Genomic DNA, 72,089 nt, shown 5'->3' on the forward strand with positions numbered 1-72,089 from the left:
ATATAATCTCTGTATAACCTGCATTCGGGGTACCCTCCTGACTAACAGGGGGGCACCACGCTTGAGCGTAATAAACTTAGTGTCTCTGGAAACTCTGCAGTTGTCGACTTTGTTCGTGTGCCTCAGCCTAGACTCGAACTGTGAGTGACCTATCAGGTATAATTCGTAGCAGTTCTTGTGCGTGACCTATCAGGTGTAATTCATAACAAGACACAGATTTGTGATGGGCCACATCCACCCTAACTGAATTGGCCTCGTTAGCACTGACCCCCCACTTGATAAGGCAACTTCCATCTTTTCATGTGTTCATATTTATACCTACCTACTGTATTTTTCACTCCATGCATCTGATGAAGTGGGTTACAGCCCACGAAAGCTTATGCCCAAATAAATTTGTTAGTCTCTAAGGTGCCACAAGCACTCCTTGTTTTTTTCATGGGAACTCTGAATTACATTATCCACTGTAATACAACAAGATTAAAAAAGCCAGTGTAACCATCCATCTGGGTACTGGAGAATTCTTCATTAGCATCCTTGTAAATAAGGACAGTTTTAATAGTGTCCTGAATTCAGTAACTCTTTGAAGGACAGAACCGTATCACAGAAATGAAATGTCATCAAATCAAGCCTGCATTTAAAAAAAACAAAACAAAACAAAGCTTAGCAAGATCATTTTAAAAAATCAAGAACTGAATTATGACCTTCAGTGCAAAGGAGAGACATAATACTTTTATGAATGCCATAAAAATAAAATATTTTAATAGATATATAAATAAAAGGTTTAGAGTAGACTCCCCCCAAAAAAACAAAGCCAGTCTAGCTTCCATACAGAAACTGAACAACAATATTTCAAGTGACCACTGAGTCAAATAATCACTTTGATACATTCAAATTAATTGGAGGCAAATATATAATGAAATTATGTACCTGAATCATTCTTCTTTTGCATCTTAGCTGTATTTACAGTAATTTGTGTTTTTACAGTACTATGCAGATTTGGATATGTAAAATAAAATCTCTAATGATAGAGCAAATCAAATCAAATAAAACAAAAAGGTGGCTTGCATCACCCACTGTGAAAGCTTTAACATAGATGAAAGAATTGACTTCTGTTGTAAAATAAATTATGTTTTTTTGTGTACTGTAGCAGAGTTAACTTAAAGTGTATAAACATTACATTCATTTTGGTGGTGTGCTCAAAGACTTCATCTCTGCCTATCCCTATGGTAAATAATATGAGACATGCACTGACTGATTCTTGTGTGTGCTTTTGTTTTTATTGGAAACTGAGCACAAAAAAATCTCCAATTTATGTAAGACAGACACAGTTTAATTAAAAGCAGCTTTTTAAAAAAGCATATAGACTCTTAGGGGGCTTAAACTTTTGCTGTGCTTAATTAAAAAAAAAATCACAACATGGTGACTACAACCCAATATAACCTAAAATGACAGTCAGATTTTGGGTTTTATTTCTCTCTATAGATCATCTTTATCTGTTTTGGAATATCTACTAGTAACTTTTCCATACCATTATTGAAATATACATTCTATTTTGGGCATGGAATAACCCCACCAAGTATCCTTCAAACAGAGAAATACTGGAACAGAGTTATTTCCATTGTTATATGGAATGTAGCTGTGATGGAAAAACATCATTTGTGCTGAAGAGAACGATGTTTGCCACATGGGCATTTATATATTCTTCAGGTAGAGCGTCAGGATAACTTGTGCTGGTATAATGTGAGAACCAACCACAAGGGGAGACTTTTCATTCAGTCATAGTGCAGAGCTGGTATTTCTACTGTGGTGGAATGTCAGCAGCTCCCGAAAGTTGGAGCAGACTGCCTTAGGCTTATGCAATGACAGTAGTTGATCCTATCCACCAGCAAGGTGCAAATGGCAATTTAAGGAGTGTCCCTTTTTCTGACTTGTTTTTTTCTTGTTCTTCTTTTGTTTATTCTCTCCCTTAATTTTACCTGGCTTCTTTTTCTTTTCATCCTCCTTAAACCATGGGCCCCAGACTCCTCCATTGAGTTTAGGGTTACTTCTAGGGTCTTTAGCTGGGTATCGAACAGGAACTGCAGTCTTATTGAACTGTGAAAGTCTCCGCAACAACTGCTTCACTATATCCGGATACTTACTAGAAAGGTCCACTCGCTCATATGGGTCTGCAGTTATGTTAAAAAGCCACACTGTTTTGCCAGCCATCCAAGAAACTCGTTCATTGTGCCAGCGATTGGGGCCAGCGTTGCTAAAAGACTGAGGAGGGACCCAGTCACTGTATCCAGGATTTCCTGTCAGTAGTTTCCAGTGGTTTACTCTGATTGCTGACTGAATTGCTGTGTTCCAGATCCCAAAGCCTGCTGCCCATGAGCCATTTTTGGCTTTGGTGTAAATGGGGTCAATGTTGTGTAAAATGTCCACCCTTGGGGAACGTCTGCCTTCACTTATAGTCTCCCATATATCATAGCCATCCAACTGGATGTCCTCATCAATCTGCCCTTCTGCCAATGTGATCAAAGTGGGGAACCAGTCTGTGATGTGCACAAGCTCCTTACACACAGACCCTTTGTTTTTCAGAAGGGGGCTATGGACAAAGCCAACAGCACGGATTCCCCCCTCCCAATATGACCCTTTGCTTCCTCTGAGAGGCCAGTTACTTCCTCCAGCCATTGGTTGCCCACCATTATCTGAAGAGTAGATGAGAATGCTGTTGTCATAGTAACCATACCTCTTTAAAGCAAGGGTCACATTGTTGATGGCTTCATCCAAACAGGCCAGCATGGCAGCATATCTCCGCCTGTTTATATTATTTATTGATCTATAATGTTCAAAATACTTGCCTGGTGCCTGTAGTGGAGAGTGAACAGCTTGGTAAGCAATATATAAAAAGATTGGGGTCCTGGGATTATGAGAGGCTAAGATTTGTTGTACTTTTTGTGTGTACATCTGTGTTGAATATATGCCATTGTCATGATCCCAAGCTGCATTGTCATTCTCATACAGGTCATAGCCACATATCCCAGGGCTGTCACATTTGTAGTGAGTGTAATAATCCCCACTGCCCAAGAGTGAGCCAAAAAAAGAATCAAATCCTCTTTGTGTCGGCATGCATTCTTTACGGTAAAATCCCAAGTGCCATTTTCCAACCATGTGTGTTGAGTAGCCAACCTCCTTCAGCTTCTGAGGTAGAGTCACATTATCCAGAGGTAAACAGTTAGGCTGAGTAGGCCTTATGACAGAATGCTGAAGGCCTGTGTGTATCTGGTATCTGAAAAAGACAAAAAAGGAGAAATACATATTAGACAGAGGGGAGAGAAAAGAAATGTATGCAGACACATCCACAAACAAGAACACACATACAATAAATAGTAACTACAAATGTCCCTGCACAAGACAGCCTTTGTTAGAAATGTTTTAAAAGTGTAAATCTCAAAGAATAATGATATCATGCCAAGACATTTGTCGAAACAAGGAAATGGTATATATTTTACTTTAGAAATGTTTAAAGGTTAGTAGTCAATCTTTTCAGTATACTCTGTATACACTAGGACCTGTGAAAAACTGACCATGTTCTGCACCTTCTTGTGCCTGAATCATTTCCTTAGTATTTGTCTGAGTTAAACTGTAAACTCGTGAAAGCACAGATCTGTTTTTTTCAACCTAGTCTATGCAGCGCTGTATGGAATTACTATATAAATAATAAATAACTATAAATCCACCAACATTAATGCTACTCAGAAGGCATTGTGCAGCATTATGGTGTCTTTTACAATATACTGTAGCCTTTAACAGTGGATATCTATACAAGCTGATGTAGATATGGCAATTGAAAAATAAGAACGAAAACTTAATCAACAGATTTCTAACTTGCCTTATTATTATCTTGGTCACATATACAGCATTAGAGTTCAGCATGCAAGCTCTGACCCTGTTCAACAGCCAAGTTGTCACCTTGCCAAACTATTCAAATAAACATCTCCTGATGTCTGTCATCTCTAAATAGTTAGTTAGTTACCCAAAATATTTACTTATCTGATAACACCCCGATTTGCTGCACCATTCTTTTCCCCACAGAAATCTTACCCCATGTCCCCATCACATTTGGCTTAGAGAAAATTATATTGTAGAAGATATATTTATGTAAATGTGTTAAAAGCCTCATATTTTCCCATGGTAAACAAATCTAGAGTGCATATATACGGTCCTGTACTGCGAACAATTAGAAACATTTTATTTAAATGGTACAATAATAAATTCTGGATTATAGCGGATTCCTATAAAATACATATGATACCCACATGACTAGAAAATGAAGTAAATGTGACTAGCACTACTAATGATTAGAGCCAAATCAGTTAATATCAGTTTCACACTTGTCATAAAGGGAAGGGTAACCACCTTTCTGTATACAGAATTATAAAATCCCTCCTGGCCAGAGGCAAAACCCTGTCACCTGTAAAGGGTTAAGAAGCTAGGATAACCTCACTGGCACCTGACCAAAATGACCAATGAGGAGACAAGATACTTTCAAAGCTGGAGGGTGGTGGGGGGAAACAAAGGGTCTGTCTGTCTGTGTGATGCTTTTGCCGGGAACAGATCAGGAATGCAGCTCAGAACTTCTGTTAAATTAGTAAGTAATCTAACTAGAAATGCATTAGATTTCCTTTTGTTAAATAGCTAGTAAAATAGGTTGTACTGAATGGAATGTATATTCCTGTTTTTGTGTCTTTTTGTAACTTAAGGTTTTGCCTAGAGGGATTCTCTATGTTTTGAATCTGATTACATATCTGTAAGGTATTTACCATCCTGATTTTACAGAGGTGATTCTTTTACTTTTTCTTTAATTAAGATTCTTCTTTTAAGATCCTGATTGCTTTTTCATTGTTAAGAGCCAAGGGTTTGGGTCTGTGTTCACCTATGCAAATTGGTGAGGATTTTTATCAAGCCTTCCTCAGGAAAGGGGGTGTCGGGCTTGGGGGGATATTTTGGGGGGAAGACATCTCCAAGTGTGCTCTTTCCCTGTTCTTTGTTTAACTCGCTTGGTGGTGGCAGCATAGGGTTCAAGGACAAGGCAAAGTTTGTACCTTGAGGAAGTTTTTAACCTAAGCCTGTAAGAATAAGCTTAGGGGGTCTTTCATGCAGGTCCCCCCATCTGTACCCTAGAGTTCAGAGTGGGGAAGGAACCGTGACAACATTAAAAAATAAAATGTAAGTTAATCCTTTAAATCTAAAGAAGTCTTTCCCCGGGGATAAAAATTTATGAAATTCCAGGAACTGGATGAAACCACTAGGCCCATGTCATATCTTATTCAATGCTGCTTTTCTATTAACTCTTTAATGCTGTGTGGGGGTTAGGGTTAGGTGTTCTTAATTCATTATGCTAATATATAACCTAGTACCATTATAGCATTAATCTAAGAGATCTTAAACCAAACAGTACCAGGATTTAACCTCAACCATAAATTTTTTTCCATCCTCTATTTTCTTGTTTAGGATAAATGTATCATGTGTGTAGAGTCTTCAGCTATTCACTGGACAGATTATTACTATCTGTTTCTGTCTGTGTCTTTAAATATATCTGTAAAACAATCAACTGTATGTGAAAATGTTCCAGTTGTAGAAACAGTTCAAAGAAATATCAGGGTGTTCTTTGTCATTGCAAAGATGGACAGAGTTTTCCTTCTCTCCATGCCTTCCTAATTGACCCATATGGTACCAGTATTATCTTTTCAGTGAACATATTCAATTTTCAAAGAGCCTTCAGGTTCTTACAAAGCAAAGCAGTTAAGACACAGATTACTATAGAAGGAAAATGGCACCAATAGCTATGGGAAAGGTTTCTCAACATAAGTGCTCTGCAGTTTTTATTATTTATTATTTGTATTGCCCACAGGCGCCACTTAAGAACAAAACCACAAAGGCAATAAGTGACAGGTATTAATTATTTGGTTCTGTGGAAGGCAAATTCATAAGCAGCTTTACTCATGGTGACTATCTTGCAATCTTTCTGAGATAAATTCTGTACACTTTATGACTTTCCATTGCAAGACTGGATAAATCTTACGAATAAATTGCTTGAATTTAATCCCATATGTAAAACAGGAGTATTATGCTAAAAAGTCTGGAATTCATGATCATAATTTCAGCATTAGTAACCAATTACATACAAATAAATGCTGACAGACTGGGATGCAGAATCTAATTTTACAGTTTCTGACTTTCATCTTTATAAATAGCATTTACATAAAGGTAATAGTGTGATTTGTGCTGTTTTATAAGTGCTTACGATGTACCATTCCCCCCCATCCAATTTTTAGGTCATAACTGTCTGGTTTCTACACATTTAAATTTTGCAGAACAGACCAGTATTTCTACTCTGACAGAGGAACTAAGTAGAATTTTACTGATAAAGTGCTTTTTTATTTCAACAAGTCTTATATTTTCTAAATGTCAGCAAAATGTTTTAAAAGTTACCCCATACACTATCGACTAATCCTAGGACACATCCTTGTAAATGCTGAGCACTACAATATTTCTTATTTTTAAAAAATAGTGGATACCACAATAGCCTGGTGGAATGGTTTATATTGCTCCAGGACCCAGATGCTTTACTCCAACATAGTGTGCATGAGTTACAGCTAACAGGCTTCAATTCAACAAAGCACTGAATTGTATTTCCATTGATGTCAACCAGGTACTTTGCTGACTCAGGACCAAAAGTACGCAATCAAATTTGGTACATAAATACAAAAGATTCAGTATGTATGAAAATAACTGTACAAATGGAGCATGTGGCATTTTGTCCAGGGACAGACCTGTTTAACTTATAAGAGATCCTATGGGGAATCATGGAAATGTTATATGTAAGAATATGATCTTCCTAGAACATGCAGAATTCCTTAGGATAAGAGAAATTAAAGATGGAAAAAACCTATTAGATCATCTAATCTATTTTCCTGCCAGTTCAAGATAGTGGGTAATATGTTCTGCCTACCCACAATACTCTTCCTGTAGTTTTAAACAGATACTGTATTAATCTTCATCAATGCATAGAAAATGATATTACAGTTCAGACTAGATGAACACAATGTCCCTTCTGGCTTTGGAATCTATGAATCACCCTGCACCAGTGAAGCCCTTTATGCCACAGGACCATGGGGAGTTACTACTACGATAAGAGGCTGTTATTCCACCACTGTCCTCCCTTGTCATTCCCATGGGTGGGTAGCAGCTTCAGCTTATGGCTGGATCTTCATCAGACCCTGGTGGAGAAGGCTACAGATAAGATGTGTTGCATAAGCCACATTCACTTCGTGGCCAGTTTTGGGGAACTGTCTCTCAAATTTGGTGGACTTTCCACTTTTGGGATCCTCCATCAGAGTTTAACCAGACATAAGCCAGCAAAAACCCTATATGAATCTGGTTCAGTGTTTTATCATTCAGGTCTTCTGGTTTAGATTTCTATTATTTTGCAGTGATCATTCATGGAAAACAAGCACAACACAACCACAACTTGACACCACAGGATAGTTTCACAGCAGCAAATATACTTTAAAAAGACAGCCCTCTGTTGGCAATCACGGTGTTTGCCCACATAAAACACCACTGTGGAGACAGTACAACACACATATACTGTAGCTTCACCTGTATTTCTTCTATTTTTATGTGGTTGTGAATCAAATTGTAACAAAGATTTATTTTTTTTAAAACACAGTATGTGTGTAGGAAGAACAGTCAACTTTTATTAACTTTTATTATGTAGGCAGCCTCACTTTTTGGTCTCATTTGAAAAGTTTCAGATTTTGTGTTACAGGAGAAGACAATCAATTCTTCCATAGGAAGATTAGGATGTTATGTTACAAAAAACAATACAAAAACAAAAATCCCAAACACTCATAAAACAGTCTGTCCATAATTCACTAAGTTTAGAAATTTCGACTGGGATTTTCAAAGGGTCATAAGTCAGTTAAGGAGGCTAAATCCTATTGAAACTCATTGCAGTTTCAGAGTAGTAGCTGTGTTAGTCTGTATCAGCAAAAATAACGAGGAGTCCTTGTGGCACCTTAGGGACTAATAAATTTATTTGTGCATAAGCTTTCGTGGGCTAAAACCCACTTCATCAGATGCACGGAGTGGAAAAAAAACAGTAAGCAGAATATATATTATAGCACATGAAAAGATAGGAGTTGTCTTACCAAGTGGGGGGGGCAGTGCTAACGAGCCAATTCAATTAAGGTGGAAGTGACCTGTTCTCAACAGTTGACAAGAAGGGGTGAATACCAAAGGAGGGAAAATTACTTTTGTAGTGCTAACAAGGCTAATACAATCAAGATGGCCCATTTCCAACAGTTGACAAGAAGCTGTGAGTATCAGCAGAAGGAAAATTACTTTTTGTAGTGACCCATCCACTCCTAGTCTTTATTCAGGCCTAATTTGATGGTGTCCAGTTTTCAAATTAATTCCAGTTATGCAGTTTCTCATTGGAGTCTGTTTCTGAAGTTTTTATTGTTGGAGAATTGCCACTTTTAAGTCTGTTATTGAGTGTCCAGGGAGACCGAAGTGTTCTCCTACTGGTTTTTGAATGTTACAATTCTTGATGTCTGATTTGTGTCCATTTATTCTTTTGAATATAAACTGTCTGGTTTGGCCAATGTACATGGCAGAGGGGCATTGCTGGCACATGATGGCATATTTCACACTGATAGATGTGCAGCTGAATGAGCCCCTGATGGTGTGGCTGATGTGGTTAGGTCCTATGATGGTGGCTGTAGGTGACGGCTAGTGGCATTCTGTTACTTTCTTTGTTGGGCCTGTCCTGCACTAGGTGACTTCTGGGTACCCTTCTGACTCTGTCAATCTGTTTCTTCACTTCACCAGGTGGGTACTGTAGTTTTAAGAATGCTTGATAGAGATCCTGTAAGTGTTTGTCTCTGTCTGAGGGATTGGAGCAAACGCGGTTGTATTTTAGCTTGGCTGTAGACAACGGATCATGTGATGTGGTCTGGATAAAAGCTGGAGGCATGTGGGTAAGTATAGCAGTCAGTAGGTTTCCGGTATAGGGTGGTGTTTATGTGACCATTGCTTATTTGCACTGTAGTGTCCAGGAAGTGGATCTCGTGTGGACCGGTCCAGGCTGAGGTGGGGTGGAAATTGTTGAAATCCTGGTGTAATTCCTCAAGGGCCTCCTTCCAATGGGTCCAGATGATGATGATGTCATCAATGTAGTGCAAATAGAGCAGGGGTGCTTGGGGACGAGAGCTGAGGAAGCATGGTTCTCGGTCAGCCATAAAAATGTTGGCATACTGTGGGTTCATGCAGGTACCCATAGCAGCCCCTCTGACTTGAAAGTATAAATTGTCTCCAAATCTGAAATAGTTGTGGGTGAGGACAAAGTCACAAAGGTCAGCCACCAGGTTTGCTGTGACATTAATCGGGGATACTGTTCTTGATGGCTTGCAGTCCATCTTTGTGTGGAATGTTAATGTAGAGGGCTTCTACATCCATAGTGGCCAGGATGGTGTTTTCTGGAAGATCACCGATGGACTGTAGTTTCCTCAGGAAGTCAGTGGTGTTTCGAAGATAGCTGGAAGTGCTGGTAGCGTAGGGTCTGAGGAGAGAGTCCACATAGCCAGACAATCCTGCTGTCAGGGTGCCAATGCCTGAGATGATGGGGCACTGGGTGCTTAAACCATTTGGGATATCTCAGCCTTACATCACATTGCTGCAATTTGATTAATTTTGCGGTATTTAAAAGTACTCAATCTACCACCGTATCACTTTAACTGTGAACATCCTCTCAGCATCCAGAACACACACAGACTTTAAATCCCAGCCTGTTACTCCAGTTCTTGCCATTAAAAAAAAAAAAAAAAAAAAGAAGAAATTTTACTGACAGTTACTAATCTGTGGTATCTCAGGTAACTCCTATGAATACTCACCAGCTCTGGAGTGGCAACTAAGCCAGATTTTGCAGTCTATTAGGGCAGTTTTGCTTCAGACCTCTCTGATGAGCAGCTGCTCTAAAGCTGGAGAATCAAGTCAGCAAAACGATTTCCCTATGCTGCCTTTATTGCTCACAATTGTGCAGTATCAAGCATGTGCTTCAAACCAAGCACGGTTTTGCCTTCCCTTCTCCTCTTGGTGGAACTGTGACATCAGAGACAAGAGACTCCTTGAACAACTTATTGGTGGGTGGCAGGACTGTGAATGCAGTCCCTGGAGAACCTGTTTTTTAAAGAATAATGGCTGTCTACAAAAGAAGATCAGAAAAGACAGGAAGCAGAAACCTTCACTTGCATTTTCTGGGGGCGTGTGTCTCTGGGTGTAAGGGGAATTGCTTGTGCAGGAACATGTAAATTACATTCCCCTTTGTCAGTTAGTGAATTTTTTTTTGCCAGATTCACTTACCATCATTCCAACAAATACTGTAGTCATATATCACTTCCCATTTTAAACAAACCATTATTAAACTCCCACTATTGCTCCTACCAACCTTTTCCTTCATTGAGAGAATTTGTTTATTTAAAATGGGTGGAATAAAAAGGACAATGGTGAACCTGGGAGTGTGAAACAACATGTGTGTACATATATATGGTTATTGTTTCCTTTGTGTTGAGTTTATTGGGAACAGAACAAAAGATCCCCAACTTTATCACAAATATTTTTTAAAGAAAAAAATGGATTGCATAAATTTACTAAAACCTACACACACGACATGAAAAGAAAAAAGTTTGACAAAATAATTTGCTTGCTTGCCACAGATGCAGTCCTTTCCACCAGTGAAAGCAGACTCACTCTTCAAGCAGAGCCATGTCATGTTATGAAGAAAAAAACATGTACTGGGCTGTAATGGCATGACGAGACAGTCTCGTAAAAGGAATGCTGTCATTATGTCCAAATTAATTCAGAAGAACTTCAGTTTACTTTTGTGTGCACACGTGTATCTGTAAGTACAGACATTGCAGAGAAATAATATATTTATTTTCAATTCAATATAGGTTCAAATTTTGGAGTCTGAGCTATGCAACCTCCGAGCATGTTCAAATAAATTTGTTATCTCTAAGGTGCCACAAGTACTCCTGTTCTTTTTGTGGATACAGACTAACACGGCTGCTACTCTGAAACCTGAGCTCTTCTGTTTATCTATAGGACATAAGCAAGGACAATGGCAGTGCCAGCTTATTCACAGTGCATGAGATTGTGACCCCACTGCCAGCCCTGTATTCCAAGAAAAAGGCCACAGTGACACACCAGATACAGATGGGGGAGAATTCCCCAGCATAAAAACCTGAGAGAGAGACAGTCACAGGCTGTCTTCTGAGGACCAGTGTATGGGTGTGCTAGGGATTGGGACAGGAGAGGAATACTAGCACAGGGATGAGGCACTGCAGAGAAGGTTCTCTAAGTTACACAAGGGCCATTGCAGGGCTCTGGATCAGTCCTCAACTGAGGTGGTGTAAATGTGGCTTACCACCACCATAGCTGATGTTCCCCCTTGCTTGTGCGTTTTATGCTAGGCCCCAGATTCCATTCCAAGCAAGAGTACTGTCAACATTCATTTCCATTCAATCTTTCCTTCTCTGCCAAGTCCTCAAGCAAAGGGACCAGATAACATTGATAGCTTTACTGATGCAGATTCATGTCTTCCAGGAACTATAGACTGGCAACTTGCTCTTCATAAGCCACCAAAGAGCCATCAAATAGTTCATAATGACTTTTGTCACTACCAAGCTGGATTGGATTTGACCTGTTAACCTATGCTCTGCTATCTCAAGTCACTAATACCCTGAGCCAACCATTCCTGCAGACAGAGAAATGTCAACATGTCGAGTGTCATTAGTCAATGTCTTCAGCCTGAATAATTCAAGGAGTAATGAAATACTGCAATCAGTTATGAAATCTGCATTATTTACACACCCAAAATAAAAGTAAATTACTATGCACACGTGTAAAATTCGTTCAGCCAAAGTATCTCATGGTTGAAATGTTCATAAAAACTCAGGTAAATAACTATTAAGGTTTTCTGTAGTCAAGAGTAACGTATTCAACAAATGGCTCATACGAAACATGAAAAGTATCTATATGTTGCCTTTCATAAAGAAACATTACAGATATATAAAATAACCGATATTTATTGATGTTTCAGACATTCTTTAAAATATGTGAAAATAATTGTTCGATGAAAATACACATTTCAATCATGCAAAATCACTTTGAATTAATTTCATCCATGTGTATTATTTATATACCCACCCCTTAAGAGTCTGTATGAATCTAAATGCTGTAGGAGGACCTTAACTTGACAGCAAAGATTGGTTTGGGGTTGGGGGGAGAACGTCAAAAATCCAAAAAGCAACAGATGTAATATAGGACAACCAATACTGTGTCCTGCTAGTGTAAAACATAAGTGGAATCAGTTTATCACAGCACTGTAATATCTGAAAGTTGGGGCTATTTGGAAGTGATTAGTGGAAAGGTATATAAAACATATACTTATATCTATGTCCAAATTCTGCAAAGCCTACCAGTCACCATTTTTCATCATCCATGCAAAAACTACACAAATGTGACACTTACAGGAATGACATGGGAATATGTTAATCAAGTGAAGATGATGCAGCCTCTTTTTGATATTTATTGATACCTATTACCTGGATATACAGGTGCCTAGGACTGCCTTGCAAAGGTAGGAATTACAGAAAATGAGGGACAGATTTTGCCATCCTTAGTTGCATAAAGTTATGGCTTACCCCTTGAATAGACCCTGATTCCAATGGGGCTACTTTAGGAATAAAATACTACTCAGTCAGAGTAATGGTGGCAGAATCAGGCCATAAGTTAATATAATGGTAGCCCTTTCCTAGTTCAGAATTGCTTTGTGTAGGAATACCCAGGGACACTCGTTATTTCTATGCCATCTAATCTTTATTATTCCCACTGTTCTGCCTAATCATTAAGTGTATTATACAATAGCATTCTTGTGACAGAATGTAAAATATATATATATTTTAATACAGACCTGTTAAAATGACAACTTCCCCTTTTTCTCAAAAATATTGCACAGCATTTAAACACAGAAAATGGGCTGATTAATACTACTGGCCTGAAAATAATAAATTAATGTAATAAATCTTTAATTCAAAGCTGGAAAGAAAATGTGAGAGCATTAAGCACAAAATAAAAACCATTCACCACATAGATTGCAATGTCCACCAATCACCCCCCTTCTTTTTAATTTTAATTTTTAATACAATAGGTGCTCTGGGATGGATGCATGCCAGAAATTGGTTCATGCAATCCCAGAGCTTCTGACAGAACTGAATTCTGTTTCCAAGAAAAGCTACAGCCCTAATAGTTTGAACAATAGTTTTAACCGGATGAAACCAAAAGGAATTTTGACTTTTAAACAACACACATACTTTGGTGTGCTGTTGTATATTGTCAACAGAGGTGTCAATATATGAGAAGCAGGAAGGATAATCTTGTGTTGAAATACAGGACTGGGAAACTGGATATCCAGGTTTTATTCCTGTTTCTGGCAGAGACTTCCTCCACAACCTGAAGCATGACCACTGGAGCTGAGCACCTAATGCTCTTAGGCCCCTCTGAAAAATGTCAGTCCTAGTCTATTAGCACTTAATATTTCTCATTTGTTATATGGGGACGATACTACTTTTTCTTCACAGCAGAGCCAAGAGCTGAAGGTTATTAATGTTAACACAAATGTTAATATTTTAAAATGCTTTTTGCTCCTCCAAATGAATGCAACATCATATGAATTGGTGGTGTGATACTGATTTGTTAAACATTGCATGGAATCTGCAAAATATGATTTTCCTGCTTTTATGTACTAAATGAAAAATAATAAAATTAAACAGTAACAAATCCTGTCACATATTGCTAACTACAGATCCTCTTCTGCATGCATCTGATTCAAGGACTGTTGGTGGCTGTACCGGGCACCATGACCATCAGAGATAACCTGGATTGTTTCTGAAACAAACTGTATTTCTTCTTTCTTAGAATGGTTTGCTCGCTCCTCTTAGGCGATTGAAATAGACCAGCTGATCCTTGCTGTTCCTCGCATTTAAGCCATTCAGAACTGATCTATGGAACTCCCTCTCTGAGGATGTCCACTCCTTTGGGTGGATACATCTTTGACCATTTTGGCCTGTCATTTAACCCATCAGCTATTTCATTTGCAATTATTTTCTTACACATTTTTGCTTAAGAAAATGACTGAAGTTGCTGGGCATAGGCTTCAATAAAAGCCAAAACAAAGAGCAAAGTGTTAATTTTATTCTTTAATTGAAGTCTTCACCCTGGTGAAAAGTGCCTGATTGAAAGCAGGGGAAACTAAAGTTCTTTATTTATTCATGGAACAGGTTCAACATGGAATTTAAACACCCTTATTACCATCATCTGATCTGAAGTCTATGCAGGTGGGTGTGCCTTTGTATCTCAAACAAAGAAATGAGTGGGTAGCAGCGTATACTCTACTTCACTACTGTTAGTCATTTGACAATTCTCAATTAACACATCAAATGTTACATGGACTGTTAAATGGCATGAAAAGGAAAATCAAATTCACAGAATGTCATCATTCAAAGCACAATGTTTTATTTATTCTAAGATTTTTTTAAAATTTATTCAGAGTAATGAAAACATGGAGGCAAACTGTCCTCTCCCCTGACCCATGAATGCTGTGTGGGACCAATATTCTTTATTTTTTAAAAAATCCACATGCTGGGATTGAGAGAGGTAATGTGGCTTTGGTACATAGACACATCCAGCTAGTAAGAGACAGTCCCTGCCTGATCAGTTTCCAGTCTAAAGATTGTCAAAGGCATGAAGGGAAACAGGTTCCTATTCAACCCTTAGTCACTGATGCCAATGGGTCTTTAGCTCAGATTAGGTCTGAGTACGAAACAAAAAAGACACCTGTACCTAAAGACAGATTTTAGAACCACATTTTCTAATTCAGGATCTGATGATCCTTTCCCCCTTTGTATGCCTTGCTTCAGGCAGTGGCATTACCTGACCCAGAGACTGAATTAGTAGAGGGAACCAATGAAAGAACCCTCAGGACGCTAATACTTAGTAAATTTTTTTTTTAAACTTTTGATAGTAGGAAAACTGAACTCTGTTCACAGTATAGTAATTAAAAATCCCACTACTTTGTTCTCAAGAGTAGTGGGATGACAACACAAAGCCATGTCCACATGGAACGCCACTGGAGAGACTTCCACAGGATCCCGGTTTTTCAGAGTTGTCTCCCCTACTCTGGAGAGATGTGCTAGAATTCAGGTGGAGGGTACAATCTAAATCTGAGTAAGAACAACAAGATTTGGTTCTACAATATTTTTGCCTAGGCCTATAATAATTTGACAGACTTAAATGTAAATCATTTTATAATTATACATTTTGTAAAAATAAGACTTTCAATCAAGTGACTGTCTGAAGATTATGTCTAATATTAAACATATACATAAGCCATACAATAACTATTTTTAATATTTTTAAACTGTACTTAGTTAGGGAGTTAAAAGGCTGATTTTGATCCCATACCAAAATATATCAAAAATAACTGTACAGTAGGTAGTGGAGTTACACAGGCATAAATGAGACTTGAATCAGTTACCTAGGTCTTGGTGGTAAATTTTCAATGCACTGAATACAAATAAATCCATTACAAATTAATGCTATATGCTGTTTTTTTGTTTCACTTAATTGTATTATATGGCTGCGTTCTGTGGATATTTTTCTCTACCTAAAAGCATTTGTGTAGTTGAGTGATATTAACACTTTACATGCTCTGATAGCTGATGACAAGTCAGATGCCCTTTTGAAAATATAGACTGCTGCACATCAAAGTAAGGGAATGCATTACTCAGGAAAGAAAACATCAGTGCAACAGTAATGTTCAAGAAGTAGATGGGATTTATGGTAGGGTTACCATACGCCCAGATTTTCCCAGACGTGACCTCTTTTTTGATCCTCTGCCCCCTGTCCGGGCAGATTTCTCAAATAAGAGGCAAATAGGAAGGATTTTTGCAGAGCAGGCATTGCAGGTTAGAAAGAGCTGTTTCTGTGCCCCAATTAGTCCCTTTCTTGCAGCTAATCGGTCCCTTCCCTGCAGACACAACTGCTGGATCCCGCCCACCCAGGCCCTGGCTTCCTGCTCTACGGAAGGGGAGAAGCCCGCAGGAAGGTGCTGACTACCTCCACCTCGAGAGTGAGGTCACAGGTACTCCATCCAAAAACCCCTCAGGTGCTCCTCCCAGTACACACATACACCCCTCCAGTACCTCCCAAATACCCCCTTACAGTACACCCCCTCCCGTACCCCTACTACCTCCTCAGAGTACACACATACACACGTCTCCCACACCCCCAAAATATGTCCTCCAGCTCCCCTCCAGCAGTGTCCTTTTTTTGGGAACCTGAAATATTGTAACCCTAATTTATGGGCCTGATTCAAAACCCGTCAAAGTCAAAGGAAAGACTCCCATTCACTGGTCTTTGGACCAAGTCTCATATTTCTGATTTTCTCTTTCCACATCGCAGAGACTCAGAAGGATACTTGTTCATGCTCCATTTTGGTTCGTACCAAAACCAAACAATGCTATTACATCCATGTCAATCTTATTGGGGTACAGGGTGGATAAAAATCAATGATTTTTAAAAATTAAAAAAAATAGATTTTTTAAATTTAAATCAGTTTTTGATCAAATGCTTTTTGAGGAAAAAACCTATCTAAAGATAGTTTTATTTAAGATACATTATAGCTCAAAGATATCATGGAATAGGGATTATAAATTCTAATTCTACAGTATGACACAATATATTCATATAATGTTTAAGAAAAGTTTTGTAAATGAGTTCCAGTAGTTCATGGATTAGGGACCCAATCTTATGGGGCTCCGGGGGCTTCTATATAGATTATTTAGATTAATCTTTCTATCTACCCAATGGGACTCAGTGCTCAGTCTAGAAGATACCATCAGAGATGCTTAGTTTGGCAGTTCTCAAACTGTGGATTTGTGTCTCCAAAGATAACGTTTGTTAACAGCAAAAATGTTTTTAAATAAATAAATAAAATAAATAAATATATAGAGGTGAGAAATAACAGACCTCAACCCTATTGTCCCTCTGGAAATTTGTGTACACACAGAGTCAATCCCTTACCTCTCTCTAAAAGTGCAAAAAGTTTCAAAAAGTTCAGTGAATAGAAGATTGTTGGGGGCAGAATAGATCTGGACGAGGAGAAGTCTGGAGATAAATGTGAGAAGGGACAGACAGTAGAAACAAAAGTGAAAATGTTTGAACAGCATATTGCAGAAGTCTTTCTGAGTGTAGCCTTCATTGATTTGAGATCTACCCTACCATTCTCTCCCTAGAAGGGAAAACCTATAATGGCAGCAGGATGTAAAAGAGACCCAGTTTGGGAATATTTTAATGAAGTTCCTCTACCTGTGGGTAAGACAGGCATGCGTGCAAAATGCAAACAGTGCAACGAAGAAATGCAAGGCCTGGTTGCCTCAATGAAACAATATCATGAGAAGTGTTCCTTCTCAGGAGGAAGCTGCACTGAAGATGATGAAAGGAATATTTCTGAACATACAGGATCTTCAGGTTGGTAAACTTTTTTATTTCATACTTCTTTCTTAAAGACTGCCTGTCTTCCTTCTGGACTATTCTTGAATTTTCATGTTTAATCAAAAAATATAAGTGTTACTCTGTGGTACTATCATTTTAGATGCAGTTGTGTTAAAAATAAATAGCTGAAATAGGCAGATCTTCCTTTTACAATTTCACCTTTAAAGTAGTTGTCATAAATATAAAGGGAAGGGTAAACACCTTTAATTCCCTCCTGGCCAGAGGAAAAACCCTTTCACCTGTAAAGGGTTAAGAAGCTAGGATAACCTCACTGGCACCTGACCAAAATGACCAATGAGGAGACAAGATACTTTCAAAGCTGAAGGGGGGCGGGGGGTGGAAACAAAGGTTCTCTCGGTCTGTGTGATGCTTTTGTCAGGAACAGGAAAGGAATGGAGTCTTAGAACTTAGTAAGTAATCTAGCTAGATATGTGTTAGATTCTGTTTTGTTTAAATGGCTGATAAAATAAGTTGTGCTGAATGGAATGTATATTCCTGTTTTTGTGTCTTTTTGTAACTTAAGGTTTTGCCTAGAGGGATTCTCTATGTTTTAAATCTGATTACCCTGTAAGGTATTTACCGTCCTGATTTTACAGAAGTGATTCTTTTACTTTTTCTTCAATTAAAATTCTTCTTTTAAAAACTTGATTGCTTTTTCATTATTCTTAAGATCCCAGGGGTTGGGTCTGTGTTCACCTATGCAAATTGGTGAGGATTTTTATCAAGCCTTCCCCAGGAAAGGGGGTGTAGGGTTTGGGAGGATTTGGGGGGGAAAGACGTTTCCAAGCGGGCTCTTTTCTTGTTATATATTTGTTAGACGCTTGGTGGTGGCAGCAATAAAGTCCAAGTGCAAAAGGTAAAACAGTTTGTACCTTGGGGAAGTTTTAACCTAAGCTGGTAAAAATAAGTTTAGGGGGTTTTTCATGCAGGTCCCCACATCTGTACCCTAGAGTTCAGAGTGGGGAAGGAACCTTGATAGTAGTACTGACTGTGAGTGAATGCAAGGAGTAATACTAAATGAGCAGTATGGTAATAGTAATTAAATAACTGCATTGACTTATTTTGTTTAGGGGAATGCATCCTTAACATATAGGATTCTGAAGACTATCCACCTTCTAGATCACCATCGTTTTCTATAGTTTCAGAGTTATCTGCCAATGATAGTGTTTCAGTCACATCATGTGTGTCACATAGCCACAGTATACCTCACCTGTAGAAAAAAGAATCTGCATCATCCAGAAACAACCATACATAAGTTTGTGAAAAGAACCAGCAGATTACAAAAAGAGGTAATTGATGAAAAAATTGCCCAGTTTGTTTATGCAACAGACTCTCCTTTCCGCATGATTGAGAACCCACACTTCATTAAGATGGTTCAGTCATTAAGACCAGGATACAGTCCACCCAACAGAGCAGATGTCGCAGGCAAATTGCTGGATAAAGTGTATGAAAGAGAAATTGAGCAGTGTGCAAAAGGTCTAGAGGGTGAAATTGTTAACCTGAGCCTTGATGGGTGGAGCAATGTCCACAATGATCCTGTTGTATATGCTTGTTCGACAACAGAAGAATGGAATGTCTTCCTTACAGAAACAATTGATACATCAGGAAATGTACACACAGCAGAATACTTACAAGAAGTAGAAGTAAAAGCTACAACAAACTGAAAAAAAATGCAAATGTCTAGTACGCAGCTTGGTCACAGACAATGCTGCAAATGTATCCAAGATGAGAAGAAATTATTTAGAAGAGAGAGTCCCAAGCTAGTAACATACAGTTGCAGTGCTCATTTGATGCACCTCCTAAGCCAAAGCCTTCAGTGTTCCAGAAAGAAAAGGCTAATGTTGTTGAAATTGCAAAATACTTCCCCAACAACCACTTTGCAGCAGCTGCTCTGAAAAAAAGTGGAGGAACCAAGCTAGCTCTCCCACAAGATGTGTGCTGGAACTGAGGAGTGGACTGTTTTGAGCATGATATCAAGAACTGGCCTAATCTGATGACAGTTTGTGAACAAAATTGTGAAAAAATAGACGGCACTGTCACAGCCAAAGTTCTCAACATTGGGCTTCAGAGAAATGTTGAAGACATGGTGAGTACCCTGAAGCCTATTTCTGTAGCCTTGGACAAAATGCAGGGAAATAGCTGTTTTGTTGCTGACGCTGTTGAATCTGGAAGGAACTGAGATAGATCTTAAAAAGAGAAATATGCAATGACAGAGTTAAATTACAAGCATTAAAAAAACAAATGGGACAAGCACGATCTCCAGCTCATTTTCTTGCAAATATTCTCAATACTCAGTACCAGGGTCAAACCTCAACTGCTGAAGAGGAGGAGATGGCTCTGACATGGACATCCAGCAATCATCCCTCCATAATGCCAACTATAATAAACTTCAGATCTAAGGCTGAACCATTCAAGAAATATATGTTTGTTGATGATGTTTTAAAGAAAGTCACACCAGTGAACTGATGGAAGTCCCTGAAGCACTTGGATTCAGAGACTGTTGAAGTGATAATCTCACTTTTAACAGCAGTAGCTTCTTCTGCCGGTGTACAAAGAATATTTTCTTTCTTTGGATTAATTCATTCCAAATTGAGAAATCGTTTGGGACCTGAAAAAGAAGGAAAGCTTGTTTTTCTTTTCCAGATTATGAACAAGTGAAGATGACTGAGTTAGCTGCAGAAGCCAATATTTTAAGTTTCTCATGCTGACCTGCCTGACATAGTTGTTTTATATATAACTTTTGTATTGTATAATTTTTTTTAAATATTTCATTTAACTATTTTAGTTAAAAACAATTTTACAAAAACAAACCTGATTTTAAAAAACTTGAATGTTTAACTAAATTCAAAAATTCATATACTTGTTTTGTTAAAATATTATGTTTGCTGTTGAAGAAAAAAATCCAGAATATAACACGTTGCTTTTTTAGTTAAATAAAACAATTTAAATGTCTGTCTGGTGATGTTCTCCTCCTAATACAGCATTGCAAGAGCATCCTCCAACTATTAATGATTAACCTGTTGAACTGGAGATAGTTCACCTCCCAGTGAGTTCATAAATATCTGCTTCAATTACCTTTGGTAAATGAAATAATCAAACAATCATTCATTTTCTGATATAGCTGTAAAACTAATCTGAAAAGTTTTCAAAATAAATCACTTTAAAAATGTATAGTGTGTACCTTCTAAAAATGAAACCTAATCTATCTCTGAGTTGTGAAGAATATGCATTAAGGTTATAACAACCAACAAGAATGCACTTTTATGTAGAAATCCACGATTACATAGAGTCTTCCTGACTAGTCATTTAAATCAAATCCACTCTGTTGGGGTATGTCTCCTCATAAAATGTTCACTATTTAGTGGTTGTGTATATGGTACAGAAAATTTATCATAATACATGGACATGTGTTCACTAAAAAAACCTGTATGTAGTACCAAGTTCCAAACACAATATTGCTAACCTCCAATGTTAAACTATCATACGTCACTCCCTAAAATATCATGAGATTGCCTTAAAAATCATCAGATTTTTAAAAATAACGGGGATTACTTTTCTTTGCCATCTGGTGGTGGAACGTGTAAGAATCATGTTTTCAAGCTTTCCTTTGCAACTATGAGGGCTAGAAACTATTTTTTTTAAATGAACGCAGAGATCCTCGGGTAATAACAGAAGCTGGGAGCTTTAAATAAATAAATACATAAAAAAGGACCCACATTCAGTGTTCTAGTAAAATGCAGGTTTAATTATAAGAACCTAAGGCTCTGATTCGAAAGCATTTCTAGTCTGGACAGCACTTTAGCATGTGCTTAAACCTGTTGAAGATAAGCACGTGCTGAAGTGCAGTTTTGAAGAGGGATGGATTTAAGCATATGCTGAAGTGCTTTCGCTGAATTGATGATGCACCTCTGCATTCCGAACACAGTAGGAGTCTAGGAGCAGATTTTTAAAGGTACTTAGCTGTCTAAAGATACAAACAGGCACCTAGTGGGATTTTCTAAAGTGCTCAAGTGCTTAACTCATATTGATTTAAATGGGAGTGAAGTACTTTAGAAAATCCCACTAGGTTTCCATCTGTATCTTCAGGCACCTAATACCTTTAAAAATCTGTCCCTTCAGAGTCTTTTTTTTTGTCAGCCTTTACTATAAAGTCAAATTAAGATGTGTGCATGTGGAGGGGCCCTGCGAGTATAACTTCTGGGTCCTCAGGGTAACACACTCTCCAACAGGAATTCAGTATGCATTCTCCTCTGTACCTTGCCTATGTAAGGAGCGGGAAGCAGAAGAATGGGGAGGCAAGTGGCAGGTCTGCCCTTGCTCCTCATCCACACTATGGTTCCTATACAGGGGTGTAAACATTGTTCCCTCTATGCCATCCTCCTTGTCCTGGCCCAACTACAACCTGTTCTGTAGTTTAAGATAAAACAGCTACAATTTAAAAAGAAAGAGCAAGAAACCTGTTAGCCAGGTAGCTTGCCCTCTGTTTACTTGAATATTGTAACAATTTATTTGAGAGCTAGTTGGAGTTCTACAATTCAGGTTAAAAATCAGGATGAGAGGTTTTCTACCTCCATTATTAAGAACAGCAGTTTTCCAGTGGTTGGAGCAAAATGGGCATCCTGGTTTCCATTCCCAGCTCTGCCACAGACTTTGTTTGTCACCTTGGTCACATCACATTCAGCCTGATTTTCTGAGCACTGGCAGTTCCCACTAACCTCAGCTGCAGTTCTGAACACCAGGCCTGTAACCTCAATTCCTTAATTCCCTCCTCCGCCCCTCCCCAGTATCACCAGGATAATAATAGCTACGTCACAGGGATGTTGTGAAGCTCAATTAATGTTTGTGAAACCTCTTAAGATCCTTGGATGAAAGAATCCAGGACTGCAAGTGCAAAATATAATTTTTATCCATCAGTAATTACTGTGAAAAACATATTTCACAGCAGCCTCGTACTTCAATATTTTTATTTTTTTATGTAGTGAATAAAATAATCATTATTTTTATAAGTTGATGAGGACTGCCTATTAGACTTATTTCTCATAAAATTTTAATGATTGTTAAGAAATCCTTACCATGTTCTAATATTTGTACTCTATGTTCATGCTGGCTCAATTAGTCATCTGTATTATTTTTTCAGATTAAAGTTTCTTTCATCTCAGTTTAACTAATCATGGAAATTTTCTATTAAAAAGACTTTTTTTAAAACACTAAAAAATTACTATATCTCCTTGGGTAATAGAGAGGGAGAGGGATATGCAGTGGTTTGAGCATTGCCCTGCTAAACCCAGGGTTGTGAGTTCAATCCTCGAGGGGGCCATTTATGGATCTGGGGTAAAAATTAGGGATTGGCCCTGCTTTGAGCAGGGGGTTGGACTAGATGACCTCCTGAGGTCCCTTCCAACCCTGATATTCTATGATTGAATGATTTGACACTATACGCAACCCAAAAAGCAATAAACGATGCATTTAAAGTTTCACGAACAGAAGGTAGAAAATACAAAACCCAGAAATATCAAGCAAGTCACATATCTAAATATTGTCCCATATAATCCCCAAGGATTAATATAGTGGGGAAAAAGGATGAAGCTGTAATATTTTATAGAGTGATAGTCACATAATTTTGGATTTGGATTTAATGCATATATCCAGGTGAAAAGTCTGAATATGTTGTGATGTAATTTAATTTGTATTTTCTGAGTTAAAAAAAAACACAACAGAGAGGGAAACAAACATTTCATATTATATATAAGGGGGGGGGGGGCGCAGCAAAATTGTTGTCCCAAACATTTACACATGAGAGAGAAAGAAACCAACCTATATTTTAGCTTTTAACCCTCTCAATCCCATGGAGTTTAACATGCTACAGCTGCAGTTTCTTTCAGAAAATCAGGTTTTTTTGCAGAGGAAAATGAAGAAAATATGCATTTTTTTTCAACTAGCAGGGGTTTCCCTGGGAGTTCCTGGTTTAACAAGGTGATGGGAGAGGGAGTTTGTTGTTATAGAGGACCAGAGATGGAACTTGGGACCCTGGCCAAAGGCCGGGAGAACGGATACCCCAGCGACTGGTGACTGGGAGGCCCAGTTTGGACACCACAGCTGGGAGGACAATGAGCTGCAGACAGAGGACCCTGGTGACCTGACCAGCCGGTTCCAGCCAGTGGGGAACAAAGGATGGCTGAGAGGAGAGGAGGCCCAGGCAACACTGTTTACCTGGACAGAAGATAAAGAACAGAGACGGGGCTTGGGGACAGGTGATATTGGATGCCCAGCTGGAAAGCGCAGGGTCGCTGGACTGGAGATAGAACAGGGGAGACTTAGATGTACAGTGCTGAGGGAGGCCAGGCCTGAGGGCCCTGAGAGTCTCCTATGCTGTGTTCAGATGCTCGATAAACACTTCTGCTTTACACTAGCTGAGAGTCGCTCCAGTCTACAGAACAGGACTGCATTATTCCCTCTGGGAGTGGAGGCCCCGGGGATCCAGAACGAGTGGACTCCCTGAGGGGCCCCACGGTGAGAGACAGGAGTGCTAAAGGTTTAGAGTGGTGCAGCTCCAGGAGGTGGAGGGGCTTAACCCCCAAGAGAGAGTGGACCCCCTAGAAGGGCGTCACACTGGAGGGGGTTCTTCCCCACGGACAGTACGGGGCCAAGAGTGGGCGTGACCTGTGAGTCCGTGACACTTTCCCCAAACCTGAGCAAGAGCTCCGTGAAGCTTGAAAGCTTGTATTGTCCACCAAGAGAAGTTGGTCCAATAAAAGATATTACGTCACCTACCTTCTGTCTCATATCCTGGGCCCAACATAGCTACAACAACACTGCAAATTTGTATACCAACAGGCAGCCTTCTATATAACACGGGGGAGATTCACAAAGGCACAACTGACTTTCACTAGGAGCCTAAATACCTTTCATGCCTTTGCAAATCTTCCCCAGTTTGGAACAAATGGATAAACAGTAAAGTCCCCAGGACCAGATGGTATTCATTCAAGAGTTCTGAAGGAACTCAAATATGAAACTGCAGAACTACTAACTGAGGTATGTAACCAATCACTTAAATCAGCTTCTATACCAGATGACTAGAGGACAGCTAATGTGACAAAAAAAACCCCAAACAAATAAAACAAAAAAACCCCCATGTTCCAGAGGTGATCCTGGCAATTAAGGGTTGATAAGCATAACTGCAATACCAGGTAAATTGGTTGAAATTATAGTACAGAACTGAATTATCAGACAAACAGATAAAGATGACTTGTTGGGGAAGAGTCTACACCGCTTTTGTAACGGGAAATCATACCTCACCAATCTATTAGAATTTTTTGAGAGGGGTCAACAAAGATGTGGACAAAGGTGATCCAATGGATATATTGTACTTGGACTTTCAGAAAGTCTTTGACAAGGTCCCTCACCAAAGGCTCTTAAGCAAACTAAGCAATCATGGGATAAGAGGGAAGATTCTCTCATGGATCAGTAACTGGTTAAAAGACAGGAAACAAGGGGTAGACATAAATGGTCAGTATTCACAATGGAGAGAGGTAAATAGCAGGGATGTATATTGGGACCAGTGCTGTTCAACATCTTCACACATGATCTGGAAAAAAGAATAAAAAGTGAGGTGGCAAATTTTTCAGATGATAGAAAATTACTCAAGATAGTTAAGTCCAAAGCAAACTGTGAAGAGTTATAAAGGGATCTCACAAAATTGGGTGATTGCATTTATCAGCATTGAATTTCATCTGCCATTTTGTTGCACAAAGTAATGAAAAGTAATGCATATTGGAAAACTACACATTGAGCCCGATGATCTAGCCAGCTTTCTATCCACCTTATAGTGCATTCATCCAATCCATACTTTTTTAACTTGCTGGCAAGAATACTGTGGGAGACCGTATCAAAAGCTTTGCTAAAGTCAAGATATATCATGTCCACAGCCTTCCTCATATCCACAGAGCCAGTTATCTCATCACAGAAGGCAATTAGGTTGGTCAGGCATGACTTGCCCTTGGTGAATCCATGTTGACTGTTCCTGATAATCTTCCTCTTCTCCAAGTGCTTCAAAATGGATTCCTTGAGGACCTGCTCCATAACTTTTCCAGGGACTGAGGTGAGGCTGACCGGTCTGTAGTTCCCTGGATTCTCCTTCTTCCCTTTTTTAAATATGGGCACAATATTTGCCTTTTTCCAATCATCCAGGACCTTCCCTGATCAGTATGAGTTTTCAAAGATAATGGACAATGGCTCTGCAATCACATCAGCCAATTCCCTCAGCAACCTCTAATACATTAGATCTGAACCCATGGACTTGTGCATGTCCAACTTTTCTAAATAGTCCTTAATCTGTTCTTTCACCACTGAAGGCTGCTCACCTCCTCCCCATACTGTGCTGCCCAGTGCAGCAATCTGGGAGCTGACCTTGTCTGTGAAGACTGAGGCAAAAAAGCATTGAGTACTTCAGCTTTTTCCACATCATCTGTCACTAGGTTGCCTCCCCGATTCAGTAAGGATCCCACACTTTTCCTGACCACCTTCTTGTTGCTAACATACCTGTAGAAACCCTTCTTGTTACCCTTCACATCCTCCCCCTAGCTGCAACTCCATTTGTGCTTTGGCTTTCCTGAATACACTCCTGAACGCTTGAGCAATATTTTTATACTCCTCCCTAGTCATCTGTCCAAGTTTCTACTTCTTGTAAGCTTCCTTTCTGTGTTTAAGCTCACCGAAGATTTCTCTGTTAAGCCAAGCTGTTTGCCTGCCATATTTGCTATTCTTTCTGTACATCGGGATGGTTTGTTCCTGCACCCTCAATAAGGCTTCTTTAAAATACAGCCAGCTCTCCTGGACTCCTTTCCCCCTCATATTAGTTTCCCAGGGGAGTCTGCCCATCAGTTCCCTGAGGGAGTCAAGGTCTACTTTTCTGAAGTCCAGGGTCCGTATTCTGCTGCTCTCCTTTCTTCCTTTTGTCAGGATCCTGAATTCAACCATATCATGGTCACTGCTCCCCAGGTTGCCACCCACTTCTACTTCCCCTACTAGTTCTTCCCTGTTCGGGAACAGCAGGTCAAGAGGAGCATGGCCCCAAGTTGGTTCCTCCAGCACTTGCAGGAGGAAGTTGTCCCCAATACTCTCCAAAAACCTCCTGGATTGTCTGTGCACTGCTGTTTTGCTCTCCCAGAAGATGTCAGGGTGATTGAAGTAACCCATGAGAACCACGGCCTGTGATCTGGAAACTTCTGTTAGTTGTCCGAAGAAAGCCTTGTGTACCTCATCCTCCCGGTCTGGTGGTCTACAGCAAATGCCCACCACAACATCACCCTTGTTGCTCTCACCTCTAAACTTAACCCAAAGACTCAACAAGTTTTTCTCCAGTTTCATATTATAGCTCTGAGCAATCATACTACTCCCTTAGATTCATATTAGAAATGAGATGATGAAGTTGGGGGAGGATAAGGTAGAAGTCTATAAAATCAGGAACAGTATGGAGCAAGTGAATAAGGAAATGTTATTTGTCCCTTTGCACACCACAAGAAACAGGGGTCACCCAATTAAATCAATAGGTAGCAGGTTTAAAACAGCCATACTTCTTCACACAATGCACAGTCCGCCTTTGGAACTCATTGCCAGGGGATGGATCACTTGAAAATTGCCCTGTTCTTTTGCTCCTTTTGAAGCACCTGGCATTACCCACTGTCAGAAGACAGGATAATGCACTTGATGTAACATTGGTCTGATCCATTAGGGACATTTTTATGTGCTTATGTTCACAGACTTATAGAGATAGTGTCCTATAGTTCTGCATTAATCAACCACCCCTCGCCCCAAACTACCTACGTTGGTATAGTCAGTACATACAGCGTGAGCTAAGTAGTGATCTTTGTCATGTATTCAAATAGTAGCTGACAACAGGAGACATGTATTTTCTCAAGAATCAATTAACCATGTTTCTCACCAGAAGTGGGCACATACTGTAAAATGAGTACGTTTTCACAGTCTCATGTCACTGAGGCATCTTGGAATCTGTCCCTGCCCTTTGTGAGTTTGGTTGTCTAACTGAACTGGGTTTTCATGGCTGTCTCATTTGATCATCATTACAAAACTCAGTATATAATACAATTAGATTAACAACATACTCTTAATGCATGCATACCGGATTCCTAAATATTTAAAGGTTCAACTTTTCAAGGAGTGGAGTCCTACAATTTTCAGCACAGCATTCAGAGCTTTTATTTGCTTAAACATTATTTTTTAAATATACTTGAACAAGCATATTATAAGCCAAAATGGGGTTGGCCCAAAAGTCTAGCAGCAGCACACTGAGATACCACAAAAGATATTTGAGACTAACTCAAGCTTCTGACTAGCAAGGAATGAGAAGTGTCATGAAAACTCTGCTCTCAGACTCTGGGAGAATGAAGACTCTTGTACCACTCTGAAGCAAGCAACCCACCTGGCCAGTACAGCAACAGCATTGTTAATCTCTTAAGTAAATTGCATTGAGCTCTGACTGGAGGGATGGTTGCTGCAAAACAAAGCTTATGGGAAAGGGGTTGGGAGAAAGAAGGAAAAAAAACCACAGGAACTCTTGGGCTTAAGATAGAGTCAGAGGGACACTCCAGTGAGGAAATGCATTAAGGGCCTGATCCATCTACCACTGGCTTCAATGAGCATTAGATCAGGTCCTAACTGAATTTATACATTGCTTTTATTGACTTCTTCCAGATAAATTTTGATGGGGACTAGTTCACCTTACCTCCATGACAACTCACCTGTATTTGGCCTTGTTAAATAAGAAGAGTATTTGTATATGCTTTTATGCACTCTACAGGTTTCATGCAAGATGAGAAGGAATTCTCAAAAAATTGACTTAAGAATGATAATGCTGCATGATGGGAGAAATAATTACTTCACCATCTCATGATCCCTTGAAGGTACTTTTTTTTAAAAAAAAAAAATTACTGTCTAGAGTCCTAATGAATTTTAATCACTCTCAGAGAATGGAAATGTTCTGTAGCTGCAGATTGCAATATCAAAAACTTGCCCCATCCAATATACCAAATGCAGAGAATACCAGGTGCCACACTAACTTTCAGCACTTGCAGTCTTTGTGGTTTGGGAAGAAGGAAGAAGCCTAGGAGTAACAAGAAAGTGGAACACTAAATTATTATATTGAGAAATATAGTACATCCTGAGACAATTAAAAAAAGAAAGCCATGATCTGACATATTTCTTCTTGAAATACATAAGCTGGATTTGGTTGTGCGTTTTGCAAGTGAAAACATTTCATGCTGACTCCTTAGTTCTATGCTTAGGAACACAGCATAGTCACATAGTTCCCCCCCTCTTTTTATAGCAGTACATAACTGTTTGTGAATTAAAAGTCTTTGAACTATATTTCCCTGATCCATTAAATGAATTTCAGTTGTCTTCTTGCAGTTATACTCCATGTGCTATTGCAGACTCATTATCCTTTATTGTCAACAGACAGTAATCCTTCTCTCCCCCCCCCGCACAAAAAACCAAACCAAAACAAAAGAAAACCAAGCCAACTCTGATGCCTCAACTTGCAGCACAATAAACTCTCCTCTTGCTGGTGTTAATATATGGTTTGCATAAAAAACAGCTGCAGATGCACTGTATATGTCGTGTTTGTGCATGTTTCATGAAAGGCTTAGAAGTGAGAACAGCTAGAGCAACCTAGAAAGATTTTCCTCTCAGGTGCTTTGGGTCATCTCTCCTTAATGAGACAGTAAAAAAGGGTGTGTAACAGAGCACAGGAGTGAACACTGCACTCTGAACACTCATAAACCAATTAGTTTCCCCAGAGAAAGATGATTGAGATAATTAGATAATCAGGTTGGCAGGCTGGATGACATAAAGAGTCAATTAGCCCATCAACCTAGAAGGTTAAAGGACCTCCTCAGGACCTCTGCTCCTCTCTGGTCCTGAGGAGGTCCGAAAGCACAGAGGATATTTTAAACAGACGGTTGCACAGGGACTTTAGTGGTATAGGTGGAGGGAACTCAAATAAATAGCACTGTGAATGCACAACCAGTGGAGTCCATGCAGTTTCTGCAAGGCAAGAAGACAGGAGCAATAGTCCACCCTGTTACCTGGGGTGAGAACCTCGATCATTAGAACCTGATTCTGCAGTGAAAAGCATCTGGGTATGTGGATCTGTTCATGCAGATCTCATGCAGACTGGAGCTTTAGGTCACAACAATGGTTTTGAGGCCGTTTGATTCCTCCCCTACTTCTCACTTCTCACTTCCCACTCTTCATTTCTTTTTAAAGTGATGAAGTCCTATGGATGTTGTGCAAAAACAGCAGTGTGTATCTCAGAGTATTCGATAAAGTCCATCACCATAGTCTCTGAGCACTGCACGGGTAAATTAGATCCGTATTGACTAAACTTCACAGAATGCTCTGCTCTTCTCTGGTTCTAAAAAGCTCTCTTTTCCCATCTTCCCCCACCTATCATCATCATCATACCTTCTTTATTGAAGAGGCACATCTAGAAGTTACAACCAGATGCCGTTATAACATCCCTAACTCAGCAACACTGGTATGACCTGAACCCGAGTAGCATTCTTCAACAAAGTATGAAACAACTGGTCAAAATGATTAAACACGCCTCCAATTGGATGTGTTGACTTGTTTCCAACACTTCTTTGTACCCCTCTCGCTCAAAACTGGTTTGTTACTATTCAAATTTCCTTATAAACTTACACATCATCTGTATTTGAAGAGCTTATGGGGTGAAATAATAGATACAGCCTCCCTGTGCCTGATACAGAGGGACTCTGAATCAAGGTAAATGTGGTATCTTGAGGACTGTGTTGGAATTGCAAGGTACCACTGTAAGAGCCTGGGGAAGGCCAGTGTAGCAAAGCATAGGAGCAGAGCCAGTTTAAAGCAAGATGGGGGTGCATCATGTGTCTGCCTTAGGGAGCAGCCTATTTCTCTCTCTCTGTTTTTGCGTTCTGGTGCATCATCATTCTGAATTCCTTGAGGACCTGCTCCATGATTTTTCCAGGGACTGAGGTGAGGCTGACTCGCCTGTAGTTCCCCGGATCCTCCTCCTTCCCTTTTTTAAAGATAGACACTACATAATGGATAGATGTGGTGGTGCTTTTCCCCCAAGGCCATACCTGCTCAATGTGCTAAAAGCACTTTTCAGACAGTCACAGTAACTTATTTTTAGGGAGAGGAAAGTTGATGACAACTTGGGGAGCTCCAGCAGGGTACATTTATGCAGTCTCTGAATATAGATATTTTGGCATTCTGACAACACTAACATCACAAAATTCTTGCAGCCAACAAAATGAAAAATATGTTTTTCCTGCATTTCGTGCTCTTCTAACTGAATATCAGCATAACAGAATATCTTTCTGATACTTCTAGGCTATGATCTCTTGGAATGAAAAAAAGACAGATATTGTTAAGCTTTCCCCAAAGTTGCACTCACTGTATTTGTAATTTCTAAAGAATGTTAATGAGACAGCAAAAGTAAATAAGAACAAAACATAACCTGGTTTGAAAGCAGAGGATCACAAATGGGTGTCTACCACAGAGCTTCCTGAAACAGCTCTGAAAAGAAGCCTTTTAAATCAGTTTTCTGAACAAGAGAAAGCACCTAAAGAGTGCTCTATTCTTTATAAAAGACAAAAATATATATGGTATCTCATACAGTACCTCATCCTGTCACCAGACGAAATGCCTGCTTCCACTCACTCCCTGAGGAATGTGCTTTCAAAATTCCACTTCTTCTGACTCAATAACTCCCACTTCAGAACTCTTTCCAATTATGGAGACATCTTCCAGCTGCTTTTGTAAACAGTGTTTGATAGCCTGGTGTTACCTGCAATTAGTTTATTTTCTGGAGGCTACAGGAAACAAAGCTATGTCTGCACACTACAGTTTTCTGTGTCAGGATGGTCTGGCAGTTAAAGCAATAATGTGAGTTCTGTTCCTGGATCTGCCAGACCTTCTGTGTGGCCCAGGGCAAGTTTCTCTGTGCCATAGTTACCCTATCTGGGACTGGGGAGACTACATAATTACTTTTTTCCCCACACAGTGTTGTAAGTTTTAGTCTATTGATGTTTATAAAGCTCTGTGGCATGTTTGAGAAGGTGCCATAAAAGACTCAAATATTATTAGTGAGATCTACTTTAACACCAAAGGAGCCATGATTTACACAATACCTCAATCACCTGTGGGTGAACACTTTTCAAAAAGTGATCTCTCTATATCTGACCTATCAGTCCTCCTCCTCAAAAGGAAATCAGTGCAACACTTTCAAAAGAAAAGGAGTACTTGTGGCACCTTAGAGACTAACTAATTTATTTGAGCATAAGCTTTCGTGAGCATCCGATGAAGTGAGCTGTAGCTCACGAAAGCTTATGCTCAAATAAATTTGTTAGTCTCTAAGGTGCCACAAGTACTCCTTTTCTTTTTGCGAATACAGACTAATACGGTTGCTACTCTGAAACATTCAAAAGAGGAGCCTAAGAGCTTAAATTCATTACTCTGCTGGACACCAAAAATCATGAACAACCTGTAATCTATAACCCCCTCTTTTTTGTCCTGTGCCTGCACAGGTGTTAATGGGCCACTCTACCTTAAATGGTCCCTTATAATATGTGCTAACTACCTATACTAAACAATCTGTTCCACCTTGCACATTGCTGTGAAGCTGGGAGTTCCCTTCCCAGACCTGAAGAGCTCGGTGTGTGTCTCTTAAGCTTGTCTCTCTACCCAACAGAAGTTGGTCCAATAAAAGATATTACCTCACCATCCTTGTCTTCCACAATTTCAAATGCTATTCTGAAAACTTCTATTAAATAGTCACAAATAATATACTTTCTTGTCAATATCCCCCTGAAAATGACTTCAGAATCTTCCTTACTTAGGTCCCAGTTTGTGACTTTCCTTTCGATGATGCAAAATGGAATAAGGGGAGTATGCATCAGCCCTCCAACTGTGCAGTTTAGCTGCATCACTATTCTGTAGGTGAGGAGAGAGCTCTGAGAGGCTGCTACTTCTCCTCCATGTTGGAGGTTAGGGAGTAGAGTGGAATCTTGGCTGGATTCACCAACATGCAGGCGGGAAAGCTGTTTACTATAGAAAGGCTTAGTATCACATTACTTCCCTAATGGAGGAAGGCTCCAACTCACATGCCCTCCCTTGTTACTGGGCCAGTGCATCCACATGCCCTTCTTTGCAAATGGTGAGATGTAAAGTCTCAATCTTGCCCCTCTTGCTTCGAATTCCCTTGCATTACCTCCCACCTTTGGAAAGTAAGTCATGACCTATTTTTTCCTCCCTTTCTGAAATAATTACTTCCTTGAGGTGGTGCCGATTCAGAAGCAGAAAGAGAAATACAGATGTTGTGATCATCATCATTTGCAGAGACATCATAATTAGGATTGTGTCATACATGCCAGATAGTTGATACATTTAAAAAAAAAAAAAAAGGCAGGTAATTCTCTCTGGATAGATTCTCTGCTCTGCCAAGTTCATGATGCACCACCTATATGGCTCATTGTGAACTTAAAGCATCCTGAGATTTAGCCTGAAGCAGTCCCCATATAGGTGGAATCTCCACCAGTACATAGCTGGCAGAGGTGGGTCCCCTGCCTCCTGCATCAGCTCTGCTGCCTCTTGTGCCAGAACCTTCAACTCCAGCAGAAGAGAGAAAGGGGAGAGGGCATCGTGACTGCAGAGAAGAGGAGAGAGGCAAGGGGTGGTGGAAGGAAGCTCTATTATACTTGATTCTCCAGCAGCATAAGCTAAAGCTGTCCTGGGCAACTGAGAATCAAGGCACTGTGACAGCTCTGTGGAAGCCTTCACTCTCCACCGCATTGAAGCAGAGCTCAGATACAGTGAAAAATCAAATCCTCCACATCTGTTTATACCTAATGAAGGGCGGTGGTGGTGATGGTATGTGTGTGTGTGTGTACGTGGGGGAGGGGGTGGTTCCCAGTCCAGCAGACGAGTATGTCATCTGAATAGAGTCAGCCCTTCACAGAGCTGCTGCACCTGTATAGTTCTGTGTTTGCACTTTTTGAATCGAATACTTCATCCAGACAGACAGTGAAGTTCTTAGAAGAAAAGTATAGATGCAAAGTTATTCCAGTATTTACTCTTGTAAAAGCCGCAGTTGATTGGAGGAAGTGTAAAAGTTACACATACAAAATCAAGGTCAAGAAACATACGTCAAGGATGTAAAGTAAATACATTCAGGAGGAAGGCCAACTAGGCCACATTTTTTTAAACTCCTGCTTTGCTTGGTGAATGTAGAACTTAATATACTAGTGGTTATAGACCTAAGCCTGCAAACCCTTCCTCAGATGATTACTACTTACTCATACACCTAGTTCCAGGGACATACCAATGGTTTTGCAGGCTTGGGCCCTTTGTTGTTAAAAGCATTCCATAACAATGGTTCAAGGTCAAGCTGGAAGGGCATGACCTTCCAAAGTAGGGTCTTGCAGGGATCATTTCTAGGTCCAGTCAGTTCTGTTCAATATCATCATCAGTGATTTAGGTAATGGCATAGAGCGTACACTTACAAAGTTTGCAGATGATCCCAAGTTGGGAGGGGTAGCAAGAGCTTTAGAGGATAGAATTAAAATTCAAAACAATCTGGACAAACTGGAGAACTGGTCTGAAGTAAATAGGATGAAATTCAATAAGGACAAATGCAAAGTACTCCACTTAGGAAGAATCAGTTGCACACATACATAATGCCTAGGAAGGAGTGGAGGTGGATTACCAGGAGCGCTGGGAGACCTCTCTCCCAGTGCTCATGTGTGACCACACTCGCACTTTAAAGTGCTACCGTGGAAGAATTCCCACAACAGCGCTTTGAAGTTTCCAGTGTAGCCATGCCCTTACAGTACTATATAAGTGAGTTTGAATAATAATGTTAAGAATTCTACCCTGTTACACCAACATAAATCTAGAGTAACACCAATGATTTCAGTGAAATTACCGAGTGGCTGACTTTGGCCCAATAGCTGGATATTTTGAATTAACATAAAAGAACACCCTAGGCAATAGGCCAGTACGGCATACCAGTAAGAAGTGGCCTCCGGTACCGGCCCATACACAGTTGATGTTAAAGAGCTGCCACAGCAGTGCTTTAACGTTGCTGCCCCTTTTGCCCCTCCCCCTCGGGCCACCGACAGAGGAGGGCTAAAGGGGCAGCTGTCCCAGGGCCCGGCGATTTAAAAGGGCCTGGGGCTCCTGACCAGCACAGCGGCTTGAGCCCCGGACCCTTTAAATCACCACCAGAGCCCCAGGTGGCATGGGCCGGGCAGCATGGAAGGGCTGGCTGGTGAAAGCTGACCCACAGCCCCGCCCCTTCTTCCCGAGGCCCCACCCCTTCTGAGGGCCCGGAGCTGGCCCCCCGTAGCGATAAGTCTTTTATATTACTTTCACCCCTGACCCTACAAGAAATAAAGACAAAACGCTGTGATCCAGAAATGGGAATTCCTGCCTGAATGGTAGTTCTTGGCCTCTTTGAATGAGGTGGATGCAGTGGAAGAGGTTGAAGAATTCCTTTTCAAAAGTCTATCATGACATAACGTTGGTGTTTTCATTTCTGCAAAAGACTTAACTTATTATGAGATAGGAGGTAGAAAATGTACTCTTTGAAAGAGTGAGTAGGGGAACCCACCATGCACCATTTAAAGTGGGGTCTGCTACTTACTCCTTAAGTCAAATGCTTTTCTTCCTGATGACAGGTGATGATGCCATTTTGAGGGACACAGTCCAAATGAAGACAAAGGTCACATTGCTAATAAACACAGTGACAACTTAAAGTAGAGCAGGGGTTCTCAAATTGGAGGTTGTGACTCCTCGGGGGGGGCGGGGGCACAAGGTTATTACATGGGGTTCGCGAGCTGCCAGCCTCCACTCCCAAACCCTGCTTCACTTCCAGCATTTATAATAATGTTCAATATAAAAAAAGTGTTTTTAATTTAGAAAGGGGGTCACACTCAGAGGCTTGCTGTGTGAAAGGGGTCACCAGTATGAAAGTTTGAGAACCACTGGAGCAGAGGAAACACCTGCGTTAAGTCTGATCCCTAATCTCTGGAAATCTAATGAGACCCAATAGACATTTGACAAAAACTCTTATCTTTTAAATCTCCATAGATAGCTGCTTGCAAGAAGAACTGCCAGCTGCAAAAAGATCTTTTATGAGTTTTTTCAGGATGTTGCTCCATGGAAGCCCTCTCCTTCTATTGAGATAGTGGTCCCTGAAGTTGTTCTGTGCTCATTAAGGATGAAATTCATTTCTGTGCAAAGGGCCAGCACCTATACATTGCTTATGGCTTGCTTTGATGTGATGTGGTTTGATATGATGAGACAGATAGCACGGATGAATTAAAACTGAGAGTACCAGAGCACTGGTGTGTTAATGTGGTTGAACAATAATGGGCTAGTATATGGAAATTAGCAGTGGTTGCAAGTGATTCATGATTTTCTTGCTCTTTAGCATTTGCATTTTTGTGAGGAAATACATTTGAACAGCCTTATCGCTAAGGGACAGAATGAGTCCTTGTCCCAGGAGAAGCCCCAGGAATAAACAATGAGTCAGAGTCAAAATCCTGCCCTGCTTGTTGGAGGAAATAAGTTACTGCAGCTTCACTCAATCTACCTTCCTTACTTTGTGCCCACCCAGCTCTGCTGGCTGGAGCGCTGACGATAGGAAGGGGGGGCGGGGGGAGGGGAGAGAGAGGGTCCAGCTATGGTTTTGGTCACTCTGTGCCCCTCTCTATCATTTCTCCTCCCACTTGCTTGGGAGGATAGGGATGGAAGCGAGAACAGTGTCAGGCATGCAACCCATTCTCCACTCTATGTTTGGACCCAAGATCCAGGGATCCTTCATGCAGCCTCAAAGGGGAGGTCATTAAAGTGAATCACAAACTGGCCCTAAGTAAATGAGGGTATTTTTGTTTGTGTTGGGAAATGAACAAAGTTTACTCTGAACTATAGAGTTGCTTCTAACATCTAAAGACGATACTGATATTTAAAACACCCACTATCAGTACTGTCAAACTATCTATGCATACTATTAATTCAGAAGAACGATTGCATTTGAAGCATGTTATGTCAGAATGCATCTATGCCATCCGTTTTCTGCAGGCTATAATGCCACGAGCTAAGAGGATGGGTTACTTGTTACTGTGTTTGCAAAACAAGAACCACGTAGACCCGGGGGGGGAAAAAGAACTAACCAACTGTAAACCAAAAAACAATCTTCCCCATCCCCTGAGGCCTTTATCTGAAAACATTTTGCTTAAGAAATGAAGCTTAAAAGAGTTACCAATACAAAGAACTACATAGGAAAATATTTTACCTACAGCTTGATCCAAAGCTTAAAATATAATAAATGCCTGAGCAGTAAGAAAGGAAGACAATTGGTTTATATTTATATTTCATATGGAATATATCTAAAAGGTAAAATACATATAGCCACATGCCCCCATTCACTCTGCTTTCTTAATGGTTCACTTTGCTGAGCAACAAGAACAGAGATACAGAGACAACAACAGAAAAAGAGCCAAGCTGAGTAGTTTGATGTTTAAATAGTTCCTTTCCATAAAATGACAAGCTCCACCCCGCTAATGGAACATTGGCTATACAAGCCAAGTCCAACAAACCTGGTCATTGTTTAGAGCATTCTGCAGCAGGATACTGTAGATGTGAATAAAACATCTGCTTTCCTAAAAACACCTCTCATATCAGGTTGCAAATCAAGGTGTAATAGATTTCATTATCAGGACCAGATCTAGGCACCAGCAAAGCAAGCACGTGCTTGGAGCAGCACAATTCCAGGGGCAGCATTCCGCGCCCCCCCCCTTTTTTTTTTTGCTTGGGCAGTTGTGCTCTCGGAGCATAGGGCGGTAAAAAACCTAGAGCCGGCCCTGTTCACTATATAGCAAATACAAGCTGGAAGCAACAGAAGAACTGATTCCAGAACTTGTAGTAAATCAATGAAGCATGGACTGGTTTGAAGAGAAGATGAGCTCAACAGGAGAACCAGCTCTTACATTACAGATACAGTGTGACAGATACCTTCATTTTAGAAGCTCCTGAATTCTTTCTGTGTGCCAAGGACTCTTAGGATAAAGGCAGCTTCCCTTTATAAGTTACTTTATAAGTTACCGTTACTCTGAAACCTTTATAAGTTAGTTTCTCTTCCCTGTTTTTTGATATTTGACTTGTAGTAGCAAAGACAAAATAATAAGGAGGTTAACTCTCCCACCCCCAATTTCTAATACATATTTGCTAGAATGTTTTAAACATTTTATGCAGTATATTTTCAAAGCAGTGATTGGGAGCTTTACCACCATAATTCCCTAAAATAGATGACTACTGCAGCACTTAATTTATCTTTGCAATGCTCCTGTATGGTAAATATCATTACACTTACTTGACAGATGGGTAAAGTAAAACTCAGGCAGGTTAGGTGATCAACTCAAGACCACACAGCAAGTCAACAGAAGAATGAAGGTGCCCAGGTCCCAATACTGTGCTCTAACCACTACAACACACTCTGTATATAACCCAGCTGCTAACCCTGAAATTCTCCTTGGGCTATCATAGTAAAACCACGTTCTTTCCTTCTTGTATATCACTACCAGCAATAACGATTCAGCAGGCCAGGTTATGTCCTCAGTGATACCGATGCAACTGCATTGTCTTCAGAGCATTTGACATTTTATTAATCGTGTTAGCACAGAAGGAGGAATGGAATCCAATTCACTCTCTTTTATCTATGTTGGGATAACAATAGCAAAACATATTTTTTGTTACAGAAGTGAATAGAGATGACTAGATCACATTCAGGAAATGTTTGTTGAGTAAGCAAGTGCCATTTTCACATACCTATTTTTCAGAGTGAACAGCACAGGAAAGGCTGTATGTATGAAAACAAAATTTTTAACTCAACTCACTAACAAATACTGTGCCAACTGAGAGAATGTAACACTGTCAGCAAGAATACAGGCTGTCAAATTGTGGTGCTCTTCAAGGTTACATTTAATAGCAACAGCAGGCAAACCATCAAAAAGAGCACTGAAGAAATCCTGTTGGTTTGTAATAGCAACATGGATAAGAAGAGTCTTGGGATTAGTCACAGAAAACACATTACTTTGGCTGTTTTCCTGATGGACACAAGCCAAGCTTTTCTGTGGCGGAAACATGCTTTAACAGAGAAAGCTTGGAATCCAAAGTGACCCCAAATATTCCTAACAGAATCAGCTACCGAAAGATTTGACCCATTTATACCTAAGCTAAGGAATCATGCCTCACCACCACTGTCTTGTGCCAATCTACAGCAATTCAACTTAGGCTAGATTCAGACAGGGCCCTCCAAAACAACATTTCAACCAGACAGTAAAATATCAGGATCTGACAGAAGGGATAAAAAAATTCAAGCATAATTCTTCTTACAATGGAAGCCTAATTCATGACACATGACAACTGTACCGGATGGCAACACAGAAACAAAAAAGAATTAGAGTCAAAACAGAATCTTAAGAGTTGCCATATGCAGTTTCAGTGGGGCCAATTACTGCCAAAGGATATAAAGTGAAGCCTCAAAGAGAGTCAAAACTCAAATTGGGCCGAAACAGTGACAAACAGTATTACACATGATCTTAATCATTACAGTAAAATCTCATTGTTTGTAGCATTACAGCATACATATATTTAATACTGATGGCTGAGGAGTCTTGGTCAAATCATTCTTCATTACATCAGAAAGACTAATTCTCTTTATTCTTACCAGAAGTCTCTTACTTACAGTAACAAAAATAGGGCAAATCAAAGCAGGAGATATAAATTAAAATAAAATAAAAAAAGCTCAAGGAAAACTTCTCTATGTACACTACACACAGAAGGAAAGGTTAGTTTTCCACTACATATGAATTCTGGATTATTATAACACCATAATGAAAATAGAATAAAAGAAGACAGAAAAAACACAAACACTAATGTATAATTTCATCAAGTAGGGAGTGCAGCAGAAAATTTTCAGGAATGCACACTGGCCCACACTCAATTCACACTACTTCTTTGCAGTATTGTTTGTGAAGGGGAAAAGAAATCACAATTTCCATTCTTGTGCCTCCCACCCTTGTCCAAATAATTCATCCATTTCTGCTTCCTTCTCTCTTATGGTTCAGAAATCAGTTTCCACATTTTTACAGCACCTAATAACAGCTGTGTCCAGTTTAAGTGTCTACACCCTTAACCAAAATTCTCTTAAATAAAAGTTTATTGTTAGATATAGGGTAGTGTTGCACAGTACAACACCCAGCAAACAAAGAGTAAATACCAGCTCAGCTTCACTCTCAACCTGTCACCAAGGAAGGGCTGCTAGGGAGATGGAGGGAGGAGAAAGCGTCTGAGAAGCTAGGATTCTACATCTTGGGGTTATAGAACTGGGCTGAACCTCTCATTTGGAAGTTTTCTGTATACTTGTCTATTACGTTAATTTCTTTCTCATTATAAACAAGTACCTGATTCAGAACTGACGGCTCCTCTTTTATGTCATGTAATTGGATTTACTCTATCATAAAGCTGAACTAGCCTAGTGCTGAATCAGGCCCTAACATCTGAGGATAAGATGTTCCCTATTGAGTTACTGCACTGGTTGATAGAAATTAAAGAGAAAGATAATCAAATAAACAATAACTATAAATAAGCTTATCTTTTTGCTTATTACAACCAAAAGCACCACAAGAACTGAAAAAGATTATGCTGCAAATACTACCCACGGCATACCTGAATGCAGTTCGTCTTCTCCCACAGCCTAAAAAATGCATCAGGGCTTCTTCCAACTTGACAGCCAAGCAAGTAAGATGCATGTCCACCATTCCCATTTTCCTTAGTCTAAAATGTGAGCAAGGGGGTTGCTTGCATACAATCTAATTAGCCTCAGCAATGGCTTTGAACTCCTTTTTGAAAGAATCTTTGTAATCCATATAAATCAAAATAGTGCCCATTTCTAGGCTATCATATAGCATAGAACACACAACATGAAACTCTCCAAGGTTTACAATAGCAAGAACGATTCAGATCAGGAAAGGCACAAATTATACCAGACTTGACAATAGATTTTTCTTTTTATAACTAATTAATTTCCCCACCACCCCCCTCTTAAGATGTATGTATTAATAATATAGGAAAAATCTCTCTCTCTGTCTGAAGAGGAATAATATTTAAAAATAAGAAAATATTCCCCAAGATCAAGAAATTTCAATAATTCTGCTAATGGTGCAGCTTTGTCTAGTTTTCCAGTTTCTTTTTTTAACAGTACATGTCGTCATAGTATTTTGGAAAGCCTGGATATCATGAAAAAAAATGTATGGTCAGCATAAGGTTTGGTTTGTATCTTCAAATGAAAGGGGGAATACTCCAGGCACACACATAAAATTCACACCTAAACTCAATCCCAAATCCAGCTGCTGGTGGAACATAGCATACTTTAGATGTTATTTTTTAGAGTCAGGTCACTTCTAGAGAATAACCATGAAGGGTGGGGAAGGCTAGCATACATAAATCTGAAATGCAGAGGATAAACTTAAGAATGGGCACCTGGTAATTTTATAGAGGCGTTGCCATTTTCAACAATATATTACTTTCCCAAATTCCGGCTCTAGTGATCTCTTCCATTTTCCACAACCAAAAGCAATCAAGTCAGAGGACCTGGACCAGCCTGGCTGTTTTAAGAGTTAATTCACTGTAGGCAACTAGGAGTTTCTGATGCTCACCATATATTTGATAAAAAGCTTTCCTTTTAAAACACTCTGAAAAGCCTCAGCTAAATTGTGCAACAGAGAGTAGTCCATAAACTGAAAGCAAGAACAGCACAACTAATTAAACTTGCTGCTAAAAAATTAAAGCATTCTTAGTTCAAGGGGCATTTACACATATAGGTTATCTTAGATATTAAAAAAGGATTAAATGTATCGGCAACTAGGTTTTACACTGAAACCAAAAAATCTATTTTCCAAAACAAGGTACTTGTAACTTTGCAATTGTTACAAAAAAGGGTGGATAAAAATATTTTTTTTAATTTAAAATCAGATTTTTTGATAAGAAGTTTTTTCTTCAAAAAACATATCTAAAGATAGTTTTAATTGACATTCATTATAGCTCAAAGATATCTCATCATGGAATAGGGATTATAAATTCTAGTTCTATAATATGAGACAATATATTCATGTAATATTTAAGAAAAGTTTTGTAAATGAGTTCCAGTAGTTCATGGGTTAGGGAGCCAATCTTATCGGGTTCGAGGGGCTTCTGTATAGATTATTTAGGTTAATTTTTCTATTTGCCCAATAGGACACAGTGCTCAGTCTACAAGATACCATCAGGAATGCTTAATTTTGCAGTTCTCAAACTATGGATTTGTGGCCCCAGAGATAGCATGCTTGTTAACAGCAAAAATATTTTAAAATAAATATAGAGGTGAGAAATAACAGAGCTCAAACCTATTGTCCCTCTGCAAATTTGTGTACAGAGTCAATCCCTTACCTCCCTCTAAAAGTGCAAATTTTCAAAAAGTTCAGTGACTAGAAGATTGTTGGGGGCGGAATAGATCTGGATGAGGAGAAGTCTGGAGATAAATGTGAGAAGGGAGGGACAGGCAGTAGAAACAGAAGTGAAACTGTTTGAGCAGCATTTTCTGGAAGTCTTGAGGTCTTTCTGAGTGTAGCCTTCATTGATTTGAGATCTACCATACCATTCTTTCCCTAGAAGGGAAAACCTATAATGGCATCAGGCCGTAAAAGAGACCCAGTTTGGGAATATTTTAATGAAGTTCCTCTACCTGTGGGTAAGAGAGGCATATGTGCAAAATGCAAACAGTGCAACAAAGAACTGGAACAAAGCCTGGTTGCCTCAATGAAACAACATCATGAGAAGTGTTCCTTCTCAGGAGGAAGCTGCATTGAAGCCACCACAATATGCAAGTGCCACCACAATATGAGTTCTAACACAACATTTATCATGATATGGTGGACATTGATAGAACTCAATAAGCATTTATGAACCAGATTTTTGAAGGGTCTTCCTTTTGCATGTGCACCTCTTTGTGTCTACACAATGGTCATCTGTGTGTGCATATGGGTACAAGAGAAGCCTGAAACTGTTGACCTTCCAGGCACATTGCAAGCCTATCCATCCCTTTGGCTAAAGATTTGGGAAAGGCTGAAGTGTGAAGGGGAAGTCAGACCTGAAAAGGATTTTTTCCCAGTTTGGTGGATTTTCTTTTTATTTATGTGAGATGGGACTTCTGGGAGCGGTTTTTTTGTTTGATGAATTTTAAAAAACTTTCAAAGTGCCCAGTATGTGTAATAGGCACTGGATGTTTATAAATCAAAATAAATATATGTTGTATGGGCCAGATGTATCAAACTGGAGGCCAGAAGTCCATTTGTAAAACAGTGTATTCTTATTTGTGTGAACATCTAACACAAATAGATGTATTAATCATGAAACTGTGCAGGTACAATTTTGTCCATGTGGTTTCTGTATATTGGTGTCTGGCCTTTGAGTTAAAAATGTAGGCCTACATGCCCATAGTATACTGAAGGAATTTATAATCCCTATTCACTTAAAGTTAATCTGAAACAGTCATTTTAAATAAGAAAGGACAGTTTTGTACTTAAGACACAGAACTACAACTCAGACAGTCTAGAATCTAGATTTGTTTCCCAGATCTACCAGGGATTTCCTTTTTGACCTGCAGCCAGATATTATGGTGACAAGAGCCTATACACATAAATACGTGATTTCCTGACAATTAGTTTACACACTCCCAATAGAACCAGAAAAGTGGGCACATATATTGCATATTTTATAAATTGTTACTATAACCATTTGCTTAATTCACTAAATCTCTCTGTAGACTGCATTTCTTTACAGATATAACAGGTCTAAATAGGCAGCAGGAAAGCAATAAATATAAGCAAGTTTCAACTGAATTTCCACAACAGTTATCATAAATTTTGGGTGCCATATGTTCAAATACCTCTATACACTGTTAAACATTTTAGCACAAATTTACTCCAACATGGGCAGGTGCCCTAATATTACAAACTTGGACATGGAAACAGAAACTATTAAAACAACAGAAGAACAGATTTAAAACAAAATTAAAATAAAAACAAAAATCTGGAATCTTGATTGAGATCATTGTTACAAAATACAAGAAATAACAGAGGTGCAAAGTGGGCATTTTTCCTCTTCTGAGCTGCAGTATGTAAGGTTGACCACTAGCTACTTTTATCACACGAAAAGTAATCTACTAGCATTTGAATTTAGTTTCTCAAATTTTAAGCCCCAAACTATCTTAGATCTTTTGGGTGATACAACTGAGTGTCTTTATCACTCTGCATCTAGCTAATCAGCGTCCTTTCCAGGCCATTTTCCCCCCAGGAAACATAACTCAATAACCTGAGTGTTGATTCACTTCAGAGGGTCTTTTTTAGGGAAGATGCATTCAAATACCAGAGTTTTGATCATGAGAGCCTACCAATGTTTATTCCTTCATCAGCTTACTACTTACTATTAATGTCAGAAGTACACATGGTCAATTACCAAACAGATATGTGCAAGGGATGTTGAGTATTGAATTAATAGACTTTGAAGTGCATTTGCAAGTCTTAATAGATCCCATATGTACTGTCTACAATGCACTTTTTATGCTGACACCTCTATTACACAAGATCCTTCTTTTTTTCCAAAATGGTTTTGCCAGGTTTGAGAAAAAAAGTCAAATTAAAAATCACAAATTTAAAATTCCTTGCCAATGTAATTAACAATAAATTTCTTTGTTTAAAACTAGAATATTTCTAAAGTATAATTTATGTTTGACCATGTATGGTGTTTCATTCATTTTTTTAATTTCACACATCTGGGACAATGAAAATTTGATCAGTCAGTTTCACCTTTCTAATTAGGTACAGATTTTGCATCCTATACAATGCTACCATATTTGGGTTGCAAGTTTTGGGCCTAAACTACCAGACAATGTTCTTATAAGTATAATTAAAAACTGATGCATGAAAAATATGATTGCATATTACACTCCATACTCTGCTAATCACTCCTTCCCTATCCTTACTAATCTTTCATATTTATATGTTGTGTATTTCCCCACTGCTTTGGTAGGGCTGACAACTGGGTAATATTTAAAAACCAGACTCTCCAGCAGGAGCGCCGGAACTTCCCCGTCCCGCCTCTTCCCCCTGAGATGCCACACTTGCCCCACCTATTCCCCACAAAACCCTGCCTCTGCCCCGCCTCTTCACCGAGTCCGCACCCCATCCACTCCTCTTCTCCCGTCCGTCGCTCACTGCTTTTCCCCTGACCTCCACATCCCCCAGGTCAGGAGGGACTTGCCTGTGGAGCTGTGGCTGGGAGCTGCAGTCGCCCGACAAGGTAGTAAGCAGGCCTGGCTGAATAAGGGCTGGAGCAGGTGATGACCCAGTGCCTCCACCACTCGCAGTACCCAGACTTTGGGCGTCCAGTCAGTAGATCTGACTGGACATTGTCAAGTCCCCTTCTTGACCAGATTTTCTGGTCGAAAACCAGGCACCACGCCACCCTATGCTTTGCTCCATTATGTGTTTATTTGGTTTATTTATTTATTTATTGGTGGTGCATTAGAAATAAAGTGATACAACAAGACTTTTGATATCTTAAGAGTATATTGCATTTTAGAGTTTAGGAGTCCATTAACTGGACATTACTGTCTGCACGAACAGAGGACAGTGGAGGGACAAAACACCACAAGAAAAGGAATTCTTTAAATTCAGCTATTTTTTAAAAAATTCTCTCCCTCCCTTATTTCCAGGAACCCTTACTCAGCGCATACAGATAGACATTACAGTCATCACCCAAAGATACATACAAGGACACAGAAAAGAGACCTCAACATCTTTGGCTTCAGGCACACAGACCTCTACCCACTGAGCAGAAGAAGTCCGCAAAAGGACTAGCCTCCATAAGGCAAAGCTCATTCTTGAACTCAGTGCAGAGTTTCTGTGATTCATAGGCATTCTATCCAACGTTTGGTAGCCACAGTACTCTCTGACCCTCAAAATGGATTAGTGGGAACTCCAAGTCCTATGGATGTCAAGAGACTCTCAAGGGAGCAGACTAGCATATTCCAATGCATTATCTAGGCCAAAGGTGGCAAGTGCCATGGTCTTCAACCAACTACATAGATACAGCACAGGAAATGCAACTATTGACCTTTGCCTCCAAAAACATGTATAGCTTATGAATCTATTATACTCATAAATTACTTTTTTCTAATTATAGTATTACTTTAATTTTCTAATTATTTTATTAAATTGGCTATCGACAGAGCAGATGCATCACCACCTCACTCAAGCACGTACCTGCCCTTGGCTGTACCAGATGACATTCATCACACTCATCACCTCCAAAGGCTTCATACCTCAGCAATACTTTATCCAAAGAAAGGCTCCTTCTCTGGATTCTAATATTTTGATATTTCTCAAAAAGACTCTATTGGCAAACTGTATTTTGCATGTTTCAAAGTAATCCTTGGTTTTAATAGGAAGTCGGTAGCAGTATCACATGTGACTAAATCAAGTACTGCATATTGTACTATTTGTTCAGCTTACTCATATGTACACACTTTTTTATACAAAAAAGTATCTCAAATATTTCCAATGTTTGGGTGATCTGCACTATTCTATCAAGGCCTTCTTGTATACCATCCATCATAGTCTGCCTGCATTTTTTTTAAATGTCAAAACATTTTCAAAAATGAAACAATTTTCAGACTGCCACAGTGCATTTCCTAATTACGGTGTTTACACAAGTTCTTCTTTTTTTTTTTCTTAAATGTAGCAGTCAGTCAAATGGTAGTATTTCACCGCAGCCTTTCCCGATGACACATTCCTATCTCTGTATATTTTATTGATATTCCAACACATGGGATGTACATATCCCGTAAGATTTCTTCTCACAAGAACAAACCACTCTCAGTACCCGTCTAAGATAGAATCATAGAATCATAGAATATCAGGGTTGGAAGGGACCCCAGAAGGTCATCTAGTCCAACCCCCTGCTCAAAGCAGGACCAATTCCCAGTTAAATCATCCCAGCCAGGGCTTTGTCAAGCCTGACCTTAAAAACCTCTAAGGAAGGAGATTCTACCACCTCCCTAGGTAACGCATTCCAGTGTTTCACCACCCTCTTAGTGAAAAAGTTTTTCCTAATATCCAATCTAAACCTCCCCCACTGCAACTTGAGACCATTACTCCTCGTTCTGTCATCTGCTACCATTGAGAACAGTCTAGAGCCATCCTCTTTGGAACCCCCTTTCAGGTAGTTGAAAGCAGCTATCAAATCCCCCCTCATTCTTCTCTTCTGCAGGCTAAACAATCCCAGCTCCCTCAGCCTCTCCTCATAACTCATGTGTTCCAGTCCCCTAATCATTTTTGTTGCCCTTCGCTGGACTCTCTCCAATTTATCCACATCCTTCTTGAAGTGTGGGGCCCAAAACTGGACACAGTACTCCAGATGAGGCCTCACCAATGTTGAATAGAGGGGAACGATCACGTCCCTCGATCTGCTCGCTATGCCCCTACTTATACATCCCAAAATGCCATTGCCCTTCTTGGCAACAAGGGCACACTGCTGACTCATATCCAGCTTCTCGTCCACTGTCACCCCTAGGTCCTTTTCTGCAGAACTGCTGCCTAGCCATTCGGTCCCTAGTCTGTAGCTGTGCATTGGGTTCTTCCGTCCTAAGTGCAGGACCCTGCACTTATCCTTATTGAACCTCATCAGATTCCTTTTGGCTCAATCTTCCAATTGGTCTAGGTCCTTCTGTATCCTATCCCTCCCCTCCAGCGTATCTACCACTCCTCCCAGTTTAGTATCATCCGCAAATTTGCTGAGAGTGCAATCCACACCATCCTCCAGATCATTTATGAAGATATTGAATAAAACCGGCCCCAGGACCGACCCTTGGGGCACTCCACTTGATACCGGCTGCCAACTAGACATGGAGCCATTGATCACTACCCGTTGAGCCCGACAATTTAGCCAGCTTTCTACCCACCTTATAGTGCATTCATCCAGCCCATACTTCCTTAACTTGCTGACAAGAATACTATGGGAGACCGTGTCAAAAGCTTTGCTAAAGTCAAGAAACAATACATCCACTGCTTTCCCTTCATCCACAGAACCAGTAATCTCATCATAAAAGGCGATTAGATTAGTCAGGCATGACCTTCCCTTGGTGAATCCATGCTGGCTGTTCCTGATCACTTTCCTCTCATGCAAGTGCTTCAGGATTGATTCTTTGAGGACCTGCTCCATGATTTTTCCAGGGACTGAGGTGAGGCTGACTGGCCTGTAGTTCCCAGGATCTTCCTTCTTCCCTTTTTTAAAGATTGGCACTACATTAGCCTTTTTCCAGTCATCCGGGACTTCCCCGATTCGCCACGAGTTTTCAAAGATAATGGCCAGTGGCTCTGCAATCACAGCCGCCAATTCCTTCAGCACTCTCGGATGCAACTCGTCCGGCCCCATGGACTTGTGCACGTCCAGCTTTTCTAAATAGTCCCTAACCGCCTCTTCTGCCTTAGCTCTAGTTCAGCAAGCTATGTGTCCTGAAATATTCTGATTCATAGAATCATAGAAATGTAAGGCTGGAAGGGATCTCAAGAGGGCATCAAGTCCAGCTGCCTGTGCTAAGGCAGGACCAAGTATACCTAGACCATCCCTGATAGGAGTTTGTCCAACCTGTTCTTCAAAACCTCCAATAATGGGGATTCCACAACCTTCCTTGAAAGTCTAGTCCAGAACTTAACTACCTTTACAGTTAGAAATTTAATACCTAATTTAAATCTGTCTTGCTGCAGATTAAGTCCATTACTTCTTTTCCTGCCTTCAGTGGACATGGAGAACAATTGATCAGTGTCTCTTTATAACAGCCCTTAACATATTTGAAGACTATCAGATCCCCCCTCAGTCTTCTTTTCTCAAGACTAAACATGCCCAGGTTTTTGTTTTTTTTTTAAACCTTTCCTCATAGGTCAGATTTCTAAATCTTTTATCATATTTGTTGTTCTCCTCTGGACTTTTTCTGATTTGTCCATATTTTTTCTGAAGTGTGGCGACTAGAACTGGACACAGTACCAGCTGTGGTCCCACCAGTGCCAAGCAGAGCAGGACAATTACCTCTTATGTCTTACTTCCAACACTTCTGTTAATACAGCCTGGAATGATATTAGCCTTTTTCACAATGGCATCACACTGTTGGCTCATATTCAATTCAATCATTCCCCCTCTCTGCCCCGCGCCCTTTCAAGAAGTACTGCGACGTAGCCAACGATTCCTAAGTGAAGTACTTTGCACTTGTCTTTATTGAATTTCATTTTGTTGATTTCAGACCAATTCTTTAACTTGTCAATGTAATTTGGAATGCCAATCCTGTCCTCCAAAGTGTTTGCATTCCTCCCATTCTGATGTCATCTGCAAACTTCACAAGCAAACTCTTTATTCCATTATCCAAGCCATTAATGAAAATATTGAATAGTACCTGACCCAGGACTGACCCCCACATGACTCCACTAGATAATCTTTCCCATTTGACAGTGAACCATAACTACTCTTTAGTTGAGGTCTTATGCACCCACCTTTTAGTAATTACATCTACATCACGTGTTCCTTGTTTGCTTATGAGAATGTCATGTGGGACTGTGTCAAATGTTGTACTAAAAATCAAGATATATCATGTCTACTGACCCCCCCCCCCATTTATTAGGCCAGTCACCCTGTCAAAAGAAGGAAATTACTTTGGTTTGACATGATTTGTTCTTGACAAATCCGTGCTGGCTATTCTTTAAAATCTTGTTATCCTCTATATGCTTACAAATTGATTTAATCATTTGTTCCAGTATCTTTCCAGGTGTCAAAGTTAGGTGGATTACTCAGTAATTCCCCGGGTCCTCTTTGTTCCCTTTTTAAAAGATAGCTACTATATTTCCCTTTCCCCAGTTCTCTGGGACCTCATCCATCCACCATGCATTCTCAAAGATAACTGAGATTGCTTCAACTAGTTCCTTCAGTACGCTAGAATGAATTTAATCAGGCCCTGCCTATTTGAGATTTTGGCTTGTTGATGCTTCCATATTACTTTTATGGAGAAAGTAAAAATCCAAACAAACACCATAGAAATACTGGTAGCTTTAGAGGACCTAAACCTTTGTGTTCAGCCTTATACCAATGGGGAAACCCCCGCCTGCCACAACTTATTTGCTGCAAAGTTATACCCACTTGGCAACACCTCAAACATAAACAAGCTACTGTCCAACTCAACTTAACAGTACCTCAAATAGCAAAGCAAGAATAGACAGAGATCTTTAGAAATTTCAAACTAGGAATGGGACCTTTGGAAGGAATCAAATTAGTTCCAGGGCTGAATGAAGAGCAGAGCAGGTCAGTGAAAACTGTATGAATCAAAGATCCACCCAGTCCTTTGTTGCAATCCTGGTTCCCCAGCTGCAGAGCTAGGGACAGCCTGCTTCCTGAAAGCTGACTGCCTTATCTCCCTCCTTTGGCCCCAATGCAGCTATCATGGGAGCAGATCTCCTGTAGCATTAAACCCACTGGCTCAGGCTTTCAATCTCACCTTGAGTCATCAACATCAAGGGACATTATGCACAGAATTTAAAGGGAAAGTAGAACCCTAAGAGGACTACAAAGGGCTTAATTATGAGAGCAATTTTTACTGGTTTATTTCTTTTGTCATTAATGTATTCTAGTCCTGGCCCTTATTTATTCTTATTTTACCTCTATGCAGACAGCATCATAACATATCACCTCTGGCACCCATCTTTATACAAAAGAGGGATGACAATATTCTTCTGGCTCTACATTGTTAATATCTTGCCCAGCCCTAGCCTCTCCTAACCACTTCCTTCCCCTATTTCTCATTTGTGTAAAGCAGTCTTTTCCTTCTGCTGTTCCTTCTTCTGAAAGTAGAATGGAAAGAAAAAAGTCTGAATGGTGGTAGTCCAGCAGACTGTTAGTAAATGAAATGAATGAAGTGTAGGCAAATCTCTCGCAAGGTTCCAAAATTAAAGAGGCAGATTTTCAGGATCTCTCTTTCCTTGCAACCTGATTAAAAGAGTAGGGTTCCGAAAAATGTACCCATTTTATTTTCTCTTTTTTTCATTAACCTAAAAAAAAGTTATTTACATTAGATATTTTAAAGGAAGGGTAAAATAAACTAAGTTACTTATCTCTCTCCTTAGTTTTTCTTCCTTTTGCCCTGATGATGCGCCAATTTCTCCTTCTCTAACTGCCACGAATCTCAAAAAGGCTTGCACAGAACCCTGATTTCTTTAGAACCCAACAACGCCATTCTTTAAATGACTGGATGAGTCACTGTTGTGCAGAATGACATTCCACTCTTAAAGCAGTAGTTTCACAACTGTTGTCTGCAGAAGACTTGCTGGTGGTCTACAGAGAACTGGCTGATCACATGGTGCTGGCTCTACCCCTTCTTTCCAGCTGCTACTTTACAGCAAAGGCAGCTAAAAACACATTAAAGATTAACCCGATATTACTTTTCTGTACAAACTACTACTTCAGTTGCCACAAGGATGTTATATTACTGTGAGCTAGGGGGTAGATATCCACAAGACACAAACTCTACTAGGATATGGTTCATAGTTTGAGAGCCCTTGATGGTGAATTTCCCTGCAGAATTCCCTGTTCTGGCAAGTTTGGGAAATGGAAGATTGGGAGCAGGAATCAAATCAAGTTTTTTCACATGGCAAAGAAAAACATTAGGCCACTTGCTTGTTTTCGTTAAAAATCAGGTTTTGTTTTTTTTTCATTTCCAGTTGTGCCAACACTATTAAATTGGTTATATTGATTACCTACCTAACAGATTTTTTTTAAATCTGTACCAGGTAGCGCAAGTCAGACAGCTTTAGCCCCATTTTTGCATGTGGCAGCTTTTCTGGTGGCACCGTAGACAACTGTTTGTACAGTGGCAATTACATTGTAAGAAGAGAGGTTTCAGAGTAACAGCCGTGTTAGTCTGTATTCGCAAAAAGAAAAGGAGTACTTGTGGCACCTTAGAGACTAACCAATTTATTTGAGCATCCGATGAAGTGAGCTGTAGCTCACGAAAGCTTATGCTCAAATAAATTGGTTAGTCTCTAAGGTGCCACAAGTACTCCTTTTCTTTTTGTAAGAAGAGAGATACCGCAGCTCAGATACCTGCAAAATTCTACATTCCCCTTGCTTGTGTATAGCACAAATTCAGTGGAACCCTACTATAACATCACAGAAAGACTTCACTTAAGGAAAGGTTCACAGTGAGAAGAGCAACAATTTGCACATTGCAATATATATGGAAACAACTTGGAACATTCATTCTACTTCACCAAAAAAGAATTTAACTTTAAGTCACTTCATGTACTCAATCTGCCCTAAGGAAGTTACATAACTGTCCTAGATGATCACTGAATGCATAGTACCAAAATATATTAAGTGACAACTAGAACTTATATGTATATAAGGGAAAATCAATTCCTACTATATTAAGAAGTGGGTAATTCAGCTGACTTCTTGTTGGCTAACAAGATTACAGAGTGCAGGTCTTTATTCCGTTATAAAAGTAATCTGGAAAAGTCTTTTTTGTCCAAGTAAAAAAATGTATTAAACTTTCAAGTGAATCAACAGGTTCTTCTCCCCCCCCCCAAGATAAGATCAATTTCTTTCTAATTATGTTAATCACTGGAGAGCTTGTGCTGCCTTCAAGACGGAAGAGGCTACAGCATTAAATTTAAGAAGATGAGAGGAATTAATTAAGCAGTAAACTTACTTTCCTGTGATAAATTGGCTTCTGGAAGGCGTGCACATAGGCTGAACATAGTAATTCTCCAGTTTAACCCCTTCAGCAGCCAGCCTGTCCAGAGTTGGTGTCCTGATCTCTGATCCGTGGTACCCTACATCTCTGAATCCCTGATCGTCAGCCAGGATGAAAACGATGTGAGGCTGAGTGGTGGGTACGCTGGCCTCTAGCTCCTTTCCAAGCTCGGCCCTTGTGGTCTCCAGGCTAGATCCGAGGGTTTCCCAGGACAAGTAGCCGTAGGTGAGGAAGCTGAGCACGGAGAAGCCGGCCAGCAGCCCCCCGGCTAGCATTGTCCCCTTGCAGAGCCAGTGGTGCGGTGCACATCCACTGGGGGCCATTCACTTCGGCCAAGGCTGGCGAGAGCGCACAACAGAGAGAGGCTCTGGGCACCGGAGGCGAGGGCAGCCTCAAGGGGTTTCCACCCCGGGCGAGCCACGGGGAGCCCAGCTCATCCCGACTTCAGCTGCCTCTGCAGGCGGGGCGGGGGCAGGGCGCAGACCCCCAGCCCCTCCTCCAGCCCCAAAAGCCCGAGGATGGCCGAAGCCCAAGCCAGGATCAGAGCATCCTTCGCCGGTGTCCCTGCTGGAGCCAGGGGAGCTGCCGTGACCCTGCGCCCATGCCGGGGCGATTCGTCGGGTCCCCGGCCGGGGAGCTCCGCCGCCCGCGGGGACAACGCCAGGCGCCCCCTCTCAGCTGGGGGGCGGCTGCTGCTAGAGGAGAAGCCCCCGAGCTCCCCCAGTCCAGTCTCCCGCCTGCTCGGCCGGGCGCTCCCCCTGTGTCACGCCGGGCATCAGGGAGAGTCTGGAGAACAAGCCGCTCCGCACCCTGACGCGAGTCCGCTCTCCGCCCGCCTGCGCTGGCGAGCAGCTCCCTCCGCCCTCCCCGCTCGGCGGGAGCCTCCCCCTCGCCTCCCAGAGTACACGCCGGCCGGCCGGCCGGAGGCTTCCCCTGCAGGGACCCGGCAGGAGGGAGCTGCCCCAGCACTAGCCCCGGCCAGCCCCACTCGAGGCCGCTTCCCCGCCGACTGGCTCGGGTACAACCCCCCACCGGCCAGGAGGGGCGGCCGGGGCTGAGCGGGCGGAGGCTCGGGGGAGGAAGGGGACAGGGCAGCGGAGCCCTGCGGAAGAACTTCTCCGAGCGCCGGAGTCAGCGCCCCGCCGCTTTCAGCCCAGCTTCGCCTCTCCCCTCACGCCTCGGTTTGGTCCCCTCTTTCGCTCGCCCTCCTCGCTGTCGCCCATTTCTCCCCTTCCCCTCCCTTGCAGTCCCAGCTTCTCCACCCACGCCTCCTCCCCTTCCCCTGGCCCCCGTTTCCCTTGGGCTCTCTTGTCCCCTCCACTCGACTCGATTCTGCCCCTCTGCTTCCAGCCTGTCCGCACTCCCGCCCTTGGGCAGGGCTCCTTAGCTGGAGACTTTCACTTTTCTTTTCCTCTCCTCCCTTCTTCCTGTTGGCCGCAGCCCCCTTTCCAGGTGGCTCTACCCTTTGCCTCTCTTCTCGGACGGCGGGAGCCTCCCTCCAGCTATGGAAAAAAAATGCCACTCAGGGCCTGAAACTGAACTAACTCTCCCACGGCGGGGCCCAGCTGCTGGAGAGCCAGACTAAGGAGCTCCAGGCCCAGCTCCTTGCCGCTTTACTGCTCGGTGCGCTTCTCAGGCGTCCTGGGTGCCAAAGCTCAGGCAGCGCATTCCTGGCAGCCACTTCAGCAGGGCACCGTTTGTTTTGATTTTTCCTTCCCTTTCTTAAAACATTCCCGGGGCCAACTCCATGGCTCCTAGCGGACGGGTTTTTCTTTCATTCCACCTTCTCCTTTGCAGAGGTTTCTCAGTCACTATCAAAGCTGGAAAATATGAAGGTACAGAATTTGTCAGGCACAAGCCAGGCCTACTTACTACCACGTCTTTAATTCTGGTGCAATTGAGGTAAATGTTAGGAGAATGCTGTTAAAAGTATCAGCAACTCTCTTTTTGTTTGTTTTAAAATGTGTGTTTGCAGCAGTTTTTCAAATTATTGTTAAACATCATACCTCCTCCCCTTTTGATTTGGGTGTCAGACCCCTGCTCTGAAACCTTTAAAAATATTGAAGCATGCTGAAACTTGCATTCATACATGAATAAGTTAAATTGAAGCAAATGTGCTGGTTTAAGCTATTTAATATGAATCACCATGAACAACTTTTACCCAAATTACATTACTTAGAAATCATTAACTCTTAACCACCCATTCAAACAGAAGTCAAGATTTACCACACTTTTTTGAAGCACTGTTATCTTACAGTACCTTCATGTGCAGCTCTTAGAAACTCAAAGAATCCTCATTAAGGTATGAATTGGTTCGTGTTCCTCCACATGGAATACGAACCAATTCACACCTTAATGAGGATTCTTTGAGTTTCTAAGAGCTGCACATGAAGGTACTGTAAGATAACAGTGCTTCAAAAAAGTGTGGTACATCTTGATTTCTGTTTGAAGGGGTGGTTAAGAGTTAATGATTTCTAACGGGAATGTTTTGCTCTATATTTTTATAAAAATGAGGCTTCTCCAAAAATTACTGAAAACCAGAACTATTCTGTGAAGCATTCCAGCTGTTTCACATTGTGTGATTTTGATCTTTCACACTGTAAGTTCTTATGCCTTTAGACTACACATTTTGCTACTTCACTATTTGTTTGGCACAGCTTTCCTGTTACGTAACTCTGCATTCACTGATAACACTACAGGAAATATAAAATTTCCAGTGAAAACAGTTGTTTTTAAAGAAATAAACATTCCGCTACAACATCTGAAACCCAAGTACTGCAGCAGTAATAACCGGAAAGTAAAACTGGATTCAGTGCTTTTAGAGCTCCAATTTAAGGGCTTGTCTACACTGGAAAGTTTTGCCAGTTATACTGTACTAGTGTAACAATACCAATATAACCATATTGGTTTAATTCGTAGTGTGGACACTTTTATTCCAAAATAAGAATGTCTTTTTAATCAGTTTAGCTTAAACCCCTTCTGAAGAGATATGTGCTTAACTGAAAAAAGGCCTTTATACTGGAATGAGAGTGGCCACAAGGTGACTTTTACTGGTATAACTATATCTGTTTAAATTCACACCTTAACTTATAGCTTTCTCATATATACAAAAAAGAACAACAAACAAAAAGTATATACAGTGAAATGTGAATTGGATTTAAAACATTCTTTCACTTTTAATAATTGATTCTTCAGGGATATACATCATTTATTAACTAAAGAGAAAACAAATGTAACAGTGTACCTTGCCTGGACAGATATTTAGAGCACCCTATAGACTAACCAGGCCTAACAACACTCGAAATACTGCAGGCAATTTAGCTAGTAATTTAAGACCAGGCAAACTTTGGCCTCAAGTTTTATAATCATTTAAACAAACCATATATATTTAAAAGTATCAGTTATTTTCTGTCCCTGATTTATCCCAAATATTTCGGGAACGTCCAAAATGTTCAGATAAACAGGGAGTTGGCTCCCCAAGATCGTTGCTGAGTAAGTGATTAATGCTAGTGAACAGAACTATAGGGTCAGAGAAGAGAGAGCTGAGTTGAAAAGGTTTTTACGCTACTGTGCAGACACAGTAGAATTTATCTTTGGATAATGAACAGGGGAACATCTGTATAACCAAACAAGAACACAACACACCTTCCTATTTTCCTGTACTGCCTTATCAAAGTGGCTCCCTTACTCATGCAAAATGGTGTTAGTCATCACTCAGTAACAAATGAAAACATTCTATGGCTGTCACTGTCAAAGGTCTAAAAACCTGACTGCTATTCTATGTATGCTTGATTAAACAGTTGTTGGTTTTTACAAAATAGGCTTGCATCAGCATGGCATTACACTGACCTTGGAGTAAGAGTGTTTGCCTGGCTTTCATTAATATTTCACTTCAGAAAATTCTTTGAGCAACTGGTATTTGTAAACAATGATTTATACAATCTGCTCAGAATGCCCAAAGAAACTGAATTAGAAGGGAAACTACATGAAGTGTTTTTACTTTATGAAAAAATATTTAACATTCACATAAACCTGTATTTGAAGGCAATTTACCTGTCAGTTCATATGTAAAATAATTATATCAGCATATAATTGTTACTTTATAAGAAGCCAGTGTGGTGCAGCATCTTTGTGCCACACTGCTGGCATAGAAAGGCCATAAAACTAATTTAACTGGCACAGGGAGGATCACCTTAGTGTAAGGGTTATCATCTGGTGGTAAGGGCTCTGTAACTAGAGAGTACCTAAGGTATTCATATCACCATTGTACCTGAGCACCTCCCTATCTTTAATGTATTTTCTTTCACAACATCCAGTGAGGCAGGGAAGTGCTATTATCCCCATTTGGGGGATGGGGAACAGAACTGAGAAGCTAAGTGTCATAGCCAAGATAACACAGAAAGTCTGTGGCATAGCAGGGACTTCAACTCAGGTCTTCAAAGTGCGAGGCAAATAATCTAACCACTGGACCATTTTTCATCTGACAACCACCACATAACCTTCCTTCTCTGATGCAGGAGGAGGAATAGTTAGAGAAAGTGAGATGTTCCTAACTTCATGATGGTTGTTGTGGCTGTTGCATCTCCTTTTTAATTAGAACAGCCCTCACTCTTCTTTGACACAGTGCAGGGGAATGGTCATGCACAGAGCAGCACCAGGATCAGCTTTTAAGTCACCATTTCATATTTTTAGCTCCCTGCCCCAAGACTAGCATACTTAATAGTTTAGCCACACAATGTGCATTTTATTGAAAAATAGATCTACAACCAGCTAGTCTTTTGTTTAAAAAAGACTAAAAATGTGAATGTATTTATATATTACTTTTAAGTACAATTTTGGAATATTGTTACTGTGACAAGACAGAGTATATTTGGGGTTCCCTGGAATGAGTCATCTTGTTACCCCTGCCTCCAGCAAGAAAGAGTCTGTCTTGTGGTAGCTGAGTGTCAGCTCCCTAGCATCGCCAACCTCTCAGCCACTCAAGCACTCTCCACTGAGCTCTGCCCTATATTCACATTGCAGGTTAACAATAGATGCACTCCGCACCCCCTGGAGTCATTCTCCTCTGATATCCAGCCCCTGATACGGGATACTAACAGAAATTCCATATCATTTGCACCCAAAGGTGCAGTATACCCCAATTTACCAGTTATACCTTAAACCACTACTCCTGTAAGTCACACAGCATTTGTGAACACTTATGATAAAACAAAAGTAGGTTTATTTAAGAGAGAATAAAGATTTAACTAGAAACAAGAGCATGGTGGAAACAAGTGATTATAATACAAACCAAAACCATAAAATGTGAACCTGGGTCTGACATTTATCAATAGTAATGTTTCCTAACTAATAAAGTAGACTTTCTCTCCCACCCCAAGTTCAGTCTGTTGCAAAGCTGCCTAGTTTCTCAATAATCAGGATTCAAACCATTCTTTAAAGCAAATCCCTCTACTAGGGGTTTTCCACAGTGATTAGATCCAGAGTATCTTTCCCTATACTCTGTTATACAGAAAACAATCTTTTGTTTCTCTTCACAGCCAGGGCAAAGGTCTGTCTGTTGTAATGTTCCTTTTTCACCTGTAAGTTTTGATTGTTTGGTGGTGACTCTGATAGTTTTCCATTGATAATTTTGGGAGGGAGCAAGGCTGGTCAATTGAGCCTTGCATTACCTCAGTGGCTGATTAGGGAGGAGTCACAAACTCCCTATTGCTTGGATGGGCCATACCCAAGGCCGCAAACACACTCAGGAAGATAGTTTTATAAAATGGAGGACAGCTGAAAAATCAAATGAAATTAAGTCAAAGCCTGTTTATACCACCCATGTGTTTTTATTGAGAGAGAACACAAAGGATTAACATAATATGGCTAGACTCTGACTTTAGGCATAGCTCTGAAGTAGGGGTAGTGTATAAACTGCACCACCCCAGGAATAGCCCTGGTGGGAGGCACTGTGACTCCGAAATGCTCCTCTGAGTCACAGTTCCTCTCCTGTTTCCTTCTCGCTCCCAGGGGTATAGCTATTTACTGCTGGCCTGTACTAGATACCAATAATAAGGAGTTTGGGATTAAAAAGATATAGATAAATGTTTCTTACCCTTGTGAAAGGCACAATACAAGTTACTTTGGAGAATGTACATAAGAACGTTTCCCAGACAAGACAAAAACATACCTTCAGATTTTCCTGTTCTGTCTAACAACAGTGATTACTCTGGCAGGCAAGTATGGAGATGAAGTCAAAGCTCTACCCATTCCTCACCTCTTCTAGTGAGGGCATAAGAATCCTTTACCTCTAGCCCTGCTTACTTCTATGTGAATGGACCTACAGTCTGGAAAACCCATGCAGGAACGTATTAAAGGAATTCTTATTCCCTCATACCTCCTTGTATGAGTGCACAATGTGAGTGACACTCTAGGTTATAGTGAGAAAAGGTGGTGGAAGCGAGGGTAGGAACTCCAAATCACATTCTGGAAGCAGATAATTTTGAAATAATTATGAGGAACTACTAGTTAGAAACTCAAATGATAAAAGTATAATTGTTCCTGCTAACATGTAGCCAGACAGTCTTCATTAGTGGAGACTAACATGGTCTCTTCTTACCTTGAGGTCAAAGCTGTCTTTGTACCAAATGAAAATAAATAGGTCATAACTCAGAGTGAGCCTTTCTGTAGACACCTCAGATGATATCCCGTATGGATAAATACCCCACAAGATATGTGTTTGGTGTCATGAATTTATCTGGGCTGAGGTGAGAGCTAGTTACAAAAAACGGGACCCTTTGCCAAAGGGTGTAACCCATTTCATTGGGTTTTTCAATTGTTCTACTAGAGGCCAGAAAACTGATTATTTTTTGTTTGTTTAAAGAGCAACTACACTATACTATTATATTTAGTTTAATAAGTACAATTGTAGTGGGAACAAAAGCTTTGACATACAGAAACACAGTAATTTTCATGTTTACAATAACAAGAAATGTAATTTTATCTTTCCTACTAACAGTGCTTCTATTGCCAATTTAATTCCTGCACATCACTGTCTTCAGTGTTCCTTTATACTGAAAAATATTGGACTGCAAAGTGAGGCAACATTTTGTTTCCTAAGTGGATGCTATGTTTTTGCCAGGCACTCATTGCAGGAGACAACATACTATAAACATGAATAAAAATCTGGTGATTTATGGGAGTGACATCATTCCCTTTGCTTTCATTGGGGGAACCTGGTAATTATTTCACAGATGTGATATCCATGAATTGCCAGATTCCACCGGTGAGTTGCTCTGTGGTTTATGAAATAACTTGTTCTATATTTAATGCAGATTTTCCTCAATTCCCTGCAGTATTTCATGGGAAAAGGTCCCGATTCTGATCTCAGCTGCATACAATGGTATAAATCTGGAGTTATTCAACTGGATTTAAGCCCTATATATTCCTATTATGGCAACTCCTGCAGAGATTCAAACTTTCAAAACTGTTGAAATTTGTAGAGAGTCTTTTGCCTTTATGTAGGAGCCTACTACTATTATACCACTATTTTCTTTCATATAGCACCCTTGCTTAAAAGAAATCTGAAGCATTTAAACCATATTATATATATATACACACACACACGCACGCACGCTGTACAGCATCATTGAAATACAGCTGTTTCTGAAAGCAGCAACCAGCTGATATATTGCATACTATATATTAATTGGGGAAGGGGATATTTTGATGGTGGACTGAGCACAAACCCCTTCTAAAACGAAAAGTGGCATATGATTTCTAGTGACCATGAAGAGCAGACAGGATATATTTTCCCCTCTCCCACCTCAATTTATTGTATCTGTGCTATAGCTGAGAACAATAGTTAAATTCTCCTACTACTAGGGTGCCCAATTTACAAAGGGGCTGCGCCAGCCCCACCCTATTTTTTGACTTTTAGCACATTGAACCCAGTCACTTTCCCTGACAGACAGTCTGCCTACCCTCCAACCTAACTCCCAATCTGTCTGTTATTCTACTTGTCTGTTTGTTGCTCTTTCATGCTTCCTGTCCCACCCATTGCCTCTTTTGAGGCTTTATGGCGGTGCCTGCACCAATCATAAAGCTCTAGTCAGGCCACCTGATGAATTAATGTGGTCCCTTCACATACATTTTGGGCCCCTTCTCTATGGTAGGCACCCCCGTGCCCATTCTGAAAATGCTATTTGGCTCACCCCCAATACCTAAACGTTGTTGAGAGGTGCTCACTGCTAGTACATTAGCCCCTGTTGAAAATTCCCTTGGGAGCACAGGAGCAACCTGACTGGAATACCCATAGGTCAAATAATGGTTTTGGTATCTCCTGTGGTTTGAAAAAACACTGATGTCTAGTTGTTGGCAGTGAGGGGGTATGTCATAAATATAAAGGGAAGGGTAAACACCTTTAAATCCCTCATGGCCAGAGGAAAAACTCTTTCACCTGTAAAGGGTTAAGAAGCTAAGATAACCTCACTGGCACCTGACCAGAATGACCAATGAGGAGACAAGATACTTTCAAATCTGAAGGGGGGGAAACAAAGTGTCTCTCTGTCTGTGTGATGGTTTTTCCGGGACCAGAGCAGGAATGCAGGTCAGAACTCCTGTAAAGAGTTAGTAAGCAATCTAGTTAGATATGCGTTAGATTCTGTTTTGTTTAAATGGCTGATAAAATAAGTTGTGCTGAATGGAATGTATATTCCTGTTTTTGTGTCTTTTTGTAACTTAAGGTTTTGCCTAGAGGGACTCTCTATGTTTTGAATCTGATTACCCTGTAAGGTATTTACCATCCTGATTTTACAGAGGTGATTCTTTTACTTTTTCTTTAATTAAAATTATTTTTTTAAGAACCTGATTGCTTTTCATAGTTCTTAAGATCCAAGGGTTCTGGTCTGTGTTCACCTATGCAAATTGGTGAGGATTTTTATCAAGCCTTCCCCAGGAAAGGGGGTATAGTGCTTGGGGGGATTTGGGCGGGGGGGAGATGATTCCAAGTGGGCACTTTCCCTGTTATTCTTTGTGTAACACTTTGGTGGTGGCAGCTTTTAACCTAAGCTGGTAAGAATAAGTTTAGGGGGCCTTTCATGCAGGTCCCCACATCTCTACCCTAGAGTTCAGAGTGGGGAAGGAACCTTGACAGGGTGGATGACAGAAGGAGGTTCCTGGGTGCTTGCCTGGGCTTAAATGCCCTTTTAAAAATTCCAAATGCACCTAAATGGTTACCATGGGCATCTATGTGGTGCTTTAGGCACCTAGTTCCTTTTTTGAAAATCTGGCTCCAGACTGCTAAAATGTGTTACTTTTCTGAGAGACTGACATCTCCAATACAATTCATTGGCTTTATAAAGTCAATTTTATTTATAAAGAAAGGAATTTTTAATTTATGAGGACTTGAAGGCATAGCCTGCTGTAAGGATGTCACCAATAAGTGATATTACCACCATTTATTATTCACAAAACAGTACATTTTTTCTGGAAACAATCAAAGTGACAATGTATGTTCTGATTGGTCAAGACGCTGCACTTGTAACGTAATATATGTTCTGAGCATTACATTTTGTCTCCTAGGAGGTATTTGATTTCAAGGTTGTGGGTGCAGAGCTGCAATAAAGCTGTCTTTCTGTAATGTTGGCATTAAGGGAAAGAGGTTTTAAAATTTGGAATTATGTCTATTCTCCAGGAAGAGTAATTCTAACTTGCTGCTTCTCAGGCTTTGTTTGTTTCTATGTTTAAATAGCTGTTAGATATTAGAAACACCATTTGGGCAATTATATACGGTACATAACATGAGCCTTGTGACAGATGTTGAAATTTTTACATACTGCAATGTCATGGATTACACAGTTATATTTTTTATGCTATAGTACCTGCAAAGAAAAATATATAGCTGAATTTTCAGAGGGTCCTCATCCCAACCAACTGTGCCCCCCAAAAGGGATCACTCTTGAAAATTTAGGCAACAGTGTTTAAGTATACAGAACATTTTTTATAGTGCTTCCTTTAGTTATTGCCCTGTGCTAACCAGGAAAGAAGATCTCTCACAGATGCATCCATTATGGTCTTTAATCTTCTTTCCCATGGAATCTAATGTTAATCTTCTGTCAGTGTTTCCCCATAGTTCTGTTTTGCAAATACAGCAATATAATGGTTTCATCCTTTCAGAAGTATTTAAAAATGATGACAGATCATCTGGCAGAATCCACATTTGCCTTGTTATTTATAGCTTTGCTCAGTCCCACAGTGTTTCAGTGGCTGCTGATCTGTAGAAAATCTACAAGGTTTGTAGGCTATGCAGATGCAGAAACATTCCCCCCTCCTCTGCCTTTAAGAAGCTACAGAATATCAATTATTCACTTTATATGAATATCCAAATTTAACCCCTCTCCTTAACTCTGTCTAGTTTCATTTACCATATATGGCAACAATGAGGATCATGTCCATTGCATCCCTTGTCATTCTAACATGAACTGAGATGTATTCTTTCCTGACTCTCAGCTTTTGAAGAAAGCCAGGCTCTCTTTATCCCAGATAACCTGAGCCAAATTTTGTTTTGGGTAGCAGAGAGAAAGGAAGTTTTGAAAACCATTCGTCCTTAGCACATTAGTGGTTTTAAATCTTGAAGTGGATCTGGAACTGGGTGGAGAGCTAGTGGAGTCTTCAGATCACTAATGCAGTATGTTCAATTGTGGCCTGGTGGATAGGCTGCTGTATGTTGAGCTTGCTGTACCTTTAACATGGACTTCACCATTAGTACCAAGGAAAGTGCTCTACAACATATAGCATGGTGACAGACATGTGGCTCATCAAAGCTAGGTCTTCAACTGAGATGAATGGACCAATCTCTTTGCAAGGCAAACATGGAAACAGGCATTTTTCACCACTGTTGCTGCTTGTGCATATAGTAATGATGAGCCCAGTAGTATTGCATGTTACCATACTTTAACAATTGAAGGGCAAATGCCCTCAAAGGGTTATTTCACTGCTCCTGGTACTTCCTTGAAGCACTTTTCTCTTCCTGCCAGCATTAATTACCTCTGTCATGTTCAGTCTGTGTTTGATGTAGGTGCCTTTCAGCCACACACAAATGATAATTATCCTTTAGGCCAGTGGTTCTCATCCTGTGGCCTCTTGCAGCCCAATCAGCACACAGCTGCAGCCCATGTGACATCCTCAGGGCCATACTGGTAATATAGATATTGTATGGATGCAACCCACAGAACACATGGAGAGCTGCATAGTCAGTGCTCAGTGGTAAATAGGTTGAGAACCATTGCTGTAGGCACTTGGCCATCCAGTTGATGGTGGTGGGTCTGTTTGCTGAGGATAGCTGGATGCCACTGGAATATTGGTGACACTGAAACCTATGGTATTTTATGACCTTTCTTAGAGGTCTCACATATATATTAAAGGTGACAGAAAACCATTGCCTTCACTCCATCCTATGGGCTATTGGAATGGTAATCTATTTCTCCTAGGTTGTGATTTTTAGGAGTCATACTTACTTGTTAATATAAGCCCATATCCACAAGGATTATTGCACTTTAAACTTGACCATAAGTAACTGGAAAAGAGAATCAACTAAAAAAAAATCAGTCAAATCACATGGTCAGAGATCAAGATATTTTACCTTGGGATTAATATGGTTTTGTGCAAATGCCAAAATCAAAATTCCCTTGGTTGACTCACACGATTCTAAAAATTTTAATATTTCGTTCTCAAAGCATAAGATCCTTATTCCCTGAACTAAAATCATGTCACAACACAGTTCTGATTGTTGCCATCTTCAGATTTCTTAAGAGTTTCTTTAAATCTCTTTACACTCTGTAATCTTCCAGGTCCTGAATTCTGAAGGTTCTCTCAACTCTGCAGGGCTTTTTCTTTCTACATGCAAATGAACAGATGCTCAGAATTACCAATGACTATCTGCTAAACAGTTCTCCTTCATTTCCTCTCAGTTCATGAAGTGTTTTCTTCGCCCTCAGATTTCATGAAAAATGCTCAGTCTGTCAGTTAGGCATAAACTATACAAATGATAAAGTGATATAGTTCTAAAATCCAAATAATTTTCGGGTAACATAACTTAACCATATAAAATTCTTATATCACAAATGTAACCTTAAACCTTCACATAAAGTTACATTTTTCACTAACCCAAAGCAAATCTATTCTACATTGCCATCGTGTGACACTGAGGGATGCATGATATCAGAACCATGTTTTCAGAGTTTACACAATGACTGTTACCAACTATCCAGATGAATTCATCAGCTAAATTCTTACTGGAAAATTGTCTTAATTTAGAAACCATATAAGGAAACCGAGTATCTTAATCAAAGAGGTTGGAGGGGTAATAGGCAAAGTTTTGAAGGGAGTAAAAAAGGATCCATTCTCTAGGGGAGGAATTCTTCACTATTGCTATTTTCTGTTACTACAGCAATTTATTTAGATCAGTGGTTCCCAAACTTGTTCCGCCACTTGTGCAGGGAAAGCCCCTGGTGGGCCTGGCCGGTTTGTTTACCTGCTGCGTCCACACAGGTTTGGCCTATCGCGGTTCCCAGTGGCCGCGGTTCGCTGCTCCAGGCCAATGGGAGCTGCTGGAAGCGGCGTGGGCCGAGGAACATACTGGCTCCCACTTCCAGCAGCTCCCATTGGCCTGGAGCAGCGAACCACAGCCACTGGGAGCCACGATAGGCCGAACCTGCGGACGCGGCAGGTAAACAAACTGGCCTTGCCCGCCAGGAGCTTTCCCTGCACAAGCAGTGGAACAAGTTTGGGAACCACTGATTTAGATTTATACAAAAAATAAAAAGGGGCGACTATGCAAAGCTTTCAGCACCCCTGCCATAAATTGCAAAAACATAAAACCAGCTGCAGAATACTAATCTCACCTCTTCTAAATCTGAGATCTTTGAAAAGCCTACCTTCAAAGCAGCCTACATAAACAGATGCAACTTGAAGGGCAGTAGACTTGATCTATTTCAGACTGGGGGAGAAGCCTGTTCCAGAACAAAGGTTCCCTCCACAGTTAATGCTCTATTGCTCCATTCCCTCTTTTGAGCCAAGGAGGAATCTAGCTCCAGTGCCTCTGCTGGTCACAACTGTAGCAGCATGGCACGAGGAGAGAGGAGGTCTCTCAAGTAACAAGGTCCCAATACTCAAGCCAGTTAGGGCTTCATACACAAACACTTTAATATATTGATGCTAGTAGTTAAAATGTGTAACAGGAAATAAAAATGAATTTGATGCTTTAGAGAATCTGTAGTGGAGTAGGAAGTACACAGGGAAGCAGTGATGGGTTATTGTGACACAGAGATCCATTGGTGCCAACTGCAAAAGGGGTCTCTGTTCTTTACAATGAACTCCTGTCTCAGACCTGACAAACTCACTACATATCTAATCATGGTAGCATGTAAGGTCTCCATTGAAACCTTGTAATTGATTGATATGCATAATCATTGTGAGAAGTGTGAACAGAAATAATGTAACTGTATTGAAAATTATGCCCTTATGGTCTTCGAGTAAAATGAGTCATCAGAGAATCATGTGTCTGGGTGATGGCATATTAAAGCAGCAGGCAGTTGTCACCCCTTCTGGACTAGCTGATGTAATGTATATAATGCATTGCTCAATTGTCTAACTTACCACCAACCCAGAAAAGTCAACAGAAAATTATCAAAAGGCAAACTATGAACACTGAAACCACTTGGAAGTTAGCTCCTAACATCGAGCTGGCATAGTCAAGACTCCCTTGCACTATAGGCAGGTGGCAACAAAGTACTCACAGCCCTGGGTGCCCTGAGAAGTGTCACAATTATATTTGGCAATTAGAAAAAAACCCTTTTGATTGTTGATTACTGTTTCATTTGAGATAATTACATTGGTGAAGAAGACTAAAGTCACAGAGGTGAAAACACAAAAGTGAAATGGTCAACAGATTTACTTGTATTCCAACTTTTGATCCAAGCAGAGAGTAAACTGGGATAGAAAAATGGGTAATCAGGCTCAAGAATTTATTGTTGGCTCTGAACATTGAGGACCTTAAGAAACAAACAACTAACTTGCTTCTGTCAGTGTCTGAAGAAGTAGAGGACATTTTACCAGCCTCCACTCTACAGGGTGATAAAAATGGTCTGGATAAAGCCTATTTCACTCCTAAACAATGAGTTACATACAAATGTCTGTCTGCCACAGATACACAGGACAGCTGAGACCTAAGACATGACATAGCTTCACAGGTGCAGATGCAAATTGTTCTAAACTAAACATCCAGTAGCTTGCATAGATGATTAATTCACCAGCAGCAGCAGCTATTCCTCCATATGAGGGAAAGAAGTCATTGATGAGACTTAAAATGGCTGAGGAGGCCAATCCATGCTTTACAGGTTTTTTTCACATATGTCAGGTTGTTGCTTGGAGAGAGCACAACTCCTGAGAGCTGATGTATGATGCAACATCATGGCAGTCTGTTGCCAGCCTGCTCATCCCAATTTATGAAGTCAATGTCTCCCTTCTTAAGGTATGCTCTCAAGGTGTCCTTGTAGCATTTCCTCTGTCCCCTGCAAACCCGCTTACTATAACTAAGTTGAGAAAAGAGGACTTGCTTCGGAAGATGGGTATCAGCTATCCACACACAATGGCCAGCCCAGTGAAGATGATGTTTCATAATCTTTGCCTTAACACTGGTGATGTTAGCTGCAGAGAGAACACTGGCATTGGTGCTACAATCTTCCCATCTGATACAGAGAATCTTCCTAAGGCTGTGCTGATGATACCACTCCAGATGTTTAAGATGGCTTCGGTATGTCACCCATGTCTCACACCTATCAAGTAGAGTGGGGATGACTACTGCAAGGTATACCAGGATCTTAGTTTCCATCTACAGATCTCTATCAATAACAATGGATCCTATGTTCAATCTCCACATCAAGATTGGTAGCCACCTCTCCAAGACAGCCAATGTAAGGGAAATGCTCAATGTTTTCCAGGAGTTCACCACTGATGACACTTTGTGGGAGAAGGGGGGCAACTTGTGCTGGAGCAGGCTGGTGGAGCACCTCAGTGTTCCCAATATTGAAGGCAGGTCGCAGGCTATGATAGGCATCAGAGAAAAGAGCTAGTGTGGTTTGCAAGTCAGCCTTAGTGTGCGTGAGGATAACACAGTTGTCAGCATACTGAAGGTCAGTAATAACAGTCCTGGTGACCTTAGTTTTAGAACAAAGACACTGCAGGTTGAAGAGTTGGCCATCCATCCGATACTCAGTCCCAATTCCAGAAGAAAGTCAGTGATGAATAAGAATCAAGATCATGGCAAGATAGTTGGAAAAAGGGTTGGGCAATAGCATAGCTCTGCTTAACACCTGTACAGATGGTGAACTGGTCTGTCTCTAATCCACTATTGAGGAGGGTAGTAGTCATCCCATCATGAAGAAGCCTGAGAACATGAATGAACTTCAGTGGACAACCAAACCTAGAAAACACCTTCCATAACACTTCACGATTGATGGACTCCAAGGCCTTAGTTAGGTCAATAAATGCCATAAACAACAGTTGATGTTGTTCTCTACGCTTCTCTTGGATCTGTCATGCAACAAAAATCATGTTGTTGATGCCCCGAGAGTGTCTGAAACCACACTGGGATTCTGGAAGGATGTCTTCAAGAGGGAGGAGACTATTCAAAAGGATGCGAGCAAGGATCTTTCCAGCAATGAAGAGGAGGCCAATGCCTTTGTAATTCCCGCATATTGACTTTCTTAAAAAATAATCAGTTAATGGGGATCTAAAAATATTGTTGTGTATTTGGTTGTCGTGATAGCATAATCTTGTTGCTATGGCAACTGAGTTACATTATTAGGAGATAGCCCTGCCAGTTTGGTTAGTTCAGTGTGGGGCAATAAATGGCTGCCTTTAAGGTTTACAGCTCTCCATCTCAAGTGATTTCTTCCTAAAACTGCTGCCCCCAAGGATACAACAAAGTGGTGATGGGGGTGGGATACCTGTGCTGCCCCAGCAACAGAAGGAGTTAGAAGTCAAGGTACAAAAAACCCCTCACACCTTTTTGCTGTTGGAAGGGCGTGAGAACTGACTGCAAACTGAAATTAAAACCATGGCTACACTTACGAGGCCCCTGGAACCTTTTGAGGAGACTACAGTGCAATGGCACGTATATACTGAGTATTTTGAGCTTTTTATTATTGCAAATGACATTACAGAAGAGAAGAAGGTGCCAATATTTTTAAGTGTTGTAGGGGCTAAGACCTACTGCCTGCTATGCAGCTTACTACACCCTGTTAAGACTGAGACCAAATCTTACAGTGACATTGTGGAAATCCTAGGGTCCCATTTTTCTCCAAACCATTGGTAATTGCTGAAAGATATAGGTTCCACAAAAGAGACTAAAAAGAAGATGAAACAGTTGTACAATTTGTAGCAACTTTGAAAAGGCTTGCAGAATACTATGAATTTAAGGAGATTCAGTATTAGATTACGCCCTATGTGACAGGTTAGTGTGTGGCCTGCACAGTGAAGCTATACGGAAGTGCCTGTTGACAGAGTTTCAGCTTACTTTCCAGAAGGCTGTTGATATTGCGGTCTCCATGGAACTGGCTACAAAGGAGGTGAATACATTGGTGCATCCCCCAGGGTGCATAAGGTGTCACAAGAACCTACCCACAAAATCTGTGCGGAATCAGGAATGTTACCACTGTGGTAAGCTGGGTCACCATGCGCTGGTGTGTCAACACTGTGGCAAAAAGACACATTGAGTGTGCCTGTAAACAAAAGAAAAAGAGGCCTGTGGTCTGGCCAATCAAAAAAGGGAAATCTGCATACCCTAGAGCAGACCCAGGATGACCAAGGAGACACCTCATTGCAAGAAGTGCCACTCCACATTTTGTCTTTGGCAGTGGGCTCACATGAATACTGGGTAACCCCGTTGTTGGACGGCAAACCTTTACGCATGGAACTGGCCACCGGTGCAGCATCTCACTGGTCTCTGAGACTGTGTATATAGAAAAGCTACAGCATCTTCCGCTTAAAGCAACAAAAACTATTCTGAAGATGTATACGAGAGAAGCTGTGCCCATGTTGGGCACTACTGATGTTAAGGTGGAGATCAATGGACAGGCTGCTAAATTGCCACTGTTTGTGGGGAGAGGTAATTACCCAGCCTTAATGGGTAGGTGTTGGCTTAGGAAGATTCTGCTGAACTGGTCAGAAGTGCACTGAATGACTAAAGAAGAAACCGGTCTGACTGCTATAGTAAGGAAATATGCTGCTGTTTTTGGAGAGGATCTGGGAAGTATGAAGGGAATCACTGTGACATTGAACATTAAACCTGACAGTCAACCAAAATATCTGAAAAGCCAGAACTGTGCCATATGCCATCCAGCTGAAAGTTGAAGCAGACTTGGAGTGCCTGGTCACAAATGGAGTCCTAATACCAGTTACCCATAGCCCATTGGCAACTTCTATCGTTCCAATAGTGAAGAAAGATGGCTCTCTCTGGATTTGCGGTGATTTTAAAGTCACTGTCAACCCAGTGTTGTGTGCAGAGCAATACCCACTTTCCCGCATCAATGACCTCTTCGCGGGCTTCGCTGGGGGACAAAAGTTCAGTAAGATTGATCTGAGTCAAGTCAGATCCTGGTCACTAGAAGGAATGAGGAGGATCACCTAAAGAATTTAGAGGCTACCCTACAAAGACTGGAAGAGTATGGCCTACGAGTTCGCAAAGACAAGTGTGAATTCTTCCAGCCCTCTGTTGAATATTTGGGACACATCACTGATGCTACAGATCTTTGTAAGGCCCCTGAAAAAGTTAAGGCTATTGTGGAGGATCCCCCTCCTCAAAATGTTAGCCAGCTTCGCTTGTTTCTAGGACTATTGAACTATTATGGAAAGTTCATCTCACAGTTAGCCACACTGCTAAAACCACTTCACGAACTCCTTGGGCAGAACAAGGCCTGGAAGTGGACTGAAGCCTGTGATGTTGCATTTAACAAAGCTAAGGTTGCATTGCTAAATTCTGAAGTTCTGATGCACTTTGATCCATCCTTACCCCTACAGTTGGCCTGCGATGCTTCCCCTTATGAGTGGGAGTGGTCGTGTCACACATTATGCCTTCGGGAGAAGAGAGAGACCTATTGCTTTTGCTTCACGCACTCTAAGAAAAGCAGAAACTAACTATGCCCAAATCAAATGTGAGGCATTGGGAGTGGTTTTTGGAATTTGGAAGTTTCATCAGTACCTGTTTGGATGGAAGTTTACTCTTTTCTCACAGACCATCAACCTCTGACTTCAATTTTTAGGCCCCACACAGGCATTCCCCCATTAGCTGCTAGTCGTGTGCAACGTTGGGCATTTTGCTTTCTGCGCACACAAATGAAATAAAATATCAGAAATCCACTCTGCACGGCAATGCGGATGGTCTCTCAAGGCTGCCTTTGCCAGTCAAACGTCAACATATTGCCCAAAAGGAAATCTCTCTCTTTGAACAGGTAGAGAATACACCCATCACTGCTACTCAGGTAAAGAAGGCAACTCGGGTTGACCCAGTATTGTCCCAAGTTATGGACCTGGTGTTGCATGGAACATCTCGACTAACCTCTCTGGTCTCACCTGACCTTCTTATCTACATGTCCAGGAGGACGGAGTTATCAATCCAATGTGGTTGATTGTGGGGGAGACGCGCCATTATCCCACCACCACTGAGATCAGGTGTTAGAACAGCTACGTTCTGGTCACTGTGGAATAGTGAGTATGAAGGAAATTGCACTAAGCTATTTTTGGTGGCCTGGATTGGACAGTGGTATTGAAGAGAAGGCAAGAGCTTGTATGTCATATCAGGGTGTGACGAATGCACCCTAGTGGGCACCCCTACACCCATGGGACTGGCCTGAAAACCCATGGCAACATCTTCATGTTGACTTCACTGGGCCACTTGAAGGAAGCATGTTCTTGGTGGTGGTAGATGCCCATTGTAAATGGCCAGAAGTCTCTCTAATGCAGTCCACTACTGCAGAGAGTACTATCCAAAAACTACAATCATATTGATCTGCCAGAACAACTTGTAAGCGACAATGGACCGTAGTTCGTCTCTCAGGAGTTTCAAAATTTTATGAAGGCAAATGGGATACACCACATCACTTTAGCACCATATCATCCATTCACCAATGGATTAGCTGAAAGATTTATGCAGACAATGAAACAAGCTTTGAAATTGGCAAGGGGACAATTATCCATTCAAAAGCACCTGGACACCTTCTTACTATCCTACAGAAACACACCTCATGCTACGACCAAGACATCCCCGGCCTTTCTGATGATGGGACGACTGCTGCGCACTTGCTTTGATCCACTGAAACCCTCTGAACCCTGACAAACTGTGCAACGTTAGCAGCAAGATCAAGTCATCAGGTGTGCACCCAAAGCAAAAGACCGAACCTTTAGCCCAGGACAGCCAGTTCTCACTCGGAATTATACTTCT

At 40.7% G+C, this 72,089-nt stretch overlaps 1 protein-coding gene across 2 annotated transcripts; it reads right to left on the reverse strand.

Annotated features, from left to right (window-relative positions):
- Nucleotides 1–785: 785 nt before the first annotated feature.
- ARSJ (arylsulfatase family member J) lies at nt 786–53,835 on the reverse strand. 2 transcript variants are annotated; one of them, XM_084625649.1, is made up of 2 exons: nt 52,568–53,835; nt 786–3,271 (listed from the first exon to the last, which is right to left on the reverse strand). In XM_084625649.1, exons 1-2 carry the CDS (start codon nt 52,933–52,935, stop codon nt 1,876–1,878), a joined length of 1,764 nt encoding a protein of 587 aa, XP_084481775.1. In that variant the 5' UTR covers nt 52,936–53,835; the 3' UTR covers nt 786–1,875. The 2 variants fall into 2 exon arrangements, with proteins under 2 accessions (XP_084481775.1, XP_084481776.1); XM_084625650.1 differs by lacking the exon at nt 52,568–53,835 and adding an exon at nt 31,345–31,388.
- Between the last annotated feature and the right edge of the window lie 18,254 nt (nt 53,836–72,089).

This window comes from Lepidochelys olivacea (genome assembly GCF_965140295.1).
Source record: "Lepidochelys olivacea isolate rLepOli2 genome assembly, chromosome: 4".
NCBI classification, from domain to species: domain Eukaryota; kingdom Metazoa; phylum Chordata; order Testudines; family Cheloniidae; genus Lepidochelys; species Lepidochelys olivacea.

Bases quoted from the DNA above. Each gene is read 5' to 3' on its own strand.
- ARSJ (XM_084625649.1), bottom strand. From the start codon at position 52,935: ATGGCCCCCAGTGGATGTGCACCGCACCACTGGCTCTGCAAGGGGACA. The intron at 3,272-52,567 runs GTAAGTTTACTG...TGTCTTTTTCAG, and splicing joins AGCCAATTTATCACAGGAAA to ATACCAGATACACACAGGCC.